The sequence below is a fragment of the Juglans regia genome, chromosome 13 (assembly GCF_001411555.2).
Source record: "Juglans regia cultivar Chandler chromosome 13, Walnut 2.0, whole genome shotgun sequence".
Classification (NCBI taxonomy): domain Eukaryota; kingdom Viridiplantae; phylum Streptophyta; class Magnoliopsida; order Fagales; family Juglandaceae; genus Juglans; species Juglans regia.
This window is the reverse complement of record NC_049913.1, coordinates 29,588,724-29,660,812: the sequence shown is the minus strand read 5'-3', so window position 1 is coordinate 29,660,812 and position 72,089 is coordinate 29,588,724. Positions and strand designations below refer to the sequence as shown.

General features: G+C 37.5%; 4 protein-coding genes across 4 annotated transcripts; 3 read left to right on the top strand and 1 right to left on the bottom strand.

Moving 5' to 3' along the window:
• The first annotated feature begins 15,373 nt into the window (after positions 1 to 15,373).
• On the top strand, positions 15,374 to 31,269 carry LOC108994075. The gene is made up of 7 exons (XM_018969163.2): positions 15,374 to 15,901; positions 25,780 to 26,021; positions 26,114 to 26,236; positions 26,425 to 26,541; positions 26,640 to 26,822; positions 27,864 to 28,005; positions 30,788 to 31,269. The coding sequence occupies exons 1-7, from the start codon at positions 15,499 to 15,501 to the stop codon at positions 30,967 to 30,969; spliced, it is 1,392 nt and encodes a 463-aa protein (XP_018824708.1). The 5' UTR covers positions 15,374 to 15,498; the 3' UTR covers positions 30,970 to 31,269.
• A 1,040-nt stretch (positions 31,270 to 32,309) lies between these two features.
• Positions 32,310 to 34,691, bottom strand: LOC108994073 (pentatricopeptide repeat-containing protein At2g01510, mitochondrial). Its single transcript, XM_035684557.1, has one exon. The coding sequence runs from the start codon at positions 34,282 to 34,284 to the stop codon at positions 32,431 to 32,433; it is 1,854 nt and encodes a 617-aa protein (XP_035540450.1). The 5' UTR covers positions 34,285 to 34,691; the 3' UTR covers positions 32,310 to 32,430.
• LOC108994020 (pectate lyase-like) lies at positions 34,457 to 43,883 on the top strand. The gene is made up of 5 exons (XM_018969091.2): positions 34,457 to 34,583; positions 38,274 to 38,383; positions 42,514 to 42,906; positions 43,117 to 43,359; positions 43,659 to 43,883. Exons 1-5 carry the CDS (start codon positions 34,457 to 34,459, stop codon positions 43,881 to 43,883), a joined length of 1,098 nt encoding a protein of 365 aa, XP_018824636.2.
• A 15,353-nt stretch (positions 43,884 to 59,236) lies between these two features.
• LOC108993985 (MLP-like protein 34) lies at positions 59,237 to 65,307 on the top strand. The gene is made up of 5 exons (XM_018969058.2): positions 59,237 to 59,495; positions 59,625 to 59,644; positions 59,746 to 60,000; positions 64,364 to 64,556; positions 64,806 to 65,307. Exons 1-5 carry the CDS (start codon positions 59,309 to 59,311, stop codon positions 65,069 to 65,071), a joined length of 921 nt encoding a protein of 306 aa, XP_018824603.2. The 5' UTR covers positions 59,237 to 59,308; the 3' UTR covers positions 65,072 to 65,307.
• Positions 65,308 to 72,089: the final 6,782 nt, after the last annotated feature.

Here is a 72,089-nt window from a genome sequence, read left to right as displayed (position 1 = left end):
CCCACCACTGACCACCTCCACCTGGGTTTCGAACAACCCCTCCACTCATGCCCAAGCACCGACCACCTCCAACTTCCTCCACTACAGATCATCGGTCAGGGACCCGACCTTCAAACTGGGAAAAAAACCAGAGGCTCCCATGGGTCATCGCAGTCCTTTACCTGTGCAACTTTTGTGGATCATCACTGGCTCGTGTTGGAGATGCTGGAAATCAGAGGTTTGAAGGAAAACATAGAGGAGAAAAAGTTTGGACTAGAGTAACCGAAGAGTGTTTCTTCTATATCAGCTCTAAAAAATAATGAAAAATACAAGCAAAAACAAACACTATTGAAATAAGGATAGGAAGGAATGTGAGGGGGGAGGAGCTTGCAGGCTAGTTTTGGAGTGGGAAAACCTTTAGAGAGAAGTTAGAGCTTCTCTCTCTAAAAAGAGATCCGATGTTGTTTATCATCTAGCATAAAATAATGTACTTATACTTTAATATAAATAGATTAATAGTTTAGAATATGTAAACATCATATTATTACTAACATAAATACTCATAGAACCGAACTGGACCGGACAGAAATAAAAAAAATCGAAAGTTCTAGTTTTTATAGTGAATCAGTGCAGTGTCACTTCTTAAAATTTCAAAACCGATATATATCGATTCAATTCTACAAAAAATACAAAAACAGATTGAACCAAACTGGTTACACCCCTAGCCTTCATGCACTTCCATTGGGGTAGATTTTATATATGGAATCAACACTACAAGCCAAGTGTTGTAACTTGTACTCATATTATCAAACAGATTGAATCCATCTATTGTAAGGCATAGACACACGTTACGAGCTTTGCTTGCAAACCGAGGATAGTTATTATCAAACTCTTACCACACACTTGAGTCAGCTCAATGCCTCATATATTTGTTATCCTTAACTTGTGCCACCTCATATCTCTTGTTGTTTTGCCATATATGACCTTTGCAATCTTGATTTTAGTGAAAGATAGCGCAAAATTTCCACTGGAACATTGCGCTTACTCTTCCACCTCGACTCTTCACATCCAAGACAATGTTGTTTTTCCTCAAGCTCCTTCCAAAATAGCACACCATCACTTTTACATGCATGTATCGACTTGTGGTAAAATCCTAATCATTTTTTCAATTGTTTTGCTTCATAAAAATGAGGAAGATATTGAAATTTTTATTACTGAATGTGGAAAGCAAGAGTGACAATGATATGCATTATAGATAATATAATCTCAAGCTGTCCACATTGGACAATTGAGGAATTACTGGACACCCTAAGTGTACATTAATTCCCAAACGGGTCTAAGGTTATTCACGCAATGTCATGCACAACCTATCACATATAAGCCAAAAATGCAACCCTATATATTAAATGTGTGGTGAGGTATTGCTATTTATCAACTTAAGTTGTGAGTTTACAACCGAATAGGTGTGGGGTATTTTTTTAATTGATTTTCCTAATTTTAATCAATTTTTTAATAAATTTGTGTGGTGTGGTATTGCTATTTATCAATTTAAGTTGTGAATTTACAACCTAATAGGTGTGGTGTTTTGTTTAATTGATTTTTCTAATTTTAATACATTTGTGTGGTGGGGTATTGCTATATATCAACTTAAAATGTGAATTTTGAAATTTAATAGGGTGTGGCATTTTTTTCATAATTTAAATTAAATATTTGTGGTGGGGTATTTTTTGAATTGATTTTCACAATTTAAATGAAGGGATATTTGTGGAGAGTTATAGAAATTGCTATGAAATTTGAGTTCCTCCAAGACCTTTTTTTCCAACACAATATATGTTTCTAACAATAGATATTCAACACAGTTGAAAACATAATCACATTAAATTTAACTTTCCACAAAACCAAACACCATACAAAGTTTAACTTTCCAAAAGATGAGAAGTGTGTGATGAAACATATAAATATATATATATATATATATATATATATATACACACACACATATATACACACACACACACACATATATATATATAGCCTATTCTTAAACCTTTTGGTGGCACTTGAACAAAGAATTTGCACACAAAATATTATATTTCTGATCAAATTGCATACTACATTTTCTTACTGCACTTGTTGCGATTTGTTTAAAAAAAAAAAACTGTATAATAATAAATTATGTCACCTCATTTTTTTGTTATTTTTTTTATGAAAAGATAATGAATTTGAGAATGGAAAATGAAATTAACTTTGCTTAAATTTTACTACTAGGTGATGAGGTTTCTAGTGATTCTCTCGTTTCAACATATGAACATCTAACACAACCGTGTAGTTTCTTTTGGATTGGGGTCTCTGCAATGTTTTTATTTTTTTTTTCCCTTTGTTTTAATTTGTTGGCTTCTTGCATGTGTTTTTAATTAATAGTGATTGGTGAGTGGTGACCTTAGGTATTTTCTGTGGGTCATTGATTTGACAAAGCAATTATGAATTTATGAGAGAATTTAAAACCTTGTCCTTCAACCATTTTTTTAGGTACATAGTCGAATCTCTCATTATTTGGGGTCAGAATTCTAAATCTATCCATCAATGTCCACAACTTCAGTATACCCAAAAATGTCTACTTTGCAATTGAGGGAAAAAAGAAAAAAGAAAAAAATCTATAGTGGAAGGTTCACATGTGTTGGAGCATTTTTCGGTCACGGAGGCCTATAGTATGCATGGTCGAATGATCATCTCCTCTCTATATGGTGGTGCTAGGTGATGAAGTTATGAACATCTATGGCTTTCAAATATAAATGAAAGGCTGGAAATAAATATGAATACAAATATGGACATGGTTCGACACTAGACTTACCTTTACAGATCTTAAGTGCAAAATCCGCTATAAATAAATTAAATAAATGCTCTCATATCCTATGTAAGTTCTTAGTTATAATAGCCCAAAATGGAAGAAAATATAGGTTGAAGAAGACTCCCTAGCTCTTCTGGCAGTGGAGAAATTAAAATGTCTCCTCTCATGATCGTCCCCCTATCCCTTTTAGTCAATGCCCCATTACTTTGTGTGTTGTCTTTTGGCTTCACGTCCCTCCTTGCTTCATGTTTAATTATGCATTATAGCCGGCAGACCATGCCTTCTTTGTCTCCCTTTTTTTACTTGAGCTAGGGATTTCAATCCTCGATGGACTCTTGGTGAGTTTATCATATTTACTCATTTTATCTCCAACAACACGATACCTTCAGCCAAAAATATCAGTCTTATTGTTGATGCATGTTTTGTAGCAGCCAGACAACGACAGTACTCTTGTACCTGCAAGGGTGGAGGAAAGGTGGCGGGGGGTGGTTGTGTCACCTCTGATGCCAAAGTCAAATCACTTCTTCATGGCCTAGAAAAGCTAAGCAAGGAGATACATAAAGTTAAAAAGATATACTGACTGTGGAACCCCTGACCCGTATCTCTTCTCCAGATTTGTATCTTTAATGATCGTCTTCGTCTCGGATGGCATGACGTCACATTTAATGCGGCCGTTCTTGTCAGCTACAAGGGCCTAACCTAGGGGTTGGCCACTCTGAGTTGCATTCAATGCGGCCAATCTTGCAGGGGATGGTATCTCGTCCAGTCTAACCCCCATTAATGCATGGTGGCTAAAGGAATCGTTGGCTCCTTTTACCCTTCCTCGAGCCCCTGGGTTCTCCTAGGCCTCCCCCCATTAGGGGTCATGCCCCTCAACGCGATGGTTCTGAGCCTAGCCCGTTTGAATATATAAAATCTTTTTCATCACATGGGCGTGGTGGACATTTAATTCTCTAACACGCTCCATCTTCCCTTGAATTCGCCGCACATATGCACATTTTCCTTGTCTTGTCGCGTTTCCATGTTCCATTAGTCCACTCATTAGGGCTTTTGAACTGTCCTCCTTATTTACTCCGCCTTCCTGCTCCTATGCGTCCTCTGTTACTCTTCCCATTCTTGCTCCTTTGGCCCTCTAGCTCTCCCGCTGCTTTTGCATTTTTAGTCTTTACACCTTTCCAAATCCGTCTATGATGGCTTCCAAGAGCACCTCCCACAACGATTCTTCTTCCTACAATGGGCACGGGTGGTCCACGGTCATTGACCCCATTGCCCATGATGCACTTCATAGTACATACTAAATCCCTGAGTCAGTGGTATTGGAGGTTCTTACTCTAGGCAGCGGTGACGTCCATTCCAAGGGCAACGTCGAAAGGGTGGCTCTGTATTCTGGGATGTTCACACATGGCGTGAGGCTTTCCTTTTGCCGCTCGGTTTGCAACGTCTTGGACTTCTTGGGCATGGCCCCGGCCTAGGTACACCCTAATGCTTAGAGAATCCTGATGTCATGCTACGTGGCTTGGCGTGGTCTTGGAATTTTTCCAAGAGGAGTATTCTGACTTGACCGCTCGGAAGTTCCTGTTTACCCATGTGGTCCACGTGTTAAAGGACAACATCTATAGTTTTCGATCTTGCCCTAAATTCCAGCTTGCCCGGCTCGAGACCTACTACTCTAATGCCAAGGGGTGGAAAAACTAGTTCTTCTTCATGGTGGGCGAAGGATGGGAAGTCTCGCCTAGGGAAGCCGCCGCGAGGGAGTTCCCTATCCAACCCAATTGGGGAGTTGTTCTCAACGACAAACAAATCGCGTTCGACCATGAGCAGGCCCACATCCAACTAGTGTACTCTTGACTGAAAAGAACATCTTCCGGTTCCTTGTCGCTCCCAATCGATCCCACGAGGTGGGTAGTGATTTCCTAGGGGGGCCTTCAATACCACAAGGGGTTAAGTGGCCACTGGAGGGCTTGTCAGGTAGCATGCCAAATAGGGTCCACTTGGAGGGAAAGACGGTCCTCTCATTCTAGAGAGTGGTCTAGTTCTACCCCTCCTGAGGCAACTCCTACCCCACCATTCTCCCATGATGTTTCCACTAACCCGTTGGGCGACCAAGGTGGGGAGCCAAGTCGAGACTATGATGACGAAAAGTTGGAGGCTGCCTTCCTTGAGGCTCTGCATCAATCAGGTTTGAGTGTCTCTCGAGCGGCTGTCTTTGTCGAGCGTTTGGAGGCATCTGGAAACACTTTTGCCTCTTTAGGGGTTGGTGATCAAAAAGCTACGTTGAGCCTAACAGATATGCCCTACGGCGGGGAAGACCTCCCAGAATGGTGGTGACGACATCTCGCACCTCGCCAACACTAGCTTAGGAGAGGCTCACACAAACAAGATGCCACCCGAGCCTCTAGTGCCTTCACCCTCGAGCTTCTTGGTGGGTTGGACCATGGAGTGAGGACAACGCCTTATCGTCTCACCCTGTTAAAGGGAGGGCCGACGAAGCCAGAGTAGAGGTTATATGAGAAATGCCTAACCAACTCAACAACCTCTTTTTCCTGGTAAGACTCTTCTCCAGTCTGCTCGGAGTGTAACCTTGTTTTCTGATCTTGGTGGTCTAACTATTTCTGTCTTGATTGACATGGGTTTGAGTTTTTAGGGCGCAACCCGATGCCCAATGTCTTTTGTGATACTACTTCCCGCTCATGACTGCTCGGGATGTCCCCCCCTTTTTTTCTTTTTTCCTTTGCTTTGTTTTTTTTATTTTTTTGGTTTTCTCTTTTGTTGCTATGCCTTGTGCCGAGGGGCCCTTTGTATCAACTTGGGTCCTTCTAAACATAACTATACTTAATGAATGTTACTTTCAACGTTCTTTTTCCCTTGTGATTGTGAGTTTATGCCTAGTTTGTTATGCCCTATGCTTTGGGGCCCTTTGTTCGATGTCTGGTTTGCTATCGACTTTCGATTTATCGGGGTCTACCTTGTCGTGTCGTGCGACTCCAGGAATGGGGCTAGGTCAAGGGTCGGTCGTGCGGAGTGGGAATCAGGGGTTGTCTGAGCCTATATAGGATGGAAAAGCAACTGCACTAGGTGGCGATTGGATGCCGACATGCGAGCACGGCGCATCGACCACACTGGGTGGCGACGGGGGACTTGAAACCCTGGGAGAGGTGTCCCCCTAGTGCTCGTTAGGGATTGAGCGTGGAGCATCAACCCAAATGACTAGTTGGGATCTAAAATCGACCACATTGGGTGGCATTTGTTCGTCGAGGCATGAGCTTGGAGCATTGGCCTAAGTAACCATGTGGTATCTAAAATCGACTATGCTGAGTGGTGAGGGGGGACTGGGACACTTGGGAAAGGTGCTCCCTGCTGCGCCTGTCAAGGTTCGAGTATGGAGCACCGACCCAAATGACTAGGCGGGATTTGGAATCAACCGCACTGAATGGCATTTGGATGCCGAGGCATGAGTGCGAAGAGTCGGCAAAAATGACCAGGTGGAATTTGAAATTGACTGCACAAGCGCGAGCACGGAGCATCGACCTAAGTAACCAAGAGGGATCTAGAATCAACTGCTCTGAGTGGCTAGGGGGGAGCCTGGACACTTGGGAGAGGTGTTCCCCCTGCGCTCGCCAAGGTTCAAGTACAGTTCATCAACCTAAATGATCAGGCGAGATATGAAATCGACTGCATTAGGTGGCGCTTGGCCGTCGAGGCACTAGAGAGGCAATATTTGGAATCGACCACACTAGGTGGGGACAAGGGGCTAGGACACTTGGGAGAGGCATCTCCCTTCGCCCATCAAGGTTCGAGCGCAAAGCACCAACCCAAATCATCAAGCGAGATCTGGAATTGACCACACTAGGTGGCGTTTGGACATCGTGGTACGAGTGCCAAGCATTGGCCAAAATGACCAGGCGGGATCTAAAATTGACTACACTAGGTGACGTTTGGATGCCGAGGAGTGAACGCGGAGCATCAACTTATATAACCAAGCGGGATCGGGAATCGAACACGTTGGGTTGCGAGGGGGACTGAGACACTTGGGAGAGGTGTTCCCCCTATGCCCATCAGGGTTCAAGCATAGAGTATCAACCTAAATGACCAGGCGAGATCTAAAATCAACCGCACTGGGTGGCGACTAGTTGTTGAGGTAATAATGTGGAGCATCGGCCTAAGTGACCAGGCGATATATAGAATTGATTGCACTGGGTGACAAGGGGGACTGGGACAATTGGGAGAGGTGTTCCCCTTTGTGCTAGTTGGGATTCGAGCATGGAGCATCAACCCAAATGACCTGGTGGGATCTAAAATGAAGTGCACTGGGTGGGGGTTAGACACCAAGACGCGAGTGTAGAGTATTGGCCCAAGTAATGCAGAAGGATTTGGAATCAACTGCATTGGGTGGTGAGGGGGACTGTGACATTTGCTAGAGATGTTTACCATATGCCCATCGGGGTTCGAGTGCGGAGCATTTACCCAAATGACTAGGTGTGATATGAAATCGATCGCATTGGGTGGCGTTTGTTTGTCGAGGTTCGAGCGTGGAGCATCAACCTAAGTAACTAGGCGGTATCTGGAATCGATCACACTAGATGGCAACGGGGGACTGGCACACTTGGGAGTGGTGTTCCCCTTGCATTCGTCAGGGTTTGAGCGTAGAGCATCAACCCAAAGGACCAAGTGGTATTTGGAATTGACTGCAGTGGGTGGCAATTGGACGCCAAGGCCCGAGCATAGAGAGTCATCCAAAATTACTAGGTAGGATCTGAAATTGAGTGCACTAGGTGATGTTTGGACTCCAAGGGGCGAGCGAGGAGCATCAGCCTAAGTAACCAAGTGGTGAGGGTGGACTGGGATACTTGGAAGAGGTGTTTCCCGTACGCCCATCAGGATTTGAGCATGGAGCATCAACCTAAATGACTAGCCGAGATCTAAAATCGACCGCATTGGTTAGCGCTTGGACACCAAGGCGTGAGCATGGAGCATCAGCCTAAGTAACCAGGCGATATCTAGAATCGACCACACTGAGTGTATAAGGGGAACATGGACGCTTGGAAGAGATGTTCACCTAACTCCCTCAGGGTTTGAGACCGGTGCATTGACCTAAATGACCAGGCGGGATTTGAATTCCACCATGTAAACAGGCGATATCTGAATTTGACTACGTTAGGTGGTGAGGGGGGCTCAGACACTTGGGAGAGGTGTTCCCCCTGCACCCATCAAGGTTCAAGCATAGAGCATCTATCAAATGACAATGATAGATCTAGAATCGATCACACTGGCTGGCATTTTGATGTAGAGGTGAGAGCGTGAAACATCGGTCCAAGTAACCAAACGGGATTTGGAATTGACCACACTAGGTGGCGAGGGGGGATTGGGTCACTTAGGAGGGGTGCTCCTCATGCGCATGTCAGGGTTCGAGCACGGAGCATCGACCCAAATGACCAGGCATGATATGGAATCGATCGCATTGGGTGGCATTTGGACGTCCAAGCGGAATCTGGATGCAACCTCGTTGGGTGATGAGGGGGGATTGGGACACTTGGGAAATGTGTTCCCCTTGCGCCCATCAGGGTTCGAGCACGGAGTGTCTAACCAAAAGACCAGATGGTATATGAAATTGACCACACTGGGTGCCGTTTGGATGCCGAGGCGCGAGCACGGTGCATCGACCTTGGCAACCAGGTGGGATCTTGAATCCACCACACTGAGTGTCGAGGGGGAACTAGAACATTTGGGAGAAGTGTTATGCTTTATGTTGGTCGGTCTACGTGCATGAAGCATCGACCTGAATGACCAAGCGGGATTTGGAATTAACCACATTGGGTGGCGTTTGGATGCCAAAGCACGAGCGCGGAGCATCGGCCAAAATGACCAGGCAGGATCTAAAATCGACTATATTAAGTGACGCTTGGACGCCGAGGCGTGAGCGCGGAGCATTAGTCTAGAAAACTAGGCGGGAATGGAATTGACCGCGTTTGGTGGTGAGATGGACTGGGACACTTGCGATAGGTGTTCCCCTTATGCCCATCGGGGTTCGAACGCGGAGTATCGACCTAAATGACCAGACAAGATCTAAAATTGACCGCATTGGCACTGGATGGCGTTTAGTCACCGAGGCGCGGGTGTGTAGAATCAGCCTAAGTAACAAGGTGATATCTAGAATCGACCGTGTTGGGTGATGAAGGGGTACTGGAACACTTGGGAGAGGTGTTCCCCTTGCGCTCGTCGAGGTACGAGCATGCAACATCAACCCAAATGACTAGGCACGACCTGGAATTGATCGCACTAGTGGCGTTTGGACGCCGAGGTGCGAGTGCTGATCATCGACCAAAAGACCAGGTGGGATTAGAAATCGACCACATAGGGTGATATTTGAATGCTGACGCGCGTGTACGGAATATCGACCCAAGTAACCAGGTGAGATCTAGAATCAACTATTCTGGGTGGCAAGGGGGGACTGTACACTTGGGAGAAGTGTTCCTTCTGTGCCCATCACGGTTCGAGTACAGAGCATCGACCAAAATGACCAGGTGGGATCTGAAATCAACTGCACTGGGTGGTATTTGGACCGAAAGTCACAAGCTCAAAGGCATCGGCTAAGTAACCAGGTAGGATAAAAAAAATTAAAAAGAAAAAAAAAACCTGGTAGGATCACGAATCGACCATGCTGGGTGGCAAGGGGGGACTGGGATGCTTGGGATAGGTATTCCCCCTATGCTCATCAAGATTTGAGCACGGAGGATCGACCCAAATGACCAGGTGGGATCTAGAATTAATTGCACCTGGTGGCGTTTGGATGTTGAACCACGAGCGCGGAGTTTTGAGCCAATTAACCAGGCGAGATCTGAAATTGACCCTGCTGGGTGGCAAGGGGGGACTAGGACACTTGGGAGAAGTGTTCTCCCTTTGCCCTTCGAGGTTCGACCACAGAGTATCCACCCAAATGACTAAGCATGATCTGGAATCGATCGCATTGGGTGGTGCATGGATGTTGAGGCGCAAGCGCGAAGCATCAGCCTAAGTAACCAGGCAGGATTTGAAATCGACCGTGCTGGTGGCAAGTGGGGACTTGGACACTTGAGAGAGATGTTCCCCCTGTGACTGTTGGGGTTGGAGTGTGGAGCATTGATCCAAATGACCAGATGAGATATGAAATTGACTGCACTGTGTAGGGTTTTGATGCCGAGGACGGTCATCAAGCCAAACAATCTACATGTGGACATTTACATACGAAAACATCACTTTTTATTATTGTCGCTTGCGATCCTTTGTGCAGGTAGTCATTAGGTGCCAAAGAAGAAAAGGAATAGGGGGCTCTCGCTTGTGCTAGAATGCTTCGGACTACTAGTTAGAGGGACTCGGCTTGATCGGTTTCCCTCCCTCACTATACGAACTTGAGTTTGCCAGGTTCCTTGGCCCGCAGTTCTTGCACATAGCACTCCTTGGCTACCACTTGTTCATCGCAGACCACTCTTACATCGTTCTTTGTTGGGAACTTCATCCTCAGGTGGTAGGTCGAGGTAAGCAGCTTCAGGTTGTTCAATGTTGGTCGTCCGATGATGGCATTTTATGAGGAGTGGGCCTTGACTACGAGGAATTCCGCCATGGTGGTCGTCGTGCACCTTCCTGTCCCAATGGTGACGGGGAGTGATATGGCCCCCAGAGTCTACACTACCTTGCCAGAGAACCCTTAAAAGGCGTGGGGGATAGCCAAGCTGCCATTATCCACCAGTATCCTCCTGGTCATGTAGTTGGCCACTAGCATCGTCACCACCAGGGCGTCATCGTGTGGATAGATGACTCCCTCATAGTCCCCATCCTCGCCCACAGCCACCACCTAGCTAGCCGTCAGCCTCGCCACCACCACAAAGCACATCGTAGGAGCTGTTTGGCACCGACGCCACAACATGCTCGCCAACCCAAATCATCTGTGAGCTCGTAGAGCCACCCATGGCCACACCGCAAACCTTCGGCATCCTCTGTTGCCGCCGTGGTGGCTCTCTCAACCATCAACATAGCACGGGGTACGTCCACAACGTATGCCCTGCACGAGCACGTAATGTGCAAGGCCTAGCGCACCTGCATGCCCCCTTGCAAGGGTCACCGTGCATGTCCAACATGCTGCTAGCCACCTCTATGTGTGGCGCTGCCTAGGTCCGGCCTCCCAGTTGACCAACCAGACGAACTACAGGTAAGGCCACAGTTCCTACCACCCTCCCACTGTTCTTGCCACTCCTATGGAAGGCAATGACCTCCATTACCTATGATAGTAGCCCTCGACCACTGCAAGTCCCCTCTGGCTTTGAAGCTCGCCCGACCACCGAACCAAAGATAGAGAATGCAATTTGTAGTTCCTACTGCCAATGGCCGGGCTTCTGGAAAGAAAACAAATAGTGTGCAAGTTCATTGCCCACGCCCATCGCTGCTCACCACCCTTGTGGCGGGCAATGATCTCGCCAAGCAGTTCACTACCCATGGTGGACAACTGATTGTGGCGCCAAGCAACAACCGTGAAGCAAGCAAACGTGGGACGTCTCTTTCACGACCAAGTGGAGCGGCAGTGGCAACACCACACCAAGTTGCGGTGACCAACGTGTTCCACTTCGCCGCCCCATGGCGACCAAGCTTCACGCACCGTAAGCTTATCTCCAGATTTTGGGCGCCAACTGAAAGTCCATCTCGCCACCCCATGGTGACCAAGCTTCACGCACCAGAAGCACCTCGCCAGATTCACACAAGTGCAGATGATATCTCCCGGCTATTAGCTAATTACACGACAGGCAGCACCTCTTGGCGGGCAATGAAAGCAGTTCCATTATTGCCAAACCAGAACAACGCCTTGGGCAAATAACAAGAGCAACGCCTTTCAGTGTGCAAAGATTCTGCAGTCGCAACCGTGCAAGATTATTACAAAGAATAAAAAGACGGACAATTTCCCAAAGTAAAAATCATTCATCAGCGAACAATTCCAACTCCCACAAAAAACTCATCGAGAAGCCCAATAGTTACATGCTCTGGAAATATACTCCACTGGAAGTCACCTACGTGCTGCCGAACACATCTCGGGCACCACTCAAACATTTCAATTTGTCTTCAACAAAAATAGGTCTTTCGATATCGCAAACATCTTGGACCTTCTAGCTGATATCATGGGCTATCCAGCTAGTATCACAGGCATCCCGGGCTTTCCTCAATGCCAGGGCATGGCTACGCACAGGCATCGCTCATGCGTCACCAGCCTTTACCACACTTTAGCGGGATGACTCAGGTTTACAAATCTTAAACTTGTAATTTATATTACACTTACCTATTTTGTGTTAGTGAAAATCTCTCAGGATGCAGTGCAATCAAAAAGGGCGTGGAGGTCAAAGGACCCACGATCCACTCAGCAATTAAGAAGGGTGTAGAGGTCAAAGGACCCCATGACCCACTTAGCAATTAAGAAGGGCGATGAGGTAAGAAGACCCCATGACGCCTTCTCCAAAGTTAGCCACTGAAAGTCGAGTTACAAACTCGCGGTGCAATCGAACGGACGTAGAGGTCAGAAGACCCCACGACTCTCTCCAAAGTTAGCCATTAAAGTCGAGTTACACACTTGCAGCATAGAGGTCAGAAGACCCCATAACCCTTTCCAAAGTTAGCCACTGAAAGTCGAATTACACACTCGCGGTGCAAGTCAACAGGCGAGAAAGGTCAGGGACCGCCTGACCTCCCGAGCGCCTAACAGGCGGGCAACTCTCTATACTGCCCGACCTCTCTCTTGGATAGCAATACAAGCAAAGCATCTTCTCCAGCAAACGCCGAGTGTTTATACTCGCGCTACAACCGCCTTGAGCGAGTTACCTTCGAGAACGAGCCACCAAACTCTACAACCGCCTTGAGCAGGTTACCTTCGGGAGTGTGTGATGGGCTCAACAACTGCCTAAGATGGATCCAAGGGGTCGACGGGCATCCTGACCACATAAACACAAGTTACTACAAACAAACAACAAAACGAGAACAACAATAGAAATTTAGACCAAGGGGCAGAAAATCCACCACTACCAACAAACAACAAAATGAGAATGCCAACAACAATTTACACCAAGGAGGTAGAAAATCTATTACTACCAACCAAAGCAAAAACGATCACAAAAATAAACACAAAAAACCAATCATAGAAATATGCACTTTTGGTCGACAATAAACAATATCTCAAGCAAACATTCACATAAATAAACAAACTCAAAATCGAGCTCCACGCTCACATCTAATGTGATTGAGTACATCTGTCGCCTATCTCTCCAAGCTGAGTTCTTCACCACTTAGCACAAAACAGACAAAAATCTAGTATAACATGGGAAACTAGAGGCCAATTTTCAAAATGTATTTTACAGATTATTGACTTGAAGATTCTCAAAACCTCCTAAAGCTTCACAAGGGTGTGAAGACACCCATACACTAACTAGTATGGACCCTCAGCAGGGTAGTGGAAAACAAAAGCAAGCAAACGCCCACGAGCCGACAGGGTAAAAGGTAAGTGAAGAGAATGCAAAGTATTTAATTTTCCATGTGCCAGCATAAAGAAAATTAGCGAGATAACTGAAAGAGATATTTGGGCCCCCACAATATCGAAGCCCACAACTAGAGCATCAATCCAAGTTATTGCTTGGGATTGGGAGATCCATGGCCAGGAGACCAACTGCCTATGGTTTAAGTAAAATATAAAGTCAAGAAATGATTCAAACTACTAACAGGAGATGGACTCAAACTCTTAAAAGAAAATGACTTTCCAAGTTAATTTAAACTCAATCACTCAAATGAAATAACCTCAATAAATAGCCTACATGAGGTAACAAACGATGGACTTGATTTATTTCCTACTTTATACATTTACTCTCATATTGCTATATTGATTTTGATATCAGAGATTCCACAGGGCAACCAGGGCCACCCCTTTGTTCATTACAGGTTATTTGTGAGATTGGTGGTGTAAAACACGTCCTTTACATGAAGCTTGGGGCCACGAAAACTCAAAGGGGGTGAACAAGTACTTGAATTATTATAAAAAAAGAGAGTATTAAAAAAAATAGATAAAGAGGACTGTACAACTTAATACCTGGTGCTTTCATTGTACAAGTGAATGAAAAATTAATATCATAATCTTCGTTACTACGTCCAACTCTACCACTAGCATTAATTAATTAAAGGTTGCCTAATATCACATTTTTTATCTTTTGTTTATCGCACTCTAAACATACTCTTACATTGAAGTATCTATTTAAATTTTATATAATAATAATATTATTTATTTCTTGGTTTTTTTATAATAATTTTTTTTTCAAAAATATTATCATTTTTATTTTTAATCTATGCAGATAATATTTATATGACAGTGAAATCGAGTGAAGAGAAAAACAACATTCGGTTTAACATTTAAATAGATAACTTTATCAACATTATTGTCTAAATAATGTGAACTAAATTGAATTATTGGAGATGAAAGCTAAGATAACTTTATCATCGTGCTTGCACCAATACAGGTCTATTTTACTCCGTATTAGAGGGCTGGGATTATGTCTGCTAAATTTGCTACTTCCAATTCAATTTAAAAACTGTATCTTTATAATTAAGTATTATTATATTGATCAATTTTAGAATGAAAAATTATTTACATCAGCATATAGCCGCAGCACACTTAGGCTGCGTTTAGATGTTGAGTTGAGTTGAGTTGAGTTGAGTTGAGTTTAAATGATAAAATATTATTAGAATATTATTTTTTAATATTATTATTATTTTAGAATTTGAAAAAGTTAAATTGTTTATTATATTTTATATTGGAATTTGAAAAAATTGTAATGATGAGTTGAGATGAATTGACTAACCAAATGAAACCTTAATGTATTGAGTTAAAAAAAAAAAATCATGTGAGGTGTACTACGGCTACAGATTGATGTATAACCATTCTATTTTTAAATATTTTTAAAATAACTATAAAATTAGAAATTTTTGTTCAAAAGTAAATAAAAAAAAAATCTATTTAAAAATCGGTGTATAAGGCACATTATCTATTTTATTAGTATGATAATATTTAATTTAATTAAAATCTTTTACCAATCATATTTTATTAATAAAATAAAAGATTTAGATCTCGTTTGATTATACAGATGATATAAGATAAAAATTAAAAATTGAATAAAATATTATTAAAATATAAATTTTATTTTAAAATTTAAAAAAATTAAATTATTTATTATATTTAATATAAAAAATTTTAAAAATGATAATAAATATATGAGATTGGTAACCTAAATAATCCCTACTTGCGACCAACTTCTAAGCAAGAACTCATTTAGCTCAATGACAGTTAGGTTGTGTTTGAATATTGAAGTGAGTTGAGTTGAGATGATAAAATATTATTAAAATATTATTTTTTAATATTATTAATATTTTAAGATTTAAAAAAATTGAATTATTTATTATATTTTATTTTAAAATTTAAAAAAATTATAATAATGAATTGAAATAAGTTGAGATGAATTAAGTAATCAAACGAAGACTTTAAATAGTGCCAAACTAATCACTGTAATCTAGATGCTACAAACCTCCAAGGGCATTTCCGTCATTCAGGACGGTTTTACGAAGAGAACTCGGTGTCAGAGACCAGAGGCCAGAGACACAGAGCTCTCTGGTCGGTGTCCATGGCTTCACCGTCACCGTGTAATTGGCTAGTGACCAGAACGACCGATTCCACCGTTTATTTCTGCTCTTCTCAACCCAATCCCTCTATTTTCTTGTCCTTCCGCGCCGGTTCATCAAAAAGACCTCGTCTCACTACCTTCTCGCTGAACGACTCTTCTTCTTGTAATACTCCTCCTCATATTGCTTCTGCAGCCAATCAAGGACTAAAAAAGACCGTTGATTCGGATCATTCGACTTTGCAGCCAAACACGTTGTTGGTTGAGTCGGATACTCGATCCCTAGGGAGACCAGCCCTGACTTTCAAGTCCTTTTTTGGAAGGCGATCATCATGGAGAAGAACATTATTCGCTTCCAAGAAAGTTAGAAGCGTTATTTTGCTCAATGTCATCACTATTGTCTACGGTAAGCAAGCTTTTCAGTTGCTCGGCATCTGTTTGGTCGCCGATAAAATTTTATTATATTCGGAAGCGATTTTCCTCTATTTCCTTTCTTGTTTGAGGAATGTTAGGTCCTCTGCGCAAATCCCGATTCCCGCCTCTCCCGTATTAAAAAAGAGAATTTAGAGACAAGTCTCAAGATTCATAAGTTTTGCCCCAATTTTTGTAAAAAAGTGCCAAAAAAAAAATAATAATTTGTCACTTTTTTTTATAGTAGGATGCACTTTTTTATTGAAAAACTTGTATGATAATATTTGAGACTTGTGTATATAATTATTCCCATCATTAAACTAATAATTTTTTTCAGGTTATATTTATTCATTTTTTTAAATAGAGTACGCTATAATTGTAGTTTCTAAAATTGTAAATATTATTTATCTTTCTTATTTTATATAGAATAAAGATCTTTTCCTTCTGTCTCAGTTCAATGAAAATGGTTGGTCCCAAAAATATTTAAAATGGTAGTTATACCTCAACGTCCAGCATTTTATTGACTGATAAAGGAGTAGAGCAAAGATGAAATTGGAGGCAAGACGGTGTCTTCTTTATCTTAAAGTCGAGTTTCTTAATAGAGGGAAATTCATAATCAGTAAGGAAATGTGTTCGGGTGACAGGTGCAACTATAGAACCCATATGATGTGAAAGCTTAATAGTTTTTTTTTTGATAAGTATGTGAAAGCTTAATAGTTGTATGGATAACATCCAACTGTGGTAAACATTAATAGTAACTGGTCGTAAACCTTCATTATCTGCAAGAATATATACCTAAGTTGGTACTTGAAGTACATTATACATAAATATAATCTTTAAAAGGGTGTTCATGTTAGGATTTTGATTTTTAAAATTTTGGTTGAGCATATTCATCTTTTATCCCCTTTACTCCCCTTTGATTCTATAGTGATAATAAACCTCACAAACTTTCTTTGAGTGAAGAAAAAAGACAAAAAATATTTATATAGTGTGCCTTTAAAGGGCATAAGTTGAGAAAACAAAAAAGCACGCACTCAAGAAAAATAAAATACCACTAATTTTAAATAAAAGTTTATAATTTAATTTGATATATTATGGTTTTTATTTATAAGTTTAACTTAATGATATATACTATATATAATAACACATTCTTATCTTTAATGTAGTTATTTTAGAATGTATTTGGGCGTTTTCTTTTGTATACTCTCTGTGTACATGGGCTATGCCTATCTTTCATTCATATCAATGAAACTTACTTCTTACTTATATAAAAAAAAAAAAAATAACACAAATGAAGAGCAAATGATGTAGTTTGTAGAATGCTTTTTATTTAATTATATTATATTCGGATAATTGATGACATGGACTCTTAAGAGCAAGGTTTTATTCTTTGAAAATTAGATAGTATATGGATGTATCAGAGTTGAAATATAAATATTTATGGTAATTCCATGATATTTAGTTTGTGCTTTCTAATGAGCACCACATATAACAAGTAAATAGCTATGATGAGTCCATGATATATAGTTGGTGACCACATGCAGGTGTCGAGCTAGGAAAGCAAATTCGGGGGGGGGGAATAAAATTTTTGGGTCTTTTTTAAACCCAAAATTTAGAGTTTAGTAGCCTGTACTTACATCATTTGCGATGCACAGACAAGAATGTTTGTTTTTCTTATGGAAGAAATCAATCGACCGTGCCATTTTTTTTATTTTTTAATCTGATTATCGTTGTTAAATGAAGGAAACTTTTCACAAATTTTTACATATCTATGCTGTTAGAATGGTATATGTTGCTTGTTGTATCAAGGGGCAGGATCAAAGCCTTTTACAAAACTTCATTCATACTTTTGTTGCGGTAAGATGATGGGGTGGCCATCTTCTGGAATCCTATCATCAAAGATCCTGTAGACTTGAGATAAAAAAATTTAGGCTGTCGAATTAAAAAAGAATTGGATGAGGTGGGTTGACAGGTGACTGACCTATAAAAAAAAGAGTGGTGCTAGTGTGCCGCCCAGCTTTGACCGTTGGGCGTGCCCACTAGTAAAAATTTCACATATTATTTTATTTTTCTTTTATTTTTCATATATTTTAAACATCTTTAAATATTTTTAAAAAATAAAAAAATTACACCAATATACTAAAAGTCACTTCCTTAACCATTAAGCAAAAAAAATAAAAATAAAAATAAAAATAAAATTTAAATATATGAGTAGTCAAAATAAGGAGACAAACTCATGGGGCATACTAGCATTTTCCAAAGAAATGAGGTGGGGTGACTGGTCTTGTTGATGAAAGTAAAATACTGGAGCATCTACCAGTCATCATTAAGGGTAGAGGTTCTGTGATTGTGGAAACGGAAAAGAAGAGACTTTTAATGAGATTGATGAAGGACTTAATTGCTTGTAAGTGTTCCATTAGTTAGTGAAACATTCAGGAGAAAGTCAAAACCTCTCTCTCTCTCTCTCTCTCTCTCTCTCTCTCTCTCCGACATGTGCCTCCTCCAAGTCATTCGTTAAAACCATTGAGTGTAAAATGAACATTGTGTCGCACATAAAACTTAGGATGGTGGTAAATTCCCAGAGTTCAGGTGTTTCTGAACTGGAGTTCTACTATTGCATGGGAAATCACTACCAACTAGAAATTCATAGCGGAAACACGATCATTTGGATAAGATAATCACTTATATAAAAGAAAATTGGATGAGATGACTGAGTTGACTAAGAGAATGACACAGGTAAATGAGCTACATGTTACAGCTCAAAAATGTGTGGAATGCTCTCTTTTGAGTGATCAATTCGTAGGAGGATATTGGGGCTGGCAAGGTAAAATGGATAAAAGCTGCAAATTTTATTTTTCTCTTCTCACTTTCAAGGAAAAGATTTTAACAGTTACATGTAGGGTAACTATATGTGTGTGTGTGTGTGTGTGTAATATGCAGGATGTATGCTTATTACATATAATATATATATATATATATTTCTATTTGTCTTATGTGGTGTATTTGGCGAGAAAGGAATGATAGATGCTTTGAAGATAGGGAGTGCACTTTGGAGGATCTTCAAAGTCATTTTATGCACACTTTATTGCTTTGGTTTTATGCTATTGTGCGCGATGGAACTAGTGCTCATGATTTTCTGTTTCTTTGCCCGGTTCCTAGAATGTAAGTAGGTGCTTTCTTTTGTATACTCCTTGTGTACTTGGGCAACGCCTATTTCATTCTCATTGATAAAGTTACTTTTACCTATAAAAATTATATATAATAGGCAGGATATTTAAATCAATAATTGATACTCTAGGAAAGTCATCCAAATTTTCATGGAACAGGGATTCACCTTTGACTCTGTAACTCATCATTCACTTACTACTACTCTTGGATTATATTGCTGCAAAACTCCTGTGTATTTTATGTATGTATATGATCCCCTTTGGTTATCTTATGCTTTACATTGAAAGACCTTTCGGCTCCCGACTTTGAAGACACTTGTGAAACAGTGACCAAGAATGGGAGAACTTTGAGAAGAGAAAATCTGGAGAGATGGAAATAGATGAAAGAGAAACTACATCTTAGGGGGCTTAACCATTGGAAATTTGGAATAGGTCATGTAGGTATGCTTGAATTCAGGGATTAATAATGTGTATTCTCCCAAGGGCTGTCTCTAATTTTTTTTTTATAAGTAAAATAAGTCTTTATTCATCCAATCAACTGACAATTACAAATCAGAATATGCCCTATTTAAGTAGGAGCATTAGAAACTAAAAACTCATGGAGATCCATGCCATTAAAATCCACAATAGTGGCCCAAGTACAAAGAGTCCTAAAAAATAATATTTTTAACTCCGCCATAGATCTCTCTTTGTTTTCAAAATCCTCTCATTGCGCTCCTGCCACAAGCATCACATAATACAAATAGGAATCATCTTCCAAACCGCTTTGATCTGTCACACACCTCGAATTGCTGTCCAGCAAGCCAAAACATCTAACACGGTTCTCGGCAAAACCCACGTTATGTCCATTCTGTTAGACACCTCATCCCGCATATTCATGGCTACCTCGCAATGTAAAAGTAAATGATTCACCGACTCATCCCCTCTTTTACACATGCAACACCAGTCTGCAATGATTATGCTTCTTTTTCTCAGATTATCCGTAGTGAGAATCTTTCTCAAAGATGCTGTGCACACAAAGAACGAAGCCTTGGGAGGAGCCTTATTACGCCAAAGCTTTCTCTAGGGAAACTGTATCTCAGGAACTTGTGTGAGAACCTTGTAGAAAGAGCGGACAGTGATCACCCTTTTCCTTGCTGGACACCACCACAGATCATCTAATCTACATGCTGGAAATTTGGACGACAAGAATACAAGAGACTATAAAAATCTACAAAACTCCCCATCTCCCAATCCTGTGCTGCCCGATTGAAATTGATATTCCAGTGGATGTTCCTTCATTCTACTTCCAAAACCTCTGCTACCATGGCATCTTTAGCATTTGCAATCAAGAAAGGTGTAGGAAACAAGTCTTGAAGAGCACTATTGGTATACCAAACATCCTTCCAGAATCTGATCTTGGAACCCGTACCCAATTGCAGTCTTGTGTGTCGATGGAAGACCTCCCACCCTCTTCTAATGTGTTTCCATACCCCTATTCTAGCTACCCCTCTAACTTCTTTAGTACACCAACCCTCCCCTAATCTACCATATTTGTTCTCAATCACAGTCTTCCATAATGCTTCTGGTTCCTTATTATATCGCCACAACTATTTGCCAAGCAACGCCCGATTAAACACTCTCAAATTTCTGATACCCAAACCGCCATTGGAGATGGGACGACACACCATCTCCCACTTGACTAAATGGAATTTAAACTCTTCGCCTAAACCCCCCCACAGAAAGTCTCTCTGTAGCTTCTCAAGACGACCCGCCACACTTGCCGGTATAGGGAATAAGGATAAAAAATAAGTGGGTAGATTAGAGAGCGTACTTTTAATAAGCGTAATCCGGCCCCCTTTTGACAAGTACATTCTCTTCCAACCTGCCAATCTCATTTCTACTTTCTCAATCACTGTATCCCAAATAGAGCGCACCCTCGAGGCTATACCCAGTGGTAATCCCAAATAACTCATAGGAAGATATGCTATCTTACAATCCAGAATGCCAGCCAGCTCTCTCATATTCTGAACTTCTCCAATAGGCACCAACTCAGATTTAACATAATTCACTTTTAAGCCAGACACTGCTTCAAAACAAAGCAACAACGTCTTCACCGCCCTCAACTGATCTGGATCAGATCACACATAATAAGCGTATTATCTGCAAATAGTAGATGCGAAATAGTTGTGATGCCCCCTACTCGGTGAGCCAATCTGGAAACCACTAATAAAACCATTAGTCACTAAAGCCGAGATCATCCTGCTTAGTGCCTCCATAACAATAACAAAAAGTAAGGGAGATAAAGGATCCCCTTGTCTCAAACCACAAGAGCTTGGAAGAAACCCTCCGGACTGCCGTTGATTAGCATTGAAAATCTTACTGTGGATATACACCAGCTGATCCGAGACCTCCATCTTTCTCCAAAACCACACCTACCCAGTAGATATAAAAGAAAATCCCAATTAACATGATCATACGCTTTTTCCATATCTAACTTACACATAAGCCCTGAGCTGCCAGCCTTCAATCTACTGTCCAGACATTCATTAGGAATTAGAGCCGCATCAATGATCTGTCTATCCTTTACAAAGGCATTTGGAGGCTTAGTAACAATCTTCCCCAAGACCAAACTTAAACGATTAGCAAGCACTTTTGCGATTATCTTGTATGTCCCATTCACTAGGCTAATAGGTCGGAAATATGTAATCTCCATAGCCCCTACCTTTTTAGGGATTAAAACAAGAAATGTGGTATTGAGGCTTTTTTCAAATTTTCTTACCGAGAAAAACTCTTGAAACACCTTCATAAGATCCTTTTTTATCACCTCCCAACAATCTTGGTAAAAACTCATAGAGAAACCATCAGGGCCAGGGGCTTTATCTTTTGTCATTTTCCTTACTACATCATAAACCTCTTCCTCTTCGAAAACCCTCTCCATCCTAGCAACTTCCCCCGGCTCAATAGTGTCAAAAACCAACACATTCAGAGTAGGCATCCACCCCACCTGCTCAGTGAGGAGCTCTCCAACGAAATCCACCACATGATCTTTTATTACCTTTTCTTCTTTGCATTCGACCCCCGCAATTTTCAGCATCTCGATGGTGTTATTTCTTCTATGAGAGTTTGCAATTTTATGGAAAAACTTCGTGCTCCGGTCCCCTTCTTTTAGCCAAAGAGCTCTTGATTTCTGACGCCATGACATCTCTTCTTGTAGAATTATTCTCTCAAGATCTGCACCCAGCAAAATTTTCTTTTCTTGCTCCTCCCCAGTAAGTGGTCTCCCTTCTTGTAATCTTTCTAAATCTTGGATTTTCCTCCACTTAGTATTTTTGTTTTCTTCTACATTGCCAAAAGACTGTTGATTCCACTCCTTTAAGTCCCTTTTTAAAGCTTTCAGTTTATTTGCAAAAATAAAACTGGGAGTGCCTTCGGAACGGTACGAAATCCACCATTGTTTGACCATTTCCACAAAACCTTCAGACATCAACCACATATTTTCAAACGTAAAATACCTTCGACTGCTACGAATACCTCCACAAGCAAGCAAAATAGGCCAATGATCCGAGGCTAGACGTACCAAACGAGTTTGCCAGACGTTCGGGAAATGGTTTTCCAACTCAGGTGAGATTAAAAAAAGATCTAATCGGGACCAAGTCTGATTATTCGACCATGTGGCTAAACCTCCTGCAAGTGGAAGGTCGATCAAATTCAAGTAAAAAATACACTGAGAACTCCAAACTTGCTGGCCTCACTCTTCTACTTCCAAAACATTCACTTTGGAAATGAACCACATTGAAATCCCCCCCAATGCACCAAGGGAGCTCCCACCATCTATGCACCCCTACAAGCTCATCCCACAACAATCTTCTTTCGACATCTTCATTAGGCCCATACACCCCTGCAAATGCCCAAAGAAAACCATCTGATACACATTTAAATGAACATGCTATCATATATCTCCTTATGTATTCCTCCACTTTCTCCACCACTCTCCTATCCCACATCACCACAATTTCTCCCGATGCTCCTGAAGAGGCCAAGTATACCCAATCTACATACATACTGCTCCATAAACTCCGCACAGTCTTTCTACTTATCATTTTCAGCTTCGTCTCCTGTAAGCAAACAATGTTCGCTTTCCACTCATGAATTAAATGCCGTATTCGAACATGCTTCTCTACCTCGTTGAGACCCCGAACATTCCATGATACAATCTTGGGTTTTATTGGGAAACAGACAGCCCATTCCCTTTTGCCTTATTCCTACTAGCGCTACCCTCCGAGTTCATCGACCACATCAATCTTTTTAATTCCGGATTTTTCTTCGACTCTTCCTTCTTATTTTGGCGGTGTCCAGCTTCCATAGCAGTTAATAAAGCTATGAACTGCTCCTCGTACCCATCACAAACAATCCCCACCACTTGTTGAATTTCCTCTGCTTTATGTATTACCCAATCTGAGGCTTGATCTGGGAAATAATAGTTCAATCTGATAGGATTCCCCCTCTCTTGAATCCCACCCCCCATCGAAAGCTCCTCCAACCCGCAAGCCTTTGGGATGAAAAGTTCATTCTCCACCTAGTGCATCAAGTCATCCGAGTCCACCTCTTCCTCAGCCACCTCGAAATCCTCAAATGGTTTCACAGACAAGTCCGCCGGAGCCAAGAACCCCTTCATCGACGAGTTCTGCCCCTCCTTTGGCGGAGAAATCCGATTCTCGAAACCCACCAAAGCTTGTTGCGCACAGAACGTCGGCAACACCTCATCTGCGGCCTCCTCTACCACCGTCGGCGTCGTCTGTGCTACTGTCGTCTGACCCATCGCCGTCGGTTGGCTGTCCGGCACAAACCCGAGGCTGTGTAGCTCAGGAGGGAAACACAAGCTAAGGCCCTCGACGGGCGTCACGGACTTGGTTGTCCCATGCTCACAGCTTTGGGCCTTGGGCTGAGCTGACCCAACCCCCTTTGAGTTGTGCTTATTGGGCCTGGAGGGCCCAGCCCCATCAGACCATGATAGGTTGGGATTTGGGTTTAATTTGTTGGGCCCACCCTTCTTTTGCCAAACAGCCCAACCCTTGCCTTTTGAGAATTTCTGATGGGCTTCATTTCTAGGCCCATGACCCATCACTTTAGATTTCCTTTTCGACTCTCCCGTGTCTTCCTTTGCCTTAATAGATCCAACAAAGGCCACTATTACAGCCATATCCCTCTGCAAAGCACGCAACTGTCCCTGCACTTTCAACAACCTCCTTCTGACTTCCCACGTCTCTTGACACACCGCAGAGACTCCTACATTTCCAGCAACCACCTTCTGGTTCAACGCACCATATGGATTCGACATGCCTTCCCGATGCCCCTACCCTTGCACTCTGTCAGAAAATCGCGCACCATCATCACGCAATTTCGGCAACGACACAGACAAGGCCTCCTTATACGACCGAGCATGGTGTCTTAGTGCCCCGTTACCACGACTCCGATAACCTCCACTAGTTGAACCACCCACTTTAGAGCCAAACTTCCCTTGCTCTAACAGTATCTCCCTCATCTTCCTCCATCACCATCCACTCTCTCCTTTAGGAATACATATAATATTCTTCCTCCCCCTTGGTTATACATTGCAACTTCAAGGTATCTCCCTCTCCTATTTGCACAGCGTTGAGCAGTCAAGCTGCAGTAACCATCTCGTGTTGTTGAATACACCTCCGTCTTCCCCTTGTTTAGACTCTCCTCTAGTATCTTCCCCAGCCACTGTGTTGAAGAGTAACCCAGCATCAACGTATGCTCTGTTTTCCATCTTCTCTCCATGACTCGCAAACCACCACCCCCAAGTTTTGACAAAATAAAGCATTTTGATTCAATCACCACTTGTACATGTTGACCCATCATAATCGTTAAAATTTCAGAAACCAATCAACGTAACATTGACGAAAACATTACAGGAGGCAACGAGATGCATGTGTACGGAGAGAAAAGTTTTTAGGAGAGAAAAGTTCCAGTGTTTTTAAAAATTTAGATTTTAAGCGAAGACTAGGTCCAAACTCAATTTAGTCTTGGCTGGAATTTGACCGGAAATTGCTAAAAATTTCAAAGGAGAATAGAAAAGAAAATAGGAAGATACTAAGCATCACACCTTGGCTGAAGTTCACACAAATGCACTTTCATAAAAAAGTAAACCATATTTTTGAAGAATTTAGATCTTTATTCTCTCTTTTGTGGGTTTCTTGCTGTGTGCATCGATATGTCTCTAATTGTAAAAAGCTGTCAGCAATCTAGTCATTTAGAAAGAATTAATTTTCCAAAATTCTACCCGTGAAAGAAAAAACTAGCTACTAATGCTTCTTCACTTTGGATTTAAACTTATTTTCCCTCGTTTTTGGTCTTCATTTGCCTGAGTAGCTTCAAATACTTTACTTAATAGGTTATACTTATGAGCTATGGACTAGGCATATAAGTGAATGAATTATTATGCAAACAGCCAAAACACCCTATCTCTCTCTCTCTCTCTCTCTCTCCGCCCTCGTGCATGTGTGTGTGCACGCGCAAGTGTGTACATGCTTTGTAGTTGTTTACATAATCATAACTAATAAAGGTACCATCACCATTCTCCATATGACAATCTCAAGTAAATTTGTATCCATCACCTTTGCATCATAAATGATTCATTTATTACTAGCATTGAAAACTAATTGTAACAGATTTTTTTAATTGTACTTCTTTTATGTTGTAGCTAGTAACATCCCAGTTGTGAAAGAGGTTGAAGCAATTATGGACCCAGCAGCTTTCACCGCCGTGCGATTTACGATGTCTGCCATCCCATTCATCCCATTGGTATTGCGAGCAAGGGGTGATGTTTGCACCCGCAATGCAGGGATAGAGTTGGGTTTCTGGGTCAGTCTGGGGTACCTGATGCAGGCCCTAGGCTTGCTAACATCTGATTCTGGGCGTGCGTCGTTTCTATCTATGTTCACTGTATCAATCTTAACTTTTTCTCCTCGTATATTAAGGAAAGTTCTTGCTTTATAAGAGTACTTGAAAGTAGTCTTTTTTGATGAATTTGTCAGGTTATTGTGGTTCCCTTGCTTGATGGTATGTTGGGAGCAAAAGTTCCTGCCCTTACCTGGTTTGGAGCTCTCATGTCCATCTTAGGTGTCGCAATGCTGGAATCCAGTGGATCACCTCCATCTGTAAGTCTTGTCTTAATCATTATCAACTGTTTCTGTTTTCATACTGCGATTGTGACGCACTTGGTCATGAAGTCATGAGGCAAACAATCTTAATTCATGAGTGTCTCTTCGACTACCAAACTATTTCTCTTTTCATACTGCGAATGTTATGTATCCTTAATATTGTTTCTCTTACCAAACTATTTCAGGTGGGTGATCTGTTGAACTTCTTAAGTGCGGTTTTCTTTGGTGTCCATATGCTAAGGACCGAACATATTTCAAGAAACACAAAGAAAGAGAACTTTTTAGCTCTTATTGGATATGAGGTAAGCTTAATACCCTAATGTGTATACAGTGACAAAAGGAAAAAAGCTTTTTAGTCTTCTTCATGCATGGTTTGAATGGTTCGAGTTTTTCCATTCAGGTATTTATTGTTGCTCTATCATCGACATTATGGTATGTTCTTGGAGGATGCTTTGGTGGCATCCAAGAATGCAGGCCATCATCATGGACATGGGCAATGCTTTGGAATTGGATGGTTACATTTCCATGGATACCTGCAGTTTACACAGGTGTATTTTCAACTGTGTTATGCTTATGGGTAGAGGTACACTTCCTAGTCTGTTACCTCGATGATGATGAAATATTAAACATCGAAGATTCTTTCTTGTATTTCCAAATTGAGCTTCCCTGATTTAAAGCTGTACAATTATGAAATTTTACTGTATAAAGCTGTTATATTTGGAATGGCAACAGCCATGCCATTCTACGTAGGCAATGTCTGTTTACTGATAAGCATATTGTTCATTTAAACGAATAAACGCGTATTAACTTATCCCTTCCCATCTGCGTATGGTGCATTCATCTTGAATCATGTCATTCAGTTGTGTTGTTATTCATTAAAGCACCTATGAACTCTTTTTGAAGCTGTACCTTCAATTAATTTTTTTTTTTCCCATCAATCACTAGACGAGCTAAAAGTACTCTCTAATTTCCTGTTACAATGTAATTTTGAGCAGGTCCTACTATTTTTCTTGCCCAGTGATTGACAACACTTAAAATGCACTCTAGATCATGGATTAGGCTCTAGTTCTTGGCAATGACTGCTATCCTTCATGATTATTTGTAGCAAGATACCAAAAGTTTTTGTTCCTGGCTGTGTCAGCCATATTTCTTCATAATCTTTCATTATGTTAATATATTATCAAAAAAACATCACCCAAGCTCTTGCTATTGGTACTATAAATCTCCTTTCAGTTAACGTGATTGTTTGACCTTTACTAATATTGCAACATTTTGAGGTTAAAAGAATCACTTATTTTACAATGTTTCTTTCTGCGATTTTGACAAAATTCGGGAATTCATACCCAATTTTCAAACTGGCTACAACAAAAATATTTAAAATACTTGAAAATGTTTAGTGCTGATTGCGGGAAACTTCTTGCCGAGGGCCTGGGCACCCTCGGGATTAGTCGGGACGCTGTTCTGGACACTTGATGCCAATAAAAAAAAAAAAAAGGTTTAGTGCTAAAAGGGTGAATCCTAAGATTTCACTACAGAGCAGGACACTTAGTGAAAAACTTTTGAGTCTTTGTATGCAATATTTTATCTTCTAATGATGCCTTTGTAAAATTGGCTAATTGAACAGGTGGCTGCAATGCATGAAGTATCAGCTACCGAAACTGCAATAATTTATGGTTTGGAGCCTGTCTGGGGTGCTGGGTTTGCATGGTTTCTACTTGGTGAAAGGTGGGGTCCTGCTGGTTGGATTGGTGCTGCTCTTGTGCTAGGTAACTTCTATGTTCTGCTAATCATTAGTTGTCGGGTTGCATCTCCAGAACTACTAAACTTTACCCAAAGAGTGGCTTTGGTTACATTTTTCTTTTAGAGCATATAAGTCCATAAAAGAAACAGAACATTGTAGACATTTTCACATATGTTGCTCTGCTCTTCCTGATCTTTCTCTCTCTCTTTAGAATTCCAATATTCTTCATGCTAGATAGAATTACTAGTAGTTTCAGAGACTGCATCTATATTTAGTTTTCCGTACTCATATGCACGAACAAAGCCCAACGAATGGTGTGGTTTCATCTGAATGACGTAGAATATGCTTTCGAGATTTTGATATTACTAAGATTATGAAAGTATTATTAAAAGAGATTCAATAATTCTAAACATTTGGTGCCTTTTCAGATAAATGCTTAGGCTTCACTAATATAATGGTATACTGAGACTTGATCCTCTCACCAAGTTTTTGTGGTCATTCAACTTTTGAATTAGAAAACTAAACTGAAAGGTGCTGCCAAGGGGGAACCGTTTCAGTAAAGGGTGAAGAATAAGAAATGCGTGTTAAAGTAATAAAAGAAGGGAAATAAAGTTCTTACCCATGTAACACCAATAAAAATGAGAGGGAAAAAAATGAAAGGTGATGCTGCGATACGACCTCAAAGTTCAATCATACATCTAAAATTCTGGCTCCTCCTGGCCCAAAACGTTTGCAAAACCCATGCAATTTGAGTAACTGTTCCTCTCATTTTAAATGATTCCTAACAAAGGTTGGTACTATTTCTCAAAGCATGAGCTTCCTCATAGTATGCCCTCTTTTGCTAAACTCTTCCATCTTAAGAAGATTGCAGCTGACTTGGAAGACACTTTCTCTACCCATATCTCCCTTTTGGCATTCTATGAATTGAATTGGAATTCATATAGCCCAATTTGAGTTCACATAGTGTAGTTGTTATGGGGTTTTGAGAAAAGGGAGAAAAAAAGTTGAATAAAAAATGATATAGTTAAAAGAGGGTTAGAATATAATTTTTTAATATTATTTTTGTTTTGGGATTTAAAAAAGTTGAATTGTTTTTTGTGTTTTGTTTGGAAGTTTGGAAAAGTTGTAATGATTAGATAATGATTAGATGAAAGAGTTGAAAATTTGAAATTGAAAAATATTTGTGTTTAAATTGTGTTTGGATGTTGAGATAAGATGTTTTGAAAGGTTTGTGAAACCAAACTAGGCCTTATGTCATGGGTGCTTGGGGGCTGGTCCTTGAAGAGGAGGGAAGGTTATGATGCGTGGGGAAGGTGAAGGCTATGCTGGGTGAGAAAGGTTGTAACGCTCCAATGGAAGGCCCAAACCACATGGCCTATGCTCTAAAAGGACTAGTCAATGATACAATTAGAGCCCCATTGGAACCTTATAAAGAGCAAGAACTTCTCATTCCCAAGCAATGTGGGATCCCATACACCACCTACCCTTATTCATATCATATGGGGTATCACAAAGGTGGAATGGAAGCAGGAAGAAGTAGAAGTAACGGTTTTAACTGAAGGGAATAATGAAAGTAACGGCTGTAACTACTTTTAGAATAAAAGGGGGTTTGGCGTTTAAGTGATACGGTGCGCATTGTAATAATAGGGTATAGTGTCGTTTTGTTTGTAAGAGTTCTGTGTTTTGCGCTTTAAGTGAAACGGTGAGTATTGCTTTTAAGAGATGTAATGTGCATTTTACTTTTCAGTTGTGGTCGTTTTGGGGTCATCTTCATGCTCTGCGTGTATAAAAGCAGTGCAGCTCCTGTGTAAAGGTATTGATTGATCATTGAAGCTTAATACAATTTGGAGGTTGGGAATTCCTCGAAAATTACTTGTCAAGATTCACAAATGGAATCTTGCGTTTGAGAATAATTCTGTCCAGTGGCGTGAATTACTCTTGAGTGACCTTTGTGCATTCAATTGTTGAGGATTCAGTAGTGTTCTTGCTAGCAGGTACATTACACCTTAATCTACATAGTCTGCTTTTTCCTTCACGATAAAAGAATAAAATACAATCATATCCAACCTCTCCAAACGCTGAACTCTCTGCTCTTGTAGTAGGCACCCAATCTGGTCAAGTCACGGAACATTTTTTATGTATTCCAGATCCCATTAAGTTAGAAAAGTTGTATATCTAGTACAGAGCCCCGCTAGATAGTTGTGTATCTAGTTCAAAGCCTATACCTTCTTTTAGTTTTGAGGCTATACCTTCTTTTCCTTCTTGTTTCCTTAGCTCCAAGCCTTATACCTCAACACAGGCACCTCACCTTGGGCAAAGTGCTTTGTGTCTAGGAACATCTCGGATGATATTATATATATCCTAATCAGACATTAAGTTGGCTTTAAACCTGAAAAAAATGCATTATTTGTTTTCATTACTAAACTCAAATAAATTCAAACCATTGCCATTGCCTTTGCTTTTGTTTTGTTTTTCTTTTTCTTTCCAACAGTTTCTACTAAAGTTCTCTTTGTTATTGCACAGTGCAGTATAACATAGGATGAATTCTACTCTAGACTTGTCCAATTAAACACCCCTTCCTTTCTGAGATTTAGCATTTTAGGTCCTTGGAAGACTTGAACCCCGGTTCGGGGTGTAATTCCAGTAGGATCCAGTTGGCTTCTACCCTCCAATCCATTAACCTGGAGTAATGCTTTAACATTTCTCCCAATATTTTGAACATGAGAATGCAACTTATTTGCGAGTAAAATTGTTCACCCTTGTTTGATGAAACATATTCTACATTTATTAATTTTGCCTCTCTGTAGGTGGGAGCTTAACTGTCCAGATGTTTGGGTCTTCACCCAGAAAATCCAGTGATGAAGAAAGAAGTGAGAATGGTGATCAACTATTTGTTTCAGATAAGAAAATTTTTCTTTCTGCCTCTCCAGTCATTGTCGGTTCAAGAAAAGATGTTCCTGGTCAGCTAAAGAAGCCTAATCACTTGTAACATATTAATCTACTCATACATTCCCTTAAAAATGTGTTCTATAGGTTTTCTCGTAATTATGTCATTCATAAGGCATTCCAATTTTCAATACCTGCTGGAAGCCTGAAAACTTTTAGCCTCAATGTATACAAATGTAAAAGTACACGTTTATACTCTGTATAAGTAGAAACTAATCTTAATATTATTTTTTATCCCTTCTCTCCTTCGATGAAAATGGGAGTATTGGGCTGTTAGGATGTGGCTTGGTTGATACGAGCCGCTTATTATGCAAAGCACACTGCTATAAATGTTTTAGTTCCATGTGTGGAGAATGTCATTGGTAGTTCCATAAATCGAACCTCCAACTTTATCAGATCATAGAGTTAGGAAAATTTCATATGCATGCATGTGATCTTGGTCAGGGCTTAAAATGAACTGATTTGATTTCTATGATCTTTATCATACTCATATCTGAAGTAGGAAATTGATGTTGATTGCAACTGTTCAGAAACATATGCTTGCTAGCTTTGAAGGTTTAGTGCTTGGATGGAAGTAATGTGCTACATTGACAACAAATACTAGCATTTATCTAATTGAAGTATATATGAACAGACATTTGCATGCAATTAGTAAAAGAACTGTATTCCAATTATTTCTGTGAGGTTATAATTTATTTTCTGCTTTCCCTTGACATTGTGCTTATGTGCGATCTGGTTGTGTGGGTACTTTGTGCTTGTGAGTTCATCTTTGGCTGACTGCGGTCGTGATTCGTGAACGGATGCTTTCTCTAGAATTACTGCTTTCTGGTTTAGATTACAAGTGCTAGAAGCAGCCAGTTGAGCAGCTTTTGCCTCTCCATTTAGAGGGCTGGTGGTTGAGCAGCGGTCGATGCCGACGTAACTCCCAGAAGAATCCCCCTCGTGGCTCACTAAACACTTCAATCTTGATTTCCTACACCCTGACATGTTCTGTGCTTAATTTTGTTACTTATGAAGAGAGACTAATGGCATCAAATATAACCTGGTTGTAGATAGCTTTGGTTTCGTGCATGCCAGATGGGTCTATGTTCAGTATTTGCAGGTTCGAGTAAAAGAGCATCCCAACATATATTTTTCATCGCAGATGTTGAGTCGGTCATGGATGGTTTTCAATGCGCCAAAGATGCCTCCATTTACTGGGAGAAAATGGTTGGATTGTTTGTCTGGCTTACCTCAAAGCTGCTCACTTTCGAAAATAAGGGAGTTAAGCCACATCTAGTATACATAATGAGCTGACATGCGATCTCCAACCACTTATGCAAGAGAGATTCTATTTACAGTCTTGAGTGGAGGACTACGTGTGTGGTCCCATTGATGAATGAGGGTAAAAGAGAAAAAAAATATTATTTTAAAAAAGATATTATTGTAATTTTAATTTTTTTTTAAACATAAATGTATGGACTTGCATGATTGGGGACTATATGTAGACTAACTCCTTATGCAATCACCAAAAGTCTTTGCATGAACAAACCCCATTTCTAAAATGATGAAAACGAATCTTATCTCTCAGAATAATCTCCCTCATTGTGACTTTGGAGACGAACTTGGAAAAAGTATGGCAGTCATCGCAAGTTCTCAAATTCTTCATCACCCTGATGGGATATCCAGGCCGAATATTGATGAGACCAAATGCCACAGCAAGTTTTTCACTATGAGTCCTGACTGTGACTTCCTTTTCCTCTGTTTCTACATCATGGAACACAGAACCAGTTTTGGGAATGTAGCCCATACTCTTTATCTGTTCAAATAAATCCCCTAACTTCTCGTATATTAAGGCTGACTGTCCATGCGATCTATCTCCCCCGTAGAAAACATGAAAATCGCTATTGAACTCAACTGCACTATAACCAGCTACCTTTTTAATGCCTTTCTTTCGCATTCTCTGTCTCACCTTGTCGACAAAATCCCACCTCCCAGCAGCTGCATACATGTTAGACATTATAACGTGATATGAAGCACTGTCAGCAGCTACTTGAAAGAGCAAATCTGCTACATGCTGCCCTAATTTGACATCATGATGGATTGCACAGGCACCCAATAAAGCCCCCCAGACTCCTGCATCTGGCTCTATGGGCATACTTTTAATGAAGTTATACGCCTCCTCAAGATGCCCTGACCGACCAAGAAGGTCAACCATACAAGCATAGTGCTCTTTTCTTGGTTGAAAATTCTTCACACTTGATCGAGCCATACGGCCGAAATATGCCCAGCCTTCATTTACTAGCCCAGCATGGCTACAAGCAGATAGAACCCCTAAATACGTAACATGGTTTGGTTGGAATCCCTCATTTTGCATCCTAGAGAACAAAGCCAGTGCCTTTTCACTCTCCCCATTGATGGCATAACCCAAAATCATAGTACTCCATGAAATGACATTCTTTTGAGGCATGTTTATAAACAAGGCCCTTGCCATGTCAATGCTACCACATTTCACATACATGTCAAGCCGTGCATTTTCAACAATGATATTGCAATCAATCCCTTCATTTCTGGCCACTCCATAAATTTCCTCCCCAATCTCCAAACAACCTAATTGACCGCAAGCTGAAAGAGCACTCACAATTGTAACTGCATCGGGCTTAATTCCAGCAATACCCATTCGGCGAAACAACCCAAGAGCTTCACTAGCATGTCCATTTTGCACATTGGCTGCAATTAAAGCATTCCACGCCACTAGATCCCTCTCTACCATACTCTGAAACAAAAAATCTGCACTACCCAGCTCCCCAAATTTCATATACATTATCATCAACTCAGTCCTTACCATAGAAACAAACTCCAATCCATATTTCATCACATGGACATGGACTGCCCCACCAGTCCACAGTTCAGGCAGTTTGGCACATGCCTTGACCACGAATGGATACGTAAAGGGATCAGGACGAACACCAAGATGGTGCATTTGTCTATAAATCGAAGATGCTTCCATGGGAAGTTCATTTTTCACGTATCCTTTAATGAGGGTGTTCCATAAGAATATTCTCGGCTTGTGCATTTCATCGAACAGCTGACGAGCATAGGACATATCACCCAAGAGCGTAAGATTGATGAGAAGATGGGTAATAAGGCTGTTCTTGATTGATAGGCCTGTAGTAAGGAGAAGTGCATGGAGTTGTTTGAGCTGGTTTTGGCTTGAAAAACATGACTTCAAGATGGTACTAAAGGCTTGCTTGGTCAGGGTTATTGGTTGGTTGGAGGGTTTTGGGGTACAAGGCATATGTGAGAAATGGACGGCTGAAGGGAACACTTCAAGTGCGAGAGTGATGTAGAGTTTGGTGGGATGAGTTTTTAATAGCATGGAGGAGTATTTGCCTATTTTCCTAAACTTTGAGAGAGAAATTGGGACTTTGAGATGGATTTTAGGGCTTGTCGTCAAGAGCCATGGCACATGATTGCGAGCTTGGAATCATACAGTTCGTTCCAAAAAAGGGAAAGAAAAAGATGACCACCTTTCAGCACCTTCTCTCAGCATGGCTTTTTCTTCTTGTACGAATGCGCCTTCCCTCAACGTCTTGTTTGGGGAGCGATCATGGTGGATATTCACTTCCAAGAAAGGTAGAAGCATCGTTTTGCTTAATTTCATCAATACTGTCGACGGTAAGATAGCTTTTCGGTTTTTTTTTTCCTTCTTCCTTTTTTTAGCAAAAAAGGGGAGGGAGGGAGACGAACATAGCAACTATTCTTGGACGTGATCATAGGAGCCCATTTCTGTTGTGAAATATCTGATTTGAGCTGTAACTACTGCTCCAAGGTCGAGTTTGTCACCACAACACCCTCAGAATATCCAACTTGTCCAAAGCCCATCCCAGGGTCCAAAAGTTTGGCTTTACTACTATAAGTGATTTCAACTTATGTCCCGACTCGAACTCCTGATCTCGAAGTTATGAAATATCAGCTCGTATCAACCTAGCTATCAACCTAGTGGTAGCTAAGCTTTTCGGTTGCTTGGTGTTGATGGATTTATTTAATTTCTTATTTTACTTTTGAGTCATTTCGCACTCTTATTGTACATAACAATTATTCATTTAATTATAGAAATTTATTTTTACATATTTTCTACATGACATCATAGCCCTAGGTTCCCTGTAGACTCTTTGCATAATTTTTCTAGCGAGCTTGTCACCGCTTGGTGCTTTTCAACCTTCATCGCAACTAGTACTGAAATCAAATTTCTCAATCAAGTTCGCAAAGTACAGATTGTTTGATCTGTGAAAGAACCAATCCCATCTGTCTTCATACGCGCCACGGTCAGCTGCATGCATTCCCTTTTTTATATTTTTAGCAACATCCTTTGATAGAAAATCTATTGCTATGTTCAAAAACACAAAAATCAACCTCAGTAGAAGTCGCATGCGCCACCTAGAGGTTTTGCCCACTATCCACATGATGACAGATTTCTCCATGCGTAGAGACATCAACTCATGACACGTGTTACCCTCTCATCATGCCATGTCAACAGTTCCATGCCAGTCGCTAACTTGGACATTTGACCATGTGTTTTCTACAAGGTCTCATTTATTTTCGCAGATGAGATGAGTTAAGATTAAAGTTAAAAGTTGAATAAAATATTGTTAGAATATATTTTTTTAATATTATTTTTATTTTGAGATTTGAAAATTTTGAATTGTCTATTTTATTTTATGTGGAAATTTAAGAAATTTGTAATGATTAGATGATATGAGATGAGTTGAGAGGAGTTATGAAAACAAACGAGACTTAATGTTTTGCACTGGTTTCATATTTTTCGATAGTTTTTTCATTGGACTTCTCCCAATGGCTCAAGGTTATTCTAATTAGACAATATTGTTCATCTAATTGATCCTATTTTGAATGGGTCCAATTACAATATGTCGGTCCAACATATGAAAGCTTTTCTACAAGGACGTTAATTGTGGGGTTGTGTCTGGAAAAATCTCTCCACCTAAGCCTAAAGATGATGAGACAGAAGATGACTTTGCTTCAAGTCTTAAGGATTGGGATAGTATGCACAGTAAGATAATTCCTTCTATTCATCGTCTGCTTCCAAAGATTGGGAATGCAAAAGTTACTTGGGATCTTCTAGCACGTTGACACAACTGCACTCATGATGCTTCATTGGAGATTCAACTTGAGACTAAACTCTATCAAATGCGTCAAGAATCAGGTCAACCTATTTTATATTTTGATCGTAAAAAATTTATGCATTTCATGATGACACTTCATGAGAATTTTAAGCCAACTGGATCTTCTTGGTAGAACGATGATTTTCTTGAGAGATGAATTCAGAAATAGAAGTCTTTAGAGTCTGCTGGTTGGATTGGTGCTACTCTTGTGCTAGGTAACTTCTATGTTCCCTCCCAAATCTAGAGACTGCTATTTCTGAATTCATCTCTCAAGAAAATCATCGTTCTACCATGAAAATGCAATCTCTGAATATGGTTATGGCAAGTGCTTCTCCAAGTGCTCCCAAGCCTTCATCTACCCACTCAACTACACACTTGCCCTCTAAGTCAGTTTTGTGCAGGTATTGCAAAAAGACTATCCACTCCATCAATGAATGACTCAAGCTACAATACCAAAAACAATGGGCTTCTACTCAACAGGTTGTTGTGGTTGCTCTATCTTGTCCATCTGCATCTGAGTCTACTCTTGAGACTTCATCTCACCCTCCTGCTCGCACTATAGTTGATGTTGAGACACTAATTCACTAGGTTTTGTCTTGATCCTCTACTGTGCTGTCGGTCACCTTAGATAAGTTTTCGTGGTTCATTGACTCTTCATGTTGTAACCATATGACTTTTGACCCTACCTTGTTTTCCTACAAAACTGTCATTTCTCCTAATCATGTCATTTATGCTGCTAATGGTTCTCACATATCTCACTCTCATTAGATCTATCTTATCCTCCTGCTTATCTGTTGATGATGCATACTTACTTCCAAAACTATCCCTAAATATTCTTTTCGTCGGTCATATTTGTAAATTAAGCTTGAGAATAGGGAGGTTTGGATACAAAAGCCGTTTTAACTTATCTCATATAATCATTACAATTTTTCAAAATTTCACATAAAATACAATAAATAATTCAACCTTTAAAAATCCCAAAACAATAATAATATTAAAAAATAATACTCTAATAATATTTTATTCAACTTTCAACTTTCAAATTTCATCTTAACTCTACTCATCTCAATTAACTATCCAAACCTTCCTAACTTTTGACAATGATGGTATTATTGTACAGGATCATCAGATGGGTCAGCCTCTTAGGACAGGTCATAAAGTTGGACATCTTTTCGAGCTTACATCTCTACAAATCCCAACTTGCACGCAGGCTTTTCTTGTTGATTCTGTTACTTCCTCTAGCTTATGAAACTCCCGTTTAGGTCATGCCTCTTTAACATGTGTTCAACTTTTAGCTTCTCAAGGTAATTTAGGGTCATTTGATTATGTCTTTTGTAATCTTGGAAAACAAACAAATTCGTCATTTAATAATAGTGATTCAACTTCTTCTGCACCTTTTGATCTAATTCATTTTGATATTTGGGGTATTGATCCCATCCTTACTGGGGGGGAGGGGGTGTTCTCATTATTTTGTTATCTTTCTAAATGATTATTCTCGTTATACTTTGATATATCTTTTGTATCAACAATCTGAACTTGCAAATCTTTATTAAACCTTTCACAAAATGATCCAAACTCAGTTTTATTGTTCCATCAAAATATTCTGTCCAAACAATACCATGGAGTATAATGACAAAATCTTTTCTTAACTATTTATCTCAACATGGGACCATTTCCTAACGCTCTTGTCCCTATACTTCTCTATAGAATGGACATACCGAAAGAAAACACAGACACATGTTAGATATTGTATGTACTCTTCTTGCCTTTGCCTTTGTTCCTGAATGATTGTGAGGTGAAGCTGCTCTCACTGCAGTATACACTATCAATCGGGTCCTCTCGTAAACTATTCACAAAAAAAACACCTTTTGAGTTTCTCTATGGTAAAACCTCTGGTTACTCTTTACTTCGTGTTTATGAGCATGCTTGTTTTGTCAAATTGCCTCCACATGAAGGCACCAAACTTGAAGCACGTTCTCTGTTATGTTATTTTCTTCATTATGGAATTTCACAAAAGTCCTCTCGTTGTTACAATCTTATCACTAGATGTGTTTGTGTTTCTTGTCATGTAGCATTCTTGGAACATAGAATGTTTACCAGTCTTTCTCGTTTCTCTTCTTCACTTCCGAAATATTCCCTTGTTTTCACTAATATTTCCATCGATTCAATCTTTGACTCATTGCAGAGTCGTCAAGCTCCTCAAATAGTCTCTCTACAGCCCCTCTTGATATGCTTGATGAGACTGATAATCCTCTAACTGCATCAGATGTTCCAGATGTTCCAGAGTCCTCCCAGGTATTTGAACCATGTTACTTTAGTCAAGTAAGAGCACTTCCTACACATCTCCAAGATTATCACTATTTTTATGCTATTGTTACTATTCATGAACATTGCCCTTATCATGAAGCTAGTTCTGATCTTCTTTGGTAGAAAGCCATGTCAGATGAATTAGATACACTCACCAAAACTCGTACTTGGGACCTAGTGGATTTGCCTCCTAGAAAACATGCAATTGGATGCAAGTGGGTATACAAAATTAAGATTCGTGCAGATGGGTCAGTGGAGTGATACAAGGCTCACCTTGTTGCTAAGGGTTTTGTCCAATAATACGGTATTGACTATGAGAAAACTTTTGCACCTGTTGCACGACTTACTTCTGTTAGATATTTGCTTGCGGTTGCTGCAACTTGTTGATGGCAATTATTTCATACGAATGTCAAGAATGTATTTTTGAATGGTGATCTTGTTAAAGAAGTGTATATGCAACCTCCACTTGGTTATGATCATCCTCCTCACAAAGTCTACTGCCTTCTGGTGCTCTTTATGGTCTCAAGAAAGCTCCTCATGCGTGGTTTTCCAAATTCAGTTTTGGGGTTGCTTAGTAAGGTTTTGTTCCCAGCTCATATGACTCTGTACTGTTTCTATTGGCCACTGATGTGTGTATTATTATCATCATTCTATATATATGTTGACGACATGATTATTATTGGGAATGACATTTCTAAGATACAAAGTCTTCAAACCTTTATGAGTCAAAATTTCAAAATGAAGGACTTGGGTAGACTCGAAGTCTATTTTTACTTTTTTTTTTTTCTCTAAACATAGGCATCTATTTGCTCGCTGAGAGAAAATTCCATGATTGAATGGAAGCAAAACCTCAATGAATGAACATCTCTTTTTTTTTTTTTTTTTTTCCTTCGTTGTCTCATTCTCAATGAATTCAAGAGTAATTTATTGGACTTATGGGTTGCGCCAATACGTTTTGTAGATTTATTTTCATTTGATATACTTTATCAAAATTGACGGTGAGTGGGGCCGGCAAGCATTCTCGTGAACAACTTCATGAGTTGGGTTAGTAGATAGTCTCGATTTATTTAATAAACGAGATGTTTGTAAATTTGGTTCAAATATTAAATGAATAGAATTTATATAAACTCGAATACTTAAGCTCATAGTATAGGCCGTTTGATTTGGTTCGTTCGAGCTCGTCATATGTGTTATATATATATATATTTACCATATGTTAGATGCATTAATATATTTAATTATATACTATTTATAATCACTTACCTTATTTAATATATTTATTTATATTTCAAAGAATGTATAGGATATTTTGTATAATTTGTATTATAGAAGATGTAGCAACGATAATAGTAGTCACTAGAATTTTGGTTGCTAAAATTAATGTTTGGTGGGAATTAAAAGATCTCTCTCTATTGTGCAACGATCAGCTTTTTTACAACAATGAAAAGCATTGTTGCTAAAAATTGGAGAGGACTTAAATTGAGATACAAAAATCATTTCATTGCTAAAAGGAAGATTTAGTAAAAATTAACAAATAACTTTTTACTAAAACTATCAAATAATCTAAATTAGCTACAGAAACCATGTTTTGTTGCCAAGAAAGCAGCTAGTAATCGCAAAAGATTTAGCTGCAAAAACTCCCATAGGAAAATGTCTCACCATCATCACGTCAAGACTTTATAACAAACCATTTAACAAAGACGAAAAGTTTGCTAAATCTGGCCATGGCATAGGTAGCCTCGCCCAGGGCACCTCATGCATGTAGGTCATGCATGACATCGTTAATCGGCCATAGATCATCTCTGTGTTCCCCCTCACCAAAGTCATATTAGGTATCCTGATGATTTTTTACATACATTTTGCTCGCGAGTTTAAGTACTACTATATGTTGCCAGTGATTTCTAGAAAGTCAGCTACGACTTGAATTAGCGGGAAAACATCATTTTCAGCAAAACTATGGACTAATTGCGGCAAAATACTCATGGGAAAAAGGCTAATTTGTTGTAGTGAATGAGTTGCCCCTCACCAACATTATTTATGAATATAACTAGTGTAGATGACACATGCTTGATTCCCCTATTCGATCATTTGATATATTATCAAATTCGTTTTAAATATAGTACTTATTTAGTCCTCTAGTTAGATAAAAATATGAAAATCTTTCAATTTTTGGGTTGGACACACTCTCACCATTTTAGCCTGCATTTCCTTTAAGAAAGAAAAATAAAGTGGGTAGGTTTCTAGCATGATATCATAACTTGTCTATAAAAAAAATAAATATAAATTGAAAGAAATAATATACATAAATTAATGATTTAAAACTAAGAGTATTGGAAAACAGCACGACATTGGCATACAGCAAACCTAACAAAATCTTTGTAAAAATGGATGGGATAATGAAAATGAGTATGACACTAACAACCTTTAGTAGGCCGATGGAAAAGGAGGAGATAGTGTTTGAGAAGCAATCAGATATTTTCACTATAAGGTTCAGCACTTTTGCCAGCGATACGTAATCGCTGGCTATACCCACAAAATCACTGGCATACATGTACCCCAGCGATTTATAACTCGCTGGAAGATCGCCGGTATTAAAGCCCCACTTTACATCTAGTCCAACGGAACCCAAAACTCGCCGCCATATATTTTTTTCCCGGTGAATATTTATTCGCCGTTTACCAAAACTTAATCACCGCAAAATAATATAGGATTCAGTTGTTAAACGCTGGGAAATATTAATAGCAGCGATTAATTTTTGACGCTAAAAGTAAAAATATCGCTGCCAAATATATTTGCCAGCGACTCATCAAAATCACCGTAATAAATCACCGTATGTTGGTGCATTTGGTAGCGATTAATTATCGCCGGCCTTTATTAATGCCTGCAATTTTTTTATCGCCGCAATTGGAGTTGTCCTTTTTACCAACGAACTTTTAATCGCTGCGAAATACTAGTTTACGGCAAGTTTTTACTCACTGCTAATTGACTTTTCAATTCGATAAGTATATAGCGGCGATATTTACATCGTCGCTATTTAATTATAGACAGCGATTTTTAGTATCGCCGTAATTTACGTTCTGTTATTTAAATTTATTTGCGGCGAATATTTAATCGTCGGTATTGATGTTTTAATAGCGATTTGTACATCGCTGGTTTAGGATAAATAAAGTTTTAGCTTTTAGCGGCGATAAATTAGTCGCCGGTAAAGGCGTTTAATTCGCCGCAAAAACTTAATTTGGCTTTAAATTTCCTTGGCCTAATTTTCTTTCTAGGCCTGGTTTTTAGTTGTTCCTAAATGCAACATTCATAATCAATGACTGCTTCATTCATTCAAGTTGAACATCGATATAACATGCAAAATAAAATCCCATCAACAAGCATCCAAGCCCATCAACAAATCCAAACTCATATGTATTACAATGGGGTGGTGTATTGTATTCTCATATACAAACTGAGCTAAATCCAGAATAATAAATAAGCATCACAGTCATCACAAAGCCCTAAGTGTAGTCTCTGTAAAGTAATAGGGAAGCCCCCCCACAAAAATGTGGTCAGGCCCCTCAAGCCCATGTACAGATCCCGCAATTAACCCAACAACGGCCAGGTTCAGTACTGGATTGTGCTGGCTTGGACCAAGTGTTGCAGCACGGGATGGGTTATAAGCACTAGGTCTCCTCACCTTAATAGGGGCACATTGGAAAAAGTAGAAACAATGAAAGAGGTCAGTCCCATGTCATGTACTAACCCATCCAACTAATACATAGGTGGTAGCTTATGAAGACAAATTGAACTCAAGTGTCATAAAGTGATTTTAATTTCTCTGCACTAGAATTGGCAGGCAAAACCACAAGTTTTGACAGTTTCTAGTGGGTCAATATTGCCACACCAAACTATATATAATGGTTGGGGACACTCACTTGGAGTAAAAATGTCCATTTTTATTGGATGCAATAAAAATGGACATTTTTACTAGTGATACCCAACAACACTGATCCACAAGTTGTTCCGAAGCCTCAAGCTGTTGGTATATTTCAACGACCTAATTTATAGTTTCTTTATTTGCTTATTTATATATCTTATATTTTATTAATTCGATATTATTTCTTCATTTTACCCAGGATGGGCCCCTCTGGATTATCTTTGAACGCAACATGATCATTAGGCTCCATGAGGAGTTGATCATGACCAGCAACAAAACCATTGATGCTAGGGGAGCCAATGTGTGCATCGTTTATGGTGCCGGCATCACCATCCAGTTCGTGCAAAATGTGATCATCCATAACATCCATATCCATAACATTTACGCTGGTAGTGGTGGACTCATCAGGGATGCTATGAACCATGTCGGTATCAGGACACCTAGTGATGGCGATGGTATCTCCATCTTTGGCTCATCCAACATCTGGATTGACCATGTTTCCATGTCCCAATGCCAAGATGGTCTCATTGATGCCATTATGGGATCAACTGCTATAACCATCTCCAACTGCCATTTTACCAACCACAATGAGGTAACCTAGCTAGACATTAATCTTCACTTATAATTTTTTTTCCTAAAAGAAAACAGTACGTACTTGAGCTAAACAGCTTAAATTTATTACCATTAAAAATTACCAAACAAATCTGGTTTAGATTACAATTAATTAGGATGATGATTTAAATTTTTAGTGAGAGATCACAAAAAGGCATGCGCATCATTGATAATTCTAAGGGTGATTCAGGTGATGTTGTTTGGTGCAAGCAATAGCTTTTCTGGTGACGAGATAATGCAAATCACAGTTGCCTTTAATCACTTTGGAAGGGGATTGGTGCAGCGAATGCCAAGGTGCCGATGGGGGTTCGTCCATGTTATTAACAATGACTATACTCATTGGCTTATGTATGCCATTGGTGGTAGTAGCCATCCTACCATTATCAGTCAAGGTAACAGATTCATTGCTCCTCCAAACCTGGCTGCTAAAGAGGTATGTATGCCTATGAAAAAAAAAAAAAAACTTCACTAATTATGGTTCCATCTCTCTCTCTCTCTCCCCTGGTTTTTTTGCTTTTTCCCATACTATTGTTATCAAATCGTGAAGTGCTTTAGTGCTAGAATTGTGAGTGATCCTTTCTTTAATCTCATTTCAATATGATACCATTTTAAAACACACACACATATGACCCAAAGTATATCAGAGTACCAACAAATGATTAAAATCATTGTGTTTCTTTTTTCATGGTGACTTTAAGTTATTAACAAATTCTTCATCTTTGACGTTTGAAGGTGACCAAGAGAGACTATGCATCTGAGAGTGAGTGGAGCAACTGGACATGGAGGTCCGATGGAGATTTGATGATGAATGGTGCGTTTTTTGTTCAATCAGGGACTGAATTCAACAAAAAACCATTCTCAAGGTTGGATGTGATCAAATCGAGACCTGGAACCTATGTGAAACGACTCACACGCTTCTCGGGTACACTTAGCTGCAAACCAGGCTTACCCTGTTAGCCTTGGTTAGTTCTAATTTACCCAATTGCTTTCAATAAAGTTTCCATCACGAGCGGGAGCAAGTTTCTTTCTTGACACTCCACACATAAAAATATATAAATTTATATTTTAAACAGCTACATGACAACAACTGCTGGCATTTTTCCGTCAAATGTGTGTGCAAAAGGAAAACCTAAGCATAAATATTATAGCAAAACAACCCCATTTCTAATTTACCCAAACGATTTCGTTAAGAACCATGAAGAGCTAGAACAGAGTAAATTACCTTGGGAAATCGACTCCAACCCACTTTGCCTCGGAAAAGGGTTGATGATGATGAAGAATAAAGCCTTAGAGTGAAGAAAATGGGACTTTTTTCACTAGTGTCGACTCCGCATAAACTGACGAAGATGCTGATTAGTGGGTTTTCGATGGGGCGGAGTCGCGGGCTTTGCTTACGCGAGAATCACTGGACTGGAGTGGTTCGTGAGTTAGTGGTTTCATTCCGTGGAAGTTGATTAGAGAAAATTTTGTGTGGGCCGTGAGTAATGGAGAAGATGAAATGGGGACGACGAATGGGGACGACAAATGTGAAATCGGGATTTGGGGGGAAATGTTACTTTTTCGGGGGTGTTGGCGCCTGGGACCTAAAATCATGGTATTGCGGCGAAATTGTGAGACGCCATAAGGTTTTACCCTTTTTGCGGTGGTTAAATTCGCCACAAATAACTTAAAAATCGCTGCGTAAAATCAAATCCATTTCGGCGAACTTTATTCGCCACAAAAAACTTTAAATTCGCTGCAAAAGATAAAATTAAAACCGAACCCCTTTTAAGCAGATCGAAGCAGAAAATCGCCGTGAAAACTGGGCTATTGAGGTGATATTATTTCTAGCGGCAAAAAAATCGCCGCAATAGACCAGTTTTCTTGTAGTGTTTTGGGCGTCCATGGGGGAGATCATGCTCGAGAAGGAAATTAGAAGTTAATTTGGGGTTCATGGATGTTGTAGAAATCAAGTATGAGAATGATACAACAAAATCAGACTGATGGGAAACTACTCAATGCAGGAGATGTTGGACTGAATAAGGAGATGTCGGCCAAATCGGATTGAGAGACTTCTCAGTGAACGAAAGAAATGATAGATTGAGGAATTATTTGAAGGTTGTGTCATGGTACATAGTACATTTGTGCCTGTAGAAAGAGAAAAGGGCAAAGCCTGTAATTATCTAAAATTTGTAAGGATATTTTTGTTCCTACTGATAATTTTCTCCTACAACGAATACGTTTTTTTTCAAGAATGAGTTTGGTGGCATCATTTTTGTGGGAAAAATCCTATTCCCACAAATTTTCTTCGTGGAAGTCTCGTGGGATATAAGTCACCACAAAAAGTATTATATCCCACGAAAAGTATAAGTCGTGGGAAATACCTAGGTGTTGCCACGACACATCTTGTGGCTAGAGCCTACTAAACTCGCCGTAAAAGCATTTTTACTTTTGTTACTGCTTGTGGTAATTATAGGATCAATTATAGTGAGAGATACTGGCGGGTATTAGTATTACCCACTAAACGTTTGGTAGAAAAAAATGTTTTTCCTAATCCTCAGTAAAGCTATTGGCTGAACCCCTGCCGAGTCTTCCGTCGGAAATAGTTAATTTCCATGAAGCATCGGATAGGAAATAGTCTTTTATGAAACTGATTTATCTTTTTCCCACAAACACTTGATTTGTAGGAAATAGTTAATTTCCATGAAGTATCGGATAGGAAATAGTTTTTTATGAAACTGATTTATCTTTTTCCCACAAACACTTGATTTTTAGGAAATACTTAATTTCCATGAAGGCCTTTTGTAGGAAATAGTTTTTCATGAAACTGATTTACCTTTTTTCTTACAAACACTAGCAGCTAATTATGGGGAAAAGCTATTTTTCCCCACTAAGGTGGTACCGTAAACAATAGTACTTTTGATTTGAGACATTTCTCACAAATTATTAGCTAATGAATGAATAATTGACGCATTTTTATATCCGTATATATAACACTCATAACTTGATACCTAGGTTAGATGACCAAAATACTGCTTAAAAAAAAAGTTAAAAATTAAAAACCTCGTAGCCATATAACTTAATATATATATCAATATTTATAACATTCCAAGATGTCCCAGTGTTCATTGAAAGCCATGGAAATACATTAATGTTTGCTGAGTAGGAAGGACAAGAGGGTCATCAGCATTCATATGCATACTGTATTTTTTACAACCCATATATGTGACTAAGTACTACATATACTCATACAACTTGGCTCCAAATTAAACACATAGCTTCATTGAATTCATGATGTGAGATAGCTCCTTTTGATATATCTGCCAAGATGACCACCAAATAGCCTCCTCATCCACACATTTTAGGGGCTGATAACGACCTGAGAAGATAGCACAAAGATGTTAGCTCATAATTGAACATATGCCTTAGCAGTAGTAGTAGCCTTACAATACAACAAATCAATTGAAAGCACAAATGTCCACAGATTTCCTGACATAAATCTCCCTTAATATAACTGGTCATTTACAAGAGATCAAACCCAGTGTATATGGTAAAATCACAAGTAACAAAAAACTATTTATTGAGAATCAGACCATGTGTTTAGCCAATATGGTATCCTATGAATAATATACCCATATGTCCAACCATCACTCCAGTATGATTTATCACATGAAGCATACTAGACCACAATGTTAACCTTATCAGCTCCAGTATATAATATTTCAACCAATCCTTAGCAATCAGTACAATGTGCCACCTTTATATCTAAGAGGCACTATTAGTTTGAATACAAACATACCATAAACTCCTCTTCCACCAGCATCAATCCCTTTCATTAATGATGAAATGTTCTTGATAGACACCAGTCAATACCAATCTATTTATATTATAAACAAACTATTTTGACAATCACAAGTTCCATATAACAACTTGGTGAACTGTGAACATAAGTAATAAATTTTTAGCTCAAAGTAACATAGATATCACTGGTAACTTACTCCTATCCAGTTATATTTTTCACTTCTGTTGGTGGTTGCCAATTCTCTAGGCAACTGTGGTGACACAGTTGCCTTCCATCAAGCCCAATTTGTGTTTGTTGTAGCCCTTGTGAATGCAGCTACCTACATACATGTTAGTGGTTGCCAATTCTCTCCAACTGTGACGACCTGGTTTGTTCAATAAATGAAAGTGAGGTTTGTGGAAGTGTAGGTATTTCACAGTGGAGGCAAATAAACTCATCAAAAGTTATGTTAATACTAGAAGTTAAAATATGTGGCAGTGTTTCTTTTTGATAACTCCTCAAGCAACATGAAGTTCCATATGATGCATATTTGCGAATATCTCTTTTTCAATTACAAATATAGAATTGGAATCACATATGTGGCTAGTGATTCTAATATCATATGAAAACACTGGAGTATGGAGTAAACAAATTACAATGAGGAATTCTGCAGTAGATGGAGAAATATATTGATATTGAAGGTCTTTTTTTTTTTCTCGAGAGGGGGGGGGGGGGGGGACAGTGCCCCTAGATTCTATATACTTAAGGTGGAGGGAAACCAGTAATTACATAGTGGTAACTTCATACTCTATCCAGGCTAGAACTAGAAAGTTTAACAAAAGAATAGAAACAGAACGTTCAAAGAGACTAAAACCAGTAATTACATTCCAAGAGCACTACAAAAGCCTAACATCAGTGACCTCCACTAACAGCAACAGATAAACAATCATCTAATCTGAGGCAACCCAAGCCTGTAGGTGCGAAGCCCAAGCCTGTCAGTGATATTGAAGGTCTTGATCAGTTGAGAAGTTGAACAGAAACTTGGGTATGTTAAACTTTATTCATTCGGTGTGAAACATATCTGTATGTTAAACTGTGAAGTACTCACAATAGCTAACAATTGAAAACTGTTGTTTCTTAATGCTCTAAAATAAGTAGGAAGAAAATATGATGCATCGCATATGTAAAGCACAAACTTAATAAGTTATCAGCAATAAACTGGAGATCCAAGTTCAAGCAGCTACACTCCGATTAAATTATAAAGAAATACGGAAAGAATGAAGCCAATAAGTTATCGACAAAAACTACTAAAAGACCAAGCAGTCACACAAATTATATTAAGTAGTACTGGAAGTGAACTCAACAACATCACCACTACTAATAGCTTCAAGCATCGAGAACTTAGAAGAGGACCCTCAAATTAGTGGTGCATACCTTGGTCTTTCCACATGGCTACCACCACTAGAGCAACTATGTTGCTGGTCTTTCTACAAACCCAACTTGCAAAAGATTGTGAATTCAATTTTGTTATATTAGTAAATGTAAGGTGGAATTTGAAGGTGGAATAAAAAGTCAATGCTAAATGTATAAAAAAGTCTCATTTTGTAAGTTGATTTCAATATATATTATAACTAGAAAGACGGTTGTTTACCTTCTCTTACTTTACCAATCTTCAAGTCAGCTCCAATCCACACAATAGCACCCATGAAATCCAAAAAATTCAAGCCTCAAACAAAAACATTTTAAAACAACATAAACAGGAAAATCATTAGAAAATGCAACATAAACAGGCCTCAATAAAGGTTGATATAAATGCCATTCTAGCACCAAAATGAGTACATACCACAATAAATTTCCCCCAATCGATGGATTTACATTTAAAAAAATATGACATCAAGGTCAAGATGAACTTCTCATGAGAAAAAACAGAATCATAATATAAAGTAAAGATCATAAAGCAAAGAATAGAAACATGGGTATACTGCACCTTGTATTTGAGTTTCTTGGCAAGACACAGAACCAACAAATTAGTAGCACCAAAAACCTGTTCGGAGAGATTTCAACTTAGATATAAATGAAAACATTTCTAGCCCAGAACAGAGCCCTTTGCTGATAAGAAAGGGTTTCAATGAAATGAGTAAAAAAGGTGAAACAAGAAATTTTTGTAAGTGTTCAAGGATGGAGATCCATAAGTTCTATGTTTTCTTCTATAATGCCATCATTTATTAGACAGAAAGGAAGGAAAGCCACTACCAACCCAAAATTAGGTTAACCACTACCAATTCAAAATTAAGTGGGAGAAAGAAAACATAAAAAGGTTTGGGCTTTACACAATTTCAATGAAAATATGACATGTCTTTTTCTAAAATCGTTTGGGCTTTACACAGCTTTAGCTCACATTAGATTATCACACCCCAACACTCATTATCACCAATCCATGTTAGAGGAATCACGAAAGCTGAAAAACATTATATAACTATGCAAACCCATGTCTTCAACGCCTGTGAATAAATAAGATACGATGACATTTGCACAAACTATAATAAATAAAGGCTCTATTCACTTTCCCCATCTAGCTCTTCAATCTTTCTCTCCCTCTCTCTCTCTACAATCCACCAGTAAAAACCCTAATCCTTCCTCGATTTCAGAAAATGACCAAACTTTAAAGACGGTACAATTAAATTATATTATCTCAATGCTGATAGTACTTGCTAACACCATCGCACAACATAACATAAATAAGTTGAAATAACATTCCATACTAAAAACAAATTTTTATATAACATATATTACAGGAAAGTTGGATCAAAGAAATGTTGTGGGAAATGGGCTCTTTTCCAACGGACTTATTGCGGCGGTAAAAAGTCACAAAATAAGTCGTTTTTACTCACGAATATTCTTCTGTTGGACATGATCTTGTTACGCCATCACAGAAATGTTTCCATAGACAATGTTTGTGGCATCAGCCAGGTGTTTGCCACTGTCGTAGGTCTTGAAAAAACTCGTGGGAAATGGAACTGCGTTCCGTATTCTTCAAAATAGCACACTTGAGGAAAAACATCAAATGATTTCTTTTAAACATACTTTTTAGTTTTTTTAAGATTACAATGTATTTTAATATGTAACAATCAAAGAAGCTAATTTTATCATTATAGAGCTTTTGTGACTATTTAAGCAATTTTCAACGCCCCTAATGCAAATTCAAACATGCTCATAGTATGTATTCACTACTGTAGAAAGTTTATTAGAAACCAATACAGAAATTTTCCTTTTTGGTTCTATTATTATCTGGAGGTGCTCACCCTTGAAGTGAGACTATTTTTTCATTTACATTTCTAGTTTTCTTCTCATTTCTATAGAGCATGAGTGTTACAAAGTGGTATCTAGAGTTAAGGTTCCATTGAAAAATGGTAGAAGGCACACGTTTTACCCAACTAAAAGACGGTCTGAATGCTCTAAAGAAGTTGACTGATTCATAGATGAAAACTTTGGAGAGAAAAATACTGTCACTCAAGAGGCAATTCGATTCAGCTGTTCAGCAACTATCTGCACTAACCTTGGAGACCTGAAAGAAGAATCAAAGCTAGTCACTAGGTACTCAAGAGGAAATCATTTCACCAATATCTCTTATGCATCCTTTATATATAAATTTAAAAAGCTAACAACTCTTCTTAAATCTTTGCCTATATAGTGAATGCATTGATTTACTTAAGAGACAATGCATAAATAATATCTATGGTAAGCACGAAGAAGATTTTCGAAATGGTTTCAAGACTAGGTAACTTGCATTAAATATAATTATGTTTCAACATCAGCACATTCCAATTGGATGCTCAATCTCTCAATTGGTGATTTTAGAGGCCAATTTGATGCTCCTTGAATAGTCCTTGAGTTGATCAAACTTTTTTCAAATTTTAAAATTGCAATCTTGAAAACTTTCAGATAGGTCACAATGACGGGTTGTTGATCGGCCCCAATTTCTCCTTCAAACATCTATACAACATGATCTCTATCCAATATTCGAATCTTGAGATCTTAAAAGTTGCAGCTTCATCCAATAGTCAAGTTTATCCATTTTGTTTTTCCTTAAAAACCAAAAGAAGCCTTTCCCTTCATGAAATCATTCATTACAAAGCTTATCATTCAATATAGAATTAATAATTATTATTGGCCCCTCTTCCATTCATATCTACTTAGTATCATAAGAAAGAGCTAGTTTGGCTAGCCGATGAGCTACCTTATTTGCTTCTCTATATGTCCACTGGACTCTTCAATGTGGTCTTCCTATTAGTAGTCTTCTTGTATCATCGATTAACTGTCCATGCCATGTCTAGGCTCTCTTCTCCACTATTGGTTGCTTTAATAACAACTTGAGCGTCTTTTTCGAATACCACCCTTGTAAATCCTAGCTCTGAGCAAAATTCCATTGCCCTTCTTCATGCAAGAGCCTTAGCTATAGTGGGTTGTAGCATATAATTGTTACTTGCACATAAAGATGCCAATATCTCTTCCTTCGAGTCTCTCAGAATAATTCAAAGCTCCACTCTCCATGAATTTTCTTCAACAACCATATTCCAATTTGCTATCACTTCATTTTCCCATGGTTTGTTCCATCTGATCAATTTTCTTGCATTCCTAGATGGGTTTTGATATTCTTTTTGGTAATTCAGAGCTTGATGGAATTCCTCTAACCCTTTAGTAGCTACTTGAATTAACTTTTGTTGACATTCAAAATTGATTTTTAAAGATAAAAACATTTCTTCTGACCCAAATCCTTCTCATTATTACTGCCACCAACTCTAACTCCTAAGATTGTAGCTTCGCTAAAACTTTCCTCCTCTGATCTCGACCATTTATGTACATGACTGTTTGAATCTGCAAACACATCACTAGCTAGTGGATCCATAGAGAATGGCCAACTGATTCCTCATCCATTTCACAGATTGGACAAAGGTGAGTATCTATTATCTGCCTCTTTAAAAGGTTTTGTCTGGTTGGCAATAGATAATGAACTACTTTCCAAACAAATTTTCTGACACAACCCGGGACTTTTAAACCCCATATCTGTTGCCAAACTATTTCTATTGCAGATGCTTTTGAAGTTTCTCCTCCCATATTTCTCCTTTTGGTTCCAAATGATATGCATTTTTGACAAAATAAATCCCATTTTTGGTATAACCCCAAATCATCTTATCTTCAACTCCAATTCTGCTAATTGGTATGCTGAAAATTACCTCAGCTTCTTTTTTACAGAAAATCTCTTCATGACAATTTCATTCCAACTTCATGTGTCTTCATAAATAAGCTCTAGGATCTTAACAAGAGACTGAACTTTATATGAAGAAGGATTAGTATCCACATATCCCTCTAGATCTTGATCTTTTGACCATTCCCCAACCTCCATATCAGTAATTCTTTAAGCAAATCCATCGAGGACTATAAACTTTTCCATATCAAAAAGGGAGCATGTCCTAGTTTTACTTCCAAAAAATCGTCATGTTTAAAATATTTATCCTTCATAATCTATGCAACCATAGAAGATTGATTATTTGACATCCTTCAACACTGTTTTGCCAACATTATTTTATTGACACATTCTATATCTCGAAAGCTCAACCCCATTCTTTTTTTATTCCCCCATCTTTGGAAAATGTTTCTACTGAATCCTCGTATCATTTTGCTAGTGACCTCACCAGAATCTAGACATAAGAGCATTCACATTGGTCTATGCATATGTATATGCAAAATCATATTTACATAATATGATCATAAAATCCTCTACATTGGCTTATGCATATTTAAATATTTAGCTAACTATGAACAGTGCTTATCTAAATTTTGATAACTACTATTCACTCCACAAAACATATTTAATCATTATTTATCTCTCCTCCCACTCTCTCTCTCACAATCTTTTTATTTTCTCTCTACTTCAATAACACAACAAACCTTCATTTGCACATTCATTTTATTATTATAATATATTATATATATATTTTTTATTATTGCATTTGTATTATTAATGTCAAATGTATGTAGTGGATGCTAATTGCAAAATATATATGAAAAAATTGATTTTAGCAAAGAATTAATAATAATAAAATAATAATATTTTATTATTATTTTGTCGCAAATATGCATAAGCCAATGTGAAAATTTTGCTGAATGACAAAGTGGTTATGCAAAAGATGTGATTTTACATATGCATATGCATAGACCATTGCTAATGCTCTTAACGAGGATATCTCTTTGCACAACTTTCTTGGTAGTTTGAATACACTCATAGAAAAAATTAAAATTGCTTTGATGATTGCCTTGGGAAGTATCTTCTTACCAGCTTGGGATAGAAAATTATTCTTCCAATTATTAATCTATTGCCAAACTCTCTCTTTTGTACTCCTAAAGGTACCACCATTGTTGGTAGTCTCAAGTACTTTTCATAACTACCACTAGGTGAGACACTAGTAGCTTGAAAAATCATATTCTTGATTGTTGAAACCGTATTTGAGCTAAAAAGAAAATGGATGTTTTCTGCTTGTTTAAACATCGATGTGAAGCTTTCCCTAACTTGTCCAATAGTTGCTGGATTTTTGTCCATCCAGTCAAGTTAGCCCTATAGAATATTATATAGTCATCTGCAAAAAGTAGATGATTTATCCTTGTGCCTCCCCTTGCTACTGCCACCTCCTTGTACCTCCTATTCTTCTAGATAGATATATAAGAGAAATCAGACCTTTAGCACACAATATTAATAAATAGGGAGATAGATAATCTCCTTGTCTAATGCCTCTTGATGATAGTATTTTTCTCCTGGTTGTCCATTAACAAGATCAGAATATGAGATTGTGGTAACACAGTCCATTATTAAAGGTACCCGCCAATTTTCTCCAAAACCTAGTGTTTTCATCACAACTTCCAGATAAGACCATTTTATTCTATCATAAGCTTTTGAGATATATAATTTGAGAGTCATGCTTCCTGTTTAAACCTTCTGTTTGGTCTTCATAAAGTGTAGAACTTCACAGGCCACCATAACATGATAAGTCTACTAGGTATAATAGCACTATGGTTACTGGAGATGATGGCTGGGATCACTTTCTTTAACCTGTTTGCACACTTTTGAAATGATTTTGTATAGTACATTACATGAGTTGATGGGTCTAAATTCACTTACAAGATTGAGATTCTTTACTTTTGGAATTAAGGAAATGAATGTAAAGTTTAAAGAATGACCCATACCCTCCCATCTTAAGAAGCAGGATCGCATTACATACCTCGTCTCCTACTATATTCCACCAGGATTGGAAAAAGCATGCTCCATAACCGTTTGGGCCTAGGGACTTTAATGGTACCATTTGATCAAGTGCCTCCCTCCTCTACTTCAGCTTTCATGAGTTCCTTTTGGAGTTATGCATTCATTTCCTTTGTCAATTGAAGCTCAACTGGTATCAAACATTTTTCTATCACCTCCTTAGATGGGTTTGAAGATCTAAAAATGTCTTTATAATGCTGAATGAAAGCCTCTTTAATCTCGATTTTCTCCTTCAACAATCTACCTTGGGAATCAGTGATTCGCTTTATCCCTTCTTTCTTATTCTCTAGTTAGCACATGCATGAAAATATTTTGTATTATTGTCACCAAACTAATACCAGTTTCTTTTAGCTTTTTGTCTCCATTTGATGTCTTCCTGTTCTGGTAAGATACCCAACTCTTCTTGTAGGCTTTTGATTGCTTCAGTATTGTGGTGTCCTTCTTCTTCTTGCATCTTTTTGAGCCTTTATGTTTTGATCACAATATTTTTTTCACCATCTCAAAACTTTTGAGAACTCCATTGAACAAAAGCCCAACTACTGGACTTTAAATTTTCCTATACCCTCCTTAAAGGTATAGAGTTAACTACAACCTTCGACCATTCTGTTGTTATTATTAGCTCACATTCTTCATCTTTTGCTCAACTAGCTTCATATTTGAACAACTTTTTCCTATGTCTTTCCCTTTGTTTATAGGTAAACTGTTCATTTGGTAAGCAAATTCATCTCAACTCATCATTACAACTTTTTCAAATCCCAACACAACATATAATAAACAATTCAACTTTTTCAAATTCTAAAATAATAATAATATTAAAAAATAATATTCTAACAATATTTTATCATCTCAACTCAACTCAGTTCAATATCCAAACGCAGTCTTAATCTCTTATAGATAAATCTGATTTATTTTTCAAATATCAACCCAACTCAAATATAAAACTTTACCCATTGCTTTGAACAATGAATTTGGAAGATACTAAAATACCTAACAATTATTGATGGAATAGTCTTGCTTAGGGGGTGTAAGAATCTCAATCTGGATCGAAAAAATTGACCGAACCAATTGGTTTTTGGATTGAATCGGATTGATTAAGGAATCGGTCGGTATCAGTTTAATAAACTAGGGAAATTAAATTTTTAGCCCGATCTTGAGGTGGGGTTTTGTCATCATGTACTAGACCCAATTGAATTTATTATATAAATAATTATGTATGCTTGGATTATTTAAAATATTAACAGTTAAGAATTTTAAAATAGGCTATTAACTACTAATTATTGATAATACACATACTATTAACATTGTTAATTTATTTTACTTAATTAAAATAATTAATTAGTTAAGTATATACTTAGTTAGAAAACTTAGATTAAGTCATTCACTTAATTTTTTTTTTCATTTTATATAAATATTTTGCCAAAAAATAAAAAAGGGCCCAAACCGAAATACCTTTTGATAAAACCAACTAGACTAAACCAAAGCGGTCCAGTCAGAAGTTTTGGTGGACTGAGAAATTTGATCTGATCCAAAATTTTCGTCTAAAATCGACCAGATAAGACCAATTACACCCCTAGTCTTGCTTTTATTGTTTAAAGATTATGTTTCTTGCCCTTTTGAGATGCAGTCTCTTAAACTCTAGTTGTTTTCCAATAAACATCGAATTTGATATATTTTGAATAGATGAAATTGTATTATTTAACTTGCATATGCTCGATTGTGTAATATCAAACTTTTATAGAGCTACTTTTAGGAAAGCACAATTTATTGAATTAAATCAATCAAAACAAGAATTGTTGGGCTAATAGAATGGAATTAACCTTCGATGACATGCCTTGTTTTGGTATATTAATATTTTAATATTATATACTGTCAACTCGGGTTAGGATTTCTTTTCCTCCACCTTCCACTATGCATGATTCAAAGTGGAAGTGATAATTTCGTTCTAATAGCCTTTGAATAATAATAGACAATCATTTTTACAACATTCTTCACAATGATACTTTCGCAAACTGATAATACTTTTATGACTATTTAATAATTTATTTTATAAAAATGCACTTCATTTAAATACATGGACCGTCCACCAAAAAGAATTGCATGTTTATCATTTTCCATAACATTTTATGGAAGATCCAATTCAAAAAGTTTCAAATCAAATAATAAGATAAAGTTGGTGTATTGGGGTTTAGCCTAATTCTGTTAAGAGAAAATCTACTTTGAAGTCGTTTCAAGACCACACACTGCACACCTCATTATGGTCTTATAGAGCATTGGCATTGGTTTGATCAAATGGCATTGATTTGATCAAAAGTCTAATCAAATGTAAAATATGATGAATTTCAGTAAAAGAGAGCTGCATTAGATTAGCCAAAGAGATAAGTGTGAAACTTTGAGTTACAGTAAATGAATATGTTTCTTCAAATTTGAAGGGCTACTGTTCACTTATCAAATCTATTTTTTTTCACTTTTAATCTCCAATGGTCTTTTTTATCCACGTTTAATCTCCAACCGTCTTGTAATAATAATATAAGAATCAAATTAAATTATTAATTAACATATGATTAGTGTAATTATAAAATATGAAAAAAATATTATTATTAAAAAAATAATATAATATTATTATTTTGATGAATTCAATAACTAATCCAATGTGGAGTTATGAATAAAGAAGTTTTAGATATATGAAAAACATGTACTTTTTATCAAAATTAAAAAATAAATTTGATAAGTCATTATATGCTAATGCTCTTAAGATAAATAATAAATATAAATAGAAGCCACTATTAGGTGCATCTATTTTGTACACATGATATGGCATCATCTAGATCACACATCTCCCCAAGTAAGTGTTGGGAACAATCAACTAAAAGCAGCCACGCAGTGAGTGCAAAGTGTGCACTACTATAGTGGCTTCTCTCTTACAAAAAAGAGTGACTGGATCACAAAAGGGAGAAAATGGTTGGTTCTGGTTTCTTCCTATTTATGTTCTCTTTTCATTAAAAACAAACTCATGATCCGTAAGAATCTTTCCATTGTTTTGTGAAAATGGAAAGATTTCAATGTTACGACATTGATCACTTGGGATTTTCTCTAAATCCATGTCGACTCAAGTCGTCACTGATTAGAACACGAAACTATGTTGAAATTGGGATTGCTAGAACTACCTTGAAATGTTAACTACTAGCACATGTTTGACAATGGCTTCCTAGAATTTCATAATTCATTGGGTAAAAACTTGATCTGTGTGAAATGAGGATGAAAGCTTGGATTTGTGTAAGATACTAGGGCACGCGTTTGGCTTTGAAAGAAAATTACACGCTGGCAGATGGTGTGTAGTGTGCGGTCTTGAACCGACTTGAGAGTACGTAGATTTTCTCGTCTGTTAATTACCACATGATTTAGCTTGCTAACATAAACACTAACACGTAAACATATATAGTTTGATGTTACTTATACGATTTCATTTGGTTATATATATATATATACATATTTTAGGAACTACTGCTTGGCATTATTTGATAATACTATAGTAAATGCATATTATAATATCTTAATTGATAAATATATATATTAAGATTTGGCAATAATTCACATCTCCCTTTCGCTAAAGCATTTGTCATTTTCTTCCAAAGTCATCACCAAATCTTGCACTCGATCGTGTGTTAGAAAATCTAACTAGGATTTGCCATATCCTACCCAATGAAGTCGACAACGATGGAGAGATGAGAGGATTCCAACCCAGATTTTTAAATCCTATTTATTATAATATTTGCCGTGATCATTTGGTTATAACTTCGATAATAGAAAATAAAAACATACATGGCAATATCTCAAGCACAAGGATAAGTAACACTTTTGTAAGTTAAAAATCTAAAAAAAAAAAAAAATACAGAGCAAGAAATTAAAAAACATAAACTATAAATTAGTCAAATAAAAATTACAAATTAAAGATCCAAAAACAAACGAAATGAAATGAAAAAAGAAAAAAAAATTCAGAAAATCATAAATAAAAATCTTTAAAAAAGCTAAGAATTTAAAAACATAAGCTAGGTTGATAAGAAGATGAAAAATATTTAACAAAAAATTAAAAAAAAAATCCAATTGAACGGATGCATATAACATCCCTCATGATCAGGTGCATGCATGCCAAGAACGAGGGGGGCTAGCTGACCCACCTAGCAAGCTGGGGATCTATATATACATGCAATTTTCCACCTCGAATAGGGCTTGGCTATCACCATCCCATTCAGGTCAAATAGCGATGGGGTGGAGGCTGTCCCACCCATTCATGTTATCCAACCCACGTAAGATCCCTTAGGTCTCGGCCACCTTCTAAGGGATCTTGCCCTCGATCGATGCTCACACCTCATCTTCCCCCATACTTATCTATTTGATCAAAATCTATATTTCCTAACCAAAATAGAAGACAATAATAAAAGACAACTGCATATTTGAGCTGTCTCGTACGTAATAGAGACCTTTTCCATCAACTTAATCTCTTATTTCATGCGCATTTAAAAAGTATAGGTTAGGTTAGGTAATGTAAGAGAGTGTGTGTATATATATAATATATATATATATATATATATATATATTTAATCTGCTTAACAAGGAAAGTATGGATATCTGACTAAGGAGGCGGATTTGATTGTAACCTCTCAAATAATGATTTACAATAATGTTTCTTGAGGTCTTTGTAGAACTCAACAACATAATTAATTTAATGAACCAAATAATTTTTCTAATTGGATTTTATCAATGGTGACATTAGAAAATTTATCAGCAAATTAAATGGATATATATAGATATAGACATAGAAAATAAATAATATTTACAGTCTTCGAGTATGTAAGCTAGTCTCACGCACTCTTGTTGAAAAAAATCTTAGGGTGTGCATTGGATTTGCACACCTAAAAACTATATCTAACATTATTCGACATGGAATATCAGTGCAAATTCTTTCTATATACAAATCACGAAATTACATATTTTTTTTTTCTTCTTTTTCTACATATTTTTACTTAATCCCACTACTGATACAACATATTATATGTCTAATCTTTATAATCAGTTACACCTAACCTAAACAAAGCTTTTCTCCTCGTTAGCATCCCCCATTTTGTAAAGCACGTGCCTAATAATTCCATCCCAATAATCACATGTAAAGTCAGTACGCTCTTCTAGTTCTATATATAGTGGGAAGCAAAGCCATCTCCATTCATCTTCCTTAATATTAGTTTTTTTTTTATCAGATTTATTAGTACTGAAAAGCTACATTGTTTCTGAGTGGTATCAGCTGTGTAGAAAAATATGGCTCTAAAGGGTAAGCTGGAGACTGAGATAGAAATAAAGTCAGCTGCTGATAAGTACTACAACATCTTCAGGAGCACTACCCACCATTTTCCCAAAGCAACTCCTAACATTATACAAGCAGTTGAGGTGCATGAAGGTGATTGGGAGACACATGGCTCTATCAAGTTCTGGAATTATACAATCGGTGAGGCCATGCATCAACCAAGTCTAGCAAGTTATCATAATATCCAAACTTTGGAGATGAGTTGTTTTGCTTTTTGTTCCGGAATGCGCATTTTGTATTGCTTGCAAAATTGTAATATCTTTTTCTCAGCGATGGACACCTTTAGGATCGTACTGGATTTTTCAAATTACTGTTAGACAAGTAATTGCATGTGTTTCATGTGAGATTGAATTTGATGTCCTTAATTGTTTGCATGCTTGTGAAACCGTAGAGGGAGGTTTTCAAAGAGAAGGTTGAATTTGATGATGCAAACAGGGCAGTAACTCTTGTGGGCATTGAAGGGGATGTCATGGACTATTTCAAGAGCTTTAAGGTCACCTTTCAGGCTACTCCAAAGGGTAATGGCAGCTTGGTCAAGTTGACTCTTGAATATGAGAAACTGAGAGAGGAAGTGCCTGCTCCAATTAAGTACCACAATATGATGGTTACCATGACTAAAGACATTGATGCATTCCTTGCCAAGGCATAATCATAAGGGTATATGCATTTTCTGGTGCTTGTTATGTCATTTAAGCATGACAACCAAAGCAGTACTAGTTTATGTATCTAAGCCAGGTTTGTTTTAAAAAATTATCCTGTGTTGTGAATGAAGAGTACAGTTGGTGCTGATCTTTACTATTTATGCCTTGGAATAAAACTTTGTAATCAGTTTTATATGTTATGTAAAAAAACAAATTGAATAAAGTTCGTATGTTTTATATTGATATATGATAGTCTGGGAATGCCTGTCTCAAAACCTGCCCTCTCTCTCTCTGTCCCCCCTTCACACCATTGTGAATACCCTATTTCCTTTTCTATTCTTTTTTTTTAAAATTTTTTTTCTCTACTAAGTTGGGACTAGCTATCGCGACCGATTGACTCTGAGCCAATCAATGAATTAATTCCCAAGCAAATCTACAAGATGAGCCGAGAATCGCCGCCATCCAACCTATGTGTGAGCCTTATGTGACTAAAACGCCGAGTGTGCATGGATTCCAAGCGCCACCGCGGTTTCACGACTCTACTGATCACACACGCGACATCGGTGAATTCCTTAACCTCGTATCTTCAAGTTGGGTCCCACGCCACCCCATTTTTGCTGGTTGTACAGCCTCCGTTTTCCTTTTCGTGTTGTTGAGGAGCGAGTTCTTCCGTCTCTAGCTATCTATATAATTACGTTCTTGATTTTCCTTAATGAGAACATGGAGGTTCATGTGTAATTGGTGTTCTCTTACGAAATGCACCAAAACAGCGAATTGCAATGTCTTTCTCTTAGGTGTGGTTTCAAGCTACAACCAATCAATTAACCCAACTGTTGAATCAAAGTAAACCGCATTTGGCGGTTTCCTCCGTAGCTTAACCAAAAAACATGAGCCTTAAACAATAGTTATTTTTGCCTTTTTGTTTTTATTTCACCTCGATCCTCTCCCTCCGAGAATTTTGTATGGAGCACACATTAAGAACCTTCAATGAACTAAACCTCATTGTTAAAGAAGGCTTAGTGAAAGAACGCTTGATCAACTCAAGAGTTAGGAACTTTATGAATGACTATAGCACTATTACAAGTTGCATATTCAAAAAACAAAATTATTTCTATAGAATCAGCAGATGAACTTTATATAGTTGATTAATGCCACACTTGATCCTATTGTTCCACCATAAAAGTGTTAATTTCTACATATCTTTTCGACAAATCCTAGAGTTTTTTAAACCAAAATTTATGTACTTTCACAAACATATCATGCTATTAACATTTTTCCGTTTGAATATTTAAACCATGACTGTAATTTCAAAATGTGGTATTTTATTTGCAAGCAGAAGTATTCCTTGTTCATTTAGGCTCGTTCATTTTTACAAAAATTTTCATTTCATTTCATTTCATTTAATATAATTATTACAATTTTTTTAAATTTTTACACAAAATATAATAAATAATTTGACATTTTTAAATTTTAAAATAAAAATAATATTACAAAAATATATTATAATAATATGTTTGTAAGGTTCCAATGGGGCTCCAATTACATCATTAACTAGTCTTTTTAGAGTATACGTCATGTGGTTTGGGCCTTCCATTGAAGCGTTACAGTTTTACTAATAACTGATTCACTATAACTAAATTACTATAACTATATATTGTATTAGTATCACTATATCACTATAATATATATATATATATATATATATATATATTTATATATACTATATGTAGTAGTAACACTATAATAGTATAATATAGATAGAAGCCACTATTAGGTACATCTATTTTGCACACATGATGTTGCATCATTTAGATCACACATCTCCCAAAGTGAGTGTTGGGAACAATCAACTAGAAGCAACCACGCAGTGAGTGCAAAGTGTGCACTGCTATAGTGGCTTCTCTCTTGCAAAAAAGAGTATAACTGGATCACAAAAGGGGAGAAAATGGTTGGTTCGGGTTTCTTCCTATTTATGTTCTCTTTTCATTAAAAACAAACTCAAGATCCGTAAGAATCTTTCCATTGTTTTGTGGAAATGCGTAAGAGCATTAATGGTTTAAAGGTGAGATTTCAATGTTACGACATTGATCACTTGGGATTTTGGATGAAAACTTGGATTTGTGTAAGATACTAGGGCACGCGTTTGGCTTTGAAAAAAAGTTACACGCTGGCAGATGGTGTGAAGTGTGCGGTCTTGATCCGACTTGAGAGTACGTACGTAGATTTTCTCGTCTGTTAATTACCACATGATTTAGCTTGCTAACATAAACACTAACACGTAAACATAGTTTGATGTTACTTATACGATTTCATTTGGTTATATATATATATATATATATATATATATATATATTAATATATATATATTGTTTGCTTTTGTTTCAGACACGATCGAGTGCAAGATTTGGTGATGACTTTGGAAGAAAATCATGACAATTAATGCTTTAGCGAAAGGGAGAGGTGAATTATTGCCAAATCTTAATATATATTTATCAATTAAGATATTATAATATGCATTTACTATAGTATTATCAAATAATGCCAAGTAATAGTTCCTAAAATATGAAATCAAAATCTAACTAGGATTTGCCAGATCCTAATGAAGTCGACAACGATGGAGAGATGAGAGGATTCCAACCCAGATTTTTAAATCCTATTTATTATAATATTTGCCGTGATCATTTGGTTATAACTTCGATAATAGAAAATAAAAACATACATGGCAATATCTCAAGCTAGCACAAGGATAAGTAACACTTTTGTAAGTTAAAAATCTAAAAAAAAAAAAAAAAATACAGAGCAAGAAATTAAAAAGCATAAACTATAAATTAGCCAAATAAAAATTACAAAAGATCCAAAAACAAACGAAATGAAATGAAAAAAGAAAAAAAAAATTCAGAAAATCATAAATAAAAATCTTAAAAAAAGCTAAGAATTTAAAAACATAAGCTAGGTTGATAAGAAGATGAAAAATATTTAACAAAAAATTTTAAAAAAAATCCAATTGAACGGATCATATATATAATATCCCTCATGATCAAGTGCATGCATGCCAAGAACGAGAGGGGCTAACCGACCCACCTAGCAAGCTGGGGATCTATATATACATGCAATTTTCCACCTCGAATAGGGCTTGGCTATCCCCAATATCCCATTCAGGTCAAATAGCGATGGGGTGGAGGCTGTCCCACCCATTCATGTTATCCAACCCACGTAAGATCCCTTAGGTCTCAGCCACCTTCTAAGGGATCTTACGTGGGTTGGATAACATGAATGGGTGGGACAGCCTCCACCCCATCGCTATTTGACCTGAATGGGATGGTGATAGCTGAGCCCTATTCGAGGTGGAAAATTGCATGTATATATAGATCCCCAGCTTGCTGCCCTCGATCGATGCTCACACCTGATCTTCCCCCATACTTATCTATTTGATCAAAATCTATATTTCCTAACCAAAATAGAAGACAATAATAAAAGACAACTGCATATTTGAGCTGTCTCGTACGTAAAAGAGACCTTTTCCATCAACTTAATTTCTTATTTCATGCGCATTTAAAAAGTATAGGTTAGGTTAGGTAATGTAAGAGTGTGTGTGTATATATATATATAATATATATATATATATATAATATATATATATATATTTAATCTGCTTAACAAGGAAAATATGGATATCTGACTAAGGAGGCGGATTTGATTGTAACCTCTCAAATAGTGATTTACAATAATGTTTCTTGAGGTCTTTGTAGAACTCAACAACATAATTAATTTAATGAACCAAATAATTTTTCTAATTGGATTTTATCAATGGTGACATCAGAAAATTTATCAACAAATTAGATGGATATATATATAGATATAGACATAGAAAATAAATAATATTTACAGTCTTGGAGTATGTAAGCTAGTCTCGTGCACTCTTGTTGAAAAAAGTCTTAAGGTGTGCATTGGATTTGCACACCTAAAAACTGTATCTAACATTATTTGACATGGAATATCAGTTCAAATTCTTTCTATATACAAATCACGAAATTACATATTTTTCCCTCTCTTTTTTTTCTTCTTCTTTTTCTACATATTTTTACTTAATCCCACTACTGATACAACATATTATATGTCTAATCTTTATAATCAGTTACACCTAACCTAAACAAAGCTTTTCTCCTCGTTAGCATCCCCCATTTTGTAAAGCACGTGCCTAATAATTCCATCCCAATAATCACATGTAAAGTCAGTACGCTCTTCTAGTTCTATATATAGTGGGAAGCAAAGCCATCTCCATTCATCTTCCTTAATATTAGTTTTTTTTTTATCAGATTTATTAGTACTGAAAAGCTACATTGTTTCTGAGTGGTATCAGCTGTGTAGAAAAATATGGCTCTAAAGGGTAAGCTGGAGACTGAGATAGAAATAAAGTCAGCTGCTGATAAGTACTACAACATCTTCAGGAGCACTACCCACCATTTTCCCAAAGCAACTCCTAACATTATACAAGCAGTTGAGGTGCATGAAGGTGATTGGGAGACACATGGCTCTATCAAGTTCTGGAATTATACAATCGGTAAGGCCATGCATCAACCAAGTCTAGCAAGTTATCATAATTTCCAAACTTGGAGATGAGTTGTTTTGCTTTTTGTTCCGGAATGCGCATTTTGTATTGCTTGCAAAATTGTAATATGTTTTTCTCAGCGATGGACACCTTTAGGATCGTACTGGATTTTTCAAATTACTGTTAGACAAGTAATTGCATGTGTTTCATGTGAGATTGAATTTGATGTCCTTAATTGTTTGCATGCTTGTGAAACCATAGAGGGGAATGCTGAGGTTTTCAAAGAGAAGGTTGAATTTGATGATGCAAATAGGGCAGTAACTCTTGTGGGCATTGAAGGGGATGTCATGGACTATTTCAAGAGCTTTAAGGGCACCTATCAGGCTACTCCAAAGGGTAATGGCAGCTTGGTCAAATTGACTCTTGAATATGAGAAACTGAGAGAGGAAGTGCCTGCTCCAATTAAGTACCACAATATGATGGTTACCATGACTAAAGACATTGATGCATTCCTTGCCAAGGCATAATCAAAAGGGTATATGCATTTTCTGGTGCTTGTTATGTCATTTAAGCATGACAACCAAAGCAGTACTAGCTTATGTATCTAAGCCAGGTTTGTTTTAAAAAATTATCGTGTGTTGTGAATGAAGAGTACAGTTGGTGCTGATCTTTACTATTTATGCCTTGGAATAAAACTTTGTAATCAGTTTTATATGTTATGTTAAAAAAAAAAATTGAATAAAGTTCGTATGTTTTATATTGATATATGATAGTCTGGGAATGCCTGTCTCAAAACCTGCCCTTTCTCTCTCTCTCCCCCTTTCACACCATTGTGAATACCCTTTTTCCTTTTTTTTTTTTTTTAAAACTTTATTTCTCTACTAAGTTGGGACTAGCTATCGCGACCGATTGACTCTGAGCCAATCATGAATTACTTCCCAAGCAAATCTACAAGATGAGCCGAGAATCGCCGCCATCCAACCTATGTGTGAGCCTTATGTGACTAAAACGCCGAGTGTGCATGGACTCCAAGCGCCACCGCGGTTTCACGACTCTACTGATCACACACGCGACATCGGTGAATTCCTTAACCTCGTATCTTCAAGTTGGGTCCCACGCCACCCCATTTTTGCTGGTTGTACAGCCTCCGTTTTCCTTTTCGTGTTGTTGAGGAGCGAGTTCTTCCGTCTCTAGCTATCTATATAATTACGTTCTTGATTTTCCTTAATGAGAACATGGAGGTTCATGTGTAATTGGTGTTCTCTTACGAAATGCACCAAAACAGCGAATTGCAATGTCTTTCTCTTAGGTGTGGTTTCAAGCTACAACCAATCAAACCCAACTGTTGAATCAAAGTAAACCGCATTTGGCGGTTTCCTCCGTAGCTTAACCAAAAAACATGAGCCTTAAACAATAGTTATTTTTGCCTTTTTGTTTTTATTTCACCTCCTCTCCCTCCGAGAATTTTGTATGGAGCACACAACCCCCTCATAGCTAGTGATCTACCCCATATTCCAATGGAAGAATCATCATTGTTAAACTTTAAAGAATCAACGTCCTCAGGAGGTTGCTACCTTTGGAAAATAGGCTTGAGCTTTAACTAGAATAGATTGCAGATTAAGAACCTTCAATGAACTAAACCTCATTGTTAAAGAAGGCTTAGTGAAAGAACGCTTGATCAACTCAAGAGTTAGGAACTTTATGAATGACTATAGCACTATTACAAGTTGCATATTCAAAAAACAAAATTATTTCTATAGAATCAGCAGATGAACTATATATAGTTGATTAATGCCACACTTGATCCTATTGTTCCACCATAAAAATGTTAATTTCTACATATCTTTTTCGACAAATCCTAGAGTTTTTTAAACCAAAATTTATGTGCTTTCACAAACATATCATGCTATTAACATTTTTCCATTTGAATATTTAAAGCATGACTGTAATTTCAAAATGTGGTATTTTATTTGCAAGCAGAAGTATTCCAGCTTGTTCATTTAGGCTCGTTTATTTTTACATAAATTTTCATTTCATTTCATCTAATATAATTATTACAATTTTTTTAAATTTTTACACAAAATATAATAAATAATTTGACATTTTTAAATTTTAAAATAAAAATAATATTACAAAAATATATTATAATAATATTTTATTTAATTTTTATTTTTATCTTAATTAATCTAATTTTATCTCATCTGATTATAAAAATAAACTATCCTCAGTCTACATATTGTATATGGTGAACTATATCGCAAAAAGGCTTCTCTCAAATGAATTTCATACCTCTTGATTTGCTAAAGGCGTACGTTCTCCGTACTAGCTAGAATGTAGAAGAATCCCAAGGAATTTTCTTTACAACCACTGATAACATTTAGACATGTAAAAACTCTGGAGGTGCACTAGTAATAAGTAGTCACTATAACTTTAACTAATATTAATATAGTTATACTAAATTACTATAACATATATTAATATAGTTATATACCAAATCACTATAATTAATATTAATATATAGTTATACTAATACTAATACTATTATATAGTTATTGTGATACCCCATATGATATGGATAAGAATTAGTGGTGTATGAGTTTTCTGCACATTGCTTGAGAATGAGAAGTTTTTATTTTTTATAAGGTTCCAATGGAGCTCCAATTATATTATTAACTAGTCATTTTAGAGTATACGCTATGTAGTTTGGGCCTTCCATTGAAGCGTTACAGTTATACTAATAACTGATTCACTATAACTAAATTATTATAACTATATATAGTATTAGTATCACTATATCACTATAATATATATATATATATATACTATATGTAGTAGTAACACTATAATAGTATAATATATAGTATTAGTATATATTAATATATTATAAGAGTTATAGCATAATATATGTATAATAGTATAGTTAACTTAATACGTTAGTGTTAATATCACTATAACTATATATAGTATTAATATTACTATTACTATTAGTATTGGTATAGTCTATAGTTATTTGGTATTATAATATATATTAATTTTGGTAAATACATTTATATTAGATAAATTTTTGTAAAATACATAAGTTGCATTTTGTTAAAACTTGAAAACTAGACCGAACTGGTAAAACCGGAGGTACTGGTTTAGGAGGGTAACTGGTGAGTAATCGGTTTTCGAAAATGTAAAACTAGTGCATACCTGTTCTGTCCTAAATTTTGTCTAAAATCAGACCAAACTGGACCCGTTAAACCCCTACTCACATATACACATAGCCCAAAGTTCTAAATGACGATGAATATTCTTTTGACATTCTGATATTTTTAGATCATATTGTCTATATTTAGTAATTCTCAGTGAGAGGAGTTATGAGGATGAATGGAAAGTCCATCCTCATATTGTCTATATTGGGCTTGACAGAGAAACTAAAGCCCACCTTGGCCCGAGTTGCGCTTCTCCAATGCATCTAAGAAACATCAACACAACCGGCCCATGAGCTGTACAAGTCCCACCAGCCCATGAGCCCCTAAGCCAGTAGGCTCGTGTCGACTTGGACAGACAAAACCACCAACTCTGACACTCTTCTGCAGGAACACCTTGCATTTAAGGATCGTATCCGGCAAATAGACGGGAATTGTGGACAATACCCCTGCTTATGATGGAGTGCACAGGAAGTGATCGCTTCATCCACTTGCTATCAAAGCACTACCTAGGATACCATGCCGCAAAAGACTACGACCTAGCACTTGTGCTCGAGACACTAACCCCTAACACAGGGTACAAGTTGTCCCCCCTGATATCCAATATAAAACCGAATACCAGGTAACAATGGGCTCTCTCGGATTTTAGAAGAAAATATACTAAGGAATAAATACTAACTTTGGCAATGGAGGTTCCCCAAAATAACCCTAAGCCCACCATTTCATCTGTATTGCAGGTGATTGAACCCAGTACTCGGTGTGCGAAACATGTCATCAACAGATAGTTTTTGAGTTTTTTTTTTAATTTATGAATGCTTGGCTAGTATTGTGTTATTATTGTGGTCCCTCATACTAATTAATATATTGATTGGTTGGAATATGTTCTCATTTGTGAATTTGAATTTTATTGTTCAAATACAATGCTTCTTGCCCTCTTTTATATACAGTGTCTTAAATTCCAGTTGTTTACCATCTCCTCAAATAGGCATTCCGATATCTTCTGGAGATGAAACTAGTTTACTCAATTTGCATTTATAATTTCAAATGCATACAAATATTTTCTTTTGTGGTTACATTCTATTCCATAGGACCATAGATTTGTTCCTCCTAGTCGATTGGGTCAAAAGTCACAACTTTCATCTTTCAACTGAATGTGATAGGTTGAAACTCGCCAGTTTTGTTAGTTTTTGGCCCAAAAGAATGGGTTGGGCTCTTGGGAAATGTTTCCTTTATATATAGCACATACTTTTACTTTTGTTGTATATAAGAGAAATGATAGTTGCAGTCGTGAGTATGTAAGGGTCGCGCAATCATTTTGAAAAAATGAATAAATACAAGACTCATGTGAAAAAAAAATTAATTTCTTAATAGAAGATCTCACTCTTTTTCAAAACGACTTCACGGCGCTTACATATTCCACAACTATATGTAATATTACTCATATTTTTGGGTCGGGTTAGAATTCCTAGTCTTCTGCTTTTCACCCTGATGAAAAAAATTGAAATTGATCATTTTTTTCCACTAAACTTTCCAATAGGTCATAATTTTAAAAATATCGGATCAGGTCCTAAGAAAAGTTGGTGTGGGGTTTCGAACAAGTCTGAAACCCCTAAGTACTTACTATGTGTTAATGCGTGATTTAAGTTGCTAATTGACATTAACATATATAAACTCTAATACATATTATGATGTTACTACACTTACTAATGATTTCAATTTTTATACATTAATCATTATTTAATTGCTTTTGTTTGTAATTTTTTTAGACATGAGTGCAAGAGTAGTTGATAACTTTCAAATAAAAAGACAAATGTTTTAGGGAAATGGAGACATATATTTTAATTATGTCCAAATCTTACCATATAGATTAAAATATTTTTGTTCTTATATGGTAGTATCAGATAAGGCTAGGCAGTAGGTCCTCAAATATGAAATCAAAATCCAACTATGATTTGGCAAATCCAACCTTGATTTCTTTCTCTTATTAAAATTCACTTATTTTTATCATATTCTTTTATTTAAGTACTAACATTATTTTTTAAAATTACTAATGTGACTTTGTTAGAAACGTGATAATCCTGAAAATTTCTCCATCATTCATGTCGATGTTGCTACTCTCACTGATGAGCACATTGAGTAAATTGATCATGTCGCTAAAGATAATTATGTAAATGAGGTCATTTTCTGTGAATAAATTATGCAACATGTGAATAGATATTTTGTTTGATTCCTCATTTCTTCTAATATATTATTTATTGTGTGTTATCTTTGTAATTGTAGGAAAAAATGATTGAGATGCAGTCAGCCTCTGATAAATCATCTCCTAGTGACATGGACAGATTCACGCAAGTGCTCGGGTGCAGGTCTGACTTGGTAAGAGGTTTGAGATGTTATTTCAAGCGTGACTGTTCATCCTCCACGACCTTGACTTCGGAAGTTAATAATCTTACCAAAGACTTAGATGCAGCATGCCAAGAAATTGAGCAAATGAAGTCGAAACAGAAGGAGTTGGAGACTCTCTTATTATGATAGTATGATTTAGAGACATGTTTGCAGGAGTGACAAAGAGACCAAGAGGAGAGAATACGCATTGAACTTTAAGAGCAAGTACAGAGGGAGATGCTGGTCCATATGAAACATGTTATGTCACTGCAGCAGGATCGCGGTAGGTGAGAAAAGAAGAAGAAATGAATATATTATCATCATTATTAGAAATTTTTATTGTCTAATTTTACAACTCTATAAGACATTATTAGTTGTTATATTTATGGTGTAATATGATACGATTTGTATGCTTTTTAATTTTATAAAATTAGTATTTCTGATCAGTACGTTCGAATGTAAAGAAGAAACGTTCGAACATGGCTTCACATTCAAACCAACGTTCAAACATAATACCACCGAATTCCAACAAAACGTTCGAACGTAAGTCATTCCGTTCGAACATTTCCACCCACAAACACTCTAAACGTTCAAATGATTATAATAGATATGTTCTAACAACAACCCAACATCCGAACGTTAAACATTTTACGTTCGAACGCTTTGCCATTAACATCTGAATGCTACATTCAAACGCCTCCGAACAAACGTGTGAACGTTGTTACAATCGAACGTAAATATTAATCGTGCGAAAGCAAAAGCAACGAAAGTCTAGTTTTTTAATGTTCGAACGTTGGTTTTTACTTGCAAACATTACTTTCTGTGATAGATTTTAATTGTCACAAAAAAACTTTACGTTCGAACGTTACATCTCACGGAACACTTACAACCGTTACAAAAAAAACTTTTTGTGACCATTGAACAGTAAACCGTCACAAATTACTTTCTGTGACTCCTTTTAGGTGACAGTCTCAAGCCGTCACAAAAAAGTATTTGTGACGGTTTGGTTATTTGTTGTGACGGTTTCGTCTGTCACAAAAGCCAAAATTTGTTGTAGTGCCACTAGTTCCACAACTATTTTTAATTAAGCCTTCATTGTGAGTTTTAAAAAAATCTTCTTAGAACAGTGGGGTTTCGCATTTAGCTGATTGTCCTATCTTAAGATTATGAAATAAGATATCTTCAATCCCACTTATTATTGCATCTCATTGTTGTAGCGAAAAACCTTGGGCAAGCCTCTCTGAGGACTACCAACAAAAACCATATATCTACATGATAAGTCTTCTCTTGGACCATATATATAGCAGTCTATTGGTTAATAAAACAAGGTTTCTAGGCTACCTCGTTGGTCTCATCTTCTCCTCCCAATATTTTCCTTTTACATTTTTTGAACTATATATTAGTATTTACCATCTAGGTGTGAAGATTTTGGCATGATCCTTATAATAAAATCACTGCCTATAAAAAGATAGAAAAATGAATCTTCATTCATTATAGTTTATACTGCAGTGTGGTGAGTTGAGTCCGCCCTTCTGGAATGCTAATTTGAAACATTCTGTAGACTTGAGAGAGCAGGAAAATAAGGCCGTGGAAATGAACGGATAAAATTATCAGCTCAATTGATGTGAGAGATGCTCTCTTTTGATAAAAGCTGCAAACTTTGTACTAGGGCTGTGCAGAAAAGTCCTTAACCAGCACCGTCCGCACGACCCGACCCGACCCGACCGATAAAAGCAGGTTGAACTAACTTGCGGGTCAAACCCGCTAACTGTCGGTTTCGATCCGACTGACCTCCCCAAATCTCAAATCGTCTGCATCCGTCCCCAAATCGCAAACCCTCGCTGCCATCCCTCCCCACTTCCATTCGTCTTCCCTGTCGACTCCAACAACCAACAAGCACTGCCTCAAACAAAGGAAAAACAAGGTAGCCCTCGTCCACCAAGCCACCAGAAATTCATCACAACCAAAAGAA

Coding starts and splice junctions, on each gene's coding strand:
- LOC108994075 (XM_018969163.2), top strand. CDS start 15,499: ATGGCTTCACCGTCACCGTGTAATTGGCTAGTGACCAGAACGACCGAT. Junction 26,823..27,863: donor TGTTATGCTTATGGGTAGAG/GTACACTTCCTA, acceptor CTAATTGAACAG/GTGGCTGCAATGCATGAAGT. Junction 28,006..30,787: donor TGGTGCTGCTCTTGTGCTAG/GTAACTTCTATG, acceptor GCCTCTCTGTAG/GTGGGAGCTTAACTGTCCAG.
- LOC108994073 (XM_035684557.1), bottom strand. CDS start 34,284: ATGCTATTAAAAACTCATCCCACCAAACTCTACATCACTCTCGCACTT.
- LOC108994020 (XM_018969091.2), top strand. CDS start 34,457: ATGGCTTTTTCTTCTTGTACGAATGCGCCTTCCCTCAACGTCTTGTTT. Junction 38,384..42,513: donor ATGTTCCAGAGTCCTCCCAG/GTATTTGAACCA, acceptor CATTTTACCCAG/GATGGGCCCCTCTGGATTAT. Junction 43,360..43,658: donor CAAACCTGGCTGCTAAAGAG/GTATGTATGCCT, acceptor TGACGTTTGAAG/GTGACCAAGAGAGACTATGC.
- LOC108993985 (XM_018969058.2), top strand. CDS start 59,309: ATGGCTCTAAAGGGTAAGCTGGAGACTGAGATAGAAATAAAGTCAGCT. Junction 59,645..59,745: donor CGATGGACACCTTTAGGATC/GTACTGGATTTT, acceptor GTGAAACCGTAG/AGGGAGGTTTTCAAAGAGAA. Junction 64,557..64,805: donor GTTCTGGAATTATACAATCG/GTAAGGCCATGC, acceptor GTGAAACCATAG/AGGGGAATGCTGAGGTTTTC.